The sequence below is a fragment of the Arachis stenosperma genome, chromosome 1, assembly GCF_014773155.1.
Source record: "Arachis stenosperma cultivar V10309 chromosome 1, arast.V10309.gnm1.PFL2, whole genome shotgun sequence".
In the NCBI taxonomy this organism is placed as follows: Eukaryota; Viridiplantae; Streptophyta; class Magnoliopsida; order Fabales; family Fabaceae; genus Arachis; species Arachis stenosperma.
The window spans coordinates 13686-85774 of NC_080377.1; the positions used below are offsets into that span (position 1 = coordinate 13686).

The 72089-nt window shown below is 31.6% G+C and overlaps 4 protein-coding genes across 7 annotated transcripts; 3 read left to right on the forward strand and 1 right to left on the reverse strand.

Moving 5' to 3' along the window:
- Window positions 1–14800: 14800 nt before the first annotated feature.
- On the forward strand, window positions 14801–22577 carry LOC130969383 (uncharacterized). The gene is made up of 12 exons (XM_057895071.1): window positions 14801–15297; window positions 15411–15512; window positions 15621–15701; window positions 17187–17296; window positions 17440–17575; window positions 18011–18109; window positions 18668–18755; window positions 19052–19497; window positions 19564–19740; window positions 19866–20063; window positions 21355–21681; window positions 22276–22577. The coding sequence occupies exons 1-12, from the start codon at window positions 14980–14982 to the stop codon at window positions 22366–22368; spliced, it is 2175 nt and encodes a 724-aa protein (XP_057751054.1). The 5' UTR covers window positions 14801–14979; the 3' UTR covers window positions 22369–22577.
- A 3744-nt stretch (window positions 22578–26321) lies between these two features.
- LOC130944731 (tubulin-folding cofactor B) lies at window positions 26322–32324 on the forward strand. 3 transcript variants are annotated; one of them, XR_009072147.1, is made up of 10 exons: window positions 26322–26724; window positions 27538–27658; window positions 27788–27939; window positions 28601–28719; window positions 30163–30224; window positions 30381–30422; window positions 31364–31497; window positions 31593–31629; window positions 31861–31930; window positions 32034–32324. XR_009072147.1 is itself a non-coding variant. In XM_057873233.1 (9 exons), the coding sequence occupies exons 2-9, from the start codon at window positions 27554–27556 to the stop codon at window positions 32079–32081; spliced, it is 732 nt and encodes a 243-aa protein (XP_057729216.1). In that variant the 5' UTR covers window positions 26322–26724; window positions 27297–27553; the 3' UTR covers window positions 32082–32324. The 3 variants fall into 3 exon arrangements, 2 of the variants coding, with proteins under 2 accessions (XP_057729216.1, XP_057729208.1); XM_057873233.1 differs by lacking the exon at window positions 31593–31629 and having other exon boundaries at window positions 27297–27658; XM_057873225.1 differs by lacking the exon at window positions 31593–31629.
- A 7099-nt stretch (window positions 32325–39423) lies between these two features.
- Window positions 39424–43662, forward strand: LOC130945582 (uncharacterized). 2 transcript variants are annotated; one of them, XM_057874293.1, is made up of 6 exons: window positions 39424–39585; window positions 39986–40218; window positions 40960–41218; window positions 42450–42629; window positions 42971–43126; window positions 43308–43662. In XM_057874293.1, exons 1-6 carry the CDS (start codon window positions 39445–39447, stop codon window positions 43473–43475), a joined length of 1137 nt encoding a protein of 378 aa, XP_057730276.1. In that variant the 5' UTR covers window positions 39424–39444; the 3' UTR covers window positions 43476–43662. The 2 variants fall into 2 exon arrangements, with proteins under 2 accessions (XP_057730276.1, XP_057730283.1); XM_057874300.1 differs by having other exon boundaries at window positions 42989–43126.
- A 12602-nt stretch (window positions 43663–56264) lies between these two features.
- On the reverse strand, window positions 56265–56498 carry LOC130981392 (uncharacterized). Its single transcript, XM_057905016.1, has one exon. It carries the CDS (start codon window positions 56496–56498, stop codon window positions 56265–56267), a length of 234 nt encoding a protein of 77 aa, XP_057760999.1.
- Window positions 56499–72089: the final 15591 nt, after the last annotated feature.

Consider the following 72089-nt stretch of genomic DNA (forward strand, 5'->3'; position numbering starts at 1 on the left):
ATTTTGAGCTCTTGTACCATGAATCCTCCCAACTACAAGTCGACCACAACTTTCCTGGTAAAAAATGACGCAGATCATCTAAGGTCAAAGTCAGCGAGTGAATAGTGTTTATTTTTTTTTAATTTTTGAGTTAGATATTAATATAATTTTTATTTTTTTAGTTTTCGAATGTTTAAGTATATTTTTTATTTTTATTTTTATCGAATATATTCAATATCTGATTCGACTCTATCTGCAAATTTACTGATTAAATTAGATTGGATTTGACGATAAAAAGCGCAAATATTGAATCTGATCCAATTTAATAATTTATTACAAATCAAATCGAAATTTTAGCCATATTCAATCTATATACAATGCTAGTCACAAGATTTTTTCAATTATTCTGTACTAAGTCTAAGCCCACAAACCAAGGTTTTTACTAACAATCGGGATAACATATTAACAATTACCTGATATGCATTTATCTATTGCTAGTACTTATAATGGCAAAGAATCGTTATCAAGAGGAACCAATAATATAAGAATAAGTCAGGACATGACTAACTGGGGTACCGTTTACCTTTTCTATATTACTCTTTATTTTATTTGATTTTCGCTCATTTAGGCATCAGAGTATTTTCGTAGATTTTAACCTCTACTCGTGTATTTAGAGCAACTGAAGTCTCGACTTTTTGTGTTGGTGACTCTATCGAATATTCAAATATTTAGCATTGGTGCAGAATTTATAACCCACAAATTAACTGGTAAGTGCACCAGATCGCACTAAGTAATATCTCAGGTGAATGAGGGTCAATTTCACAAAAATTGATGGATCAAGCAACAATGATTGAGTGATTTACTTAATTAGATAAATAAAAAAGAGTGTTTAGGTTTCAATTGTATTAAACAGTAAATTCAAAAAATCAAAAAACATGCAATAAACAGTATGTGGGGTCACAAATCATGAAGGATTGGATTTGATTTTTTTTTTTTTATGCAGGATTTAGTTTAGAAATCAAATGAATTAATTTTGGTTTGATGCACTTGGCGCCTAACTTAAAGGTTGAGAAGTTAAACTTGGGACCACCCGAAGGCAAAGCCTTCCTGGCGCCCAACTTTCTTTTTATGGCGCCTAACTTCACTTGAGTGGCCCCCAATTTTCAGAATTGCCAAGTTAGGCGCCACCCCTCTCGAAACATTCCTCTGCAATAGCCTTGATGTGGCACCTAATTTCATGAAAACTCAAGTTAGGCGCCACCCTACTCCCAGTAGCCAATGCCCAATTCAATGCATAGTGTGGTGCCTAACTTCAAAACGTCAAGTTAGGCGCCACCCAATCCGACTTCAACTCTTCCAGGGTATCCAAAATTCTGTCTTAATGCACCTGTTTCTATTCTAATCACTCTGCATAATCCAAATACACATAAAACACGGAAAAAACAGTAGAAACTCAAACGAAACTAATAAAATTAAAAATAAAAAATTCATAATAAAAATCAAACTTAAGGATACGAAAGCATCGGGTTGCCTCCCGACAAGCGCTTCTTTACCGTCACTAGTTTGACGGTCAGCTCCTCTAAGGAGGAGGATCATAGGGACTCAGATCTTCACCCCTCACTGTGAAATTCTTTCATATGCTCCCATTGATCAACTCTATATGCTCAAGAGACAGGATCCTGTTCACTGTATGAGGCAGGATTGGGTATGCAGTGAATATCACCTTCATTCTTGGGGAGAAGTCTTCAGTGGAAATCTTTTTATTTCTCCATCCTCTGGGTACTTTCTTCTTTTTGAGAACCTCCTCCTTGGTGGATGATACATTCCGGACATCAAACTTAGATTTGATGTCAGGGGAAATTTTGTTGATTGTCACCAAAGGAGATTTGAGCTGCAGATCTTGTTGTCCATCATCAGGGGGTTCTTGAAGGTTTGGATTAATAAGCTCAGTCTGCATGCACCTCTCCTCTTCACCTGCTGAATGCATATCTTTGAAGACATGAAAGACCAGTTGCTCATTATACACTCTAAGCACTAATTCACCTTCTTCCACATCAATCAGAGCTCTCCCAGTGACTAGGAATGGTCTTCCTATGATTATAGAGGCATTCTCATCCTCTCCCGTATCAAGAATCACAAAATCTGCTAGGAGGAAGAACTTACCCACTTTGACCAAGATATTCTCCACTAATCCATATGCAGGCTTTATAGATTTGTCTGTCATCTGTAATGCTATCCTTATGGGTTGTGCGTCTTAAATTTGCAACATCTTCATCATAGACAAGGGCATTAAATTGATGCTTGCTCCCAGATCATATAACGCTTTCTCAAAGGTTGTGCTCCCAATGGTGCATGGAATTTGAAAACTCTCTGGATCTGGCATCTTCATTGGCAAGTTATTCTGAATGATGGCACACATTCCTTAGTCAGGACTACTGTCTCATCTCCCTTTAAAGGCTTCTTCTTTGACAACAACTCCTTCATGAATTTAACATAGAGAGGCATTTGCTCCAAAACCTCAGCAAAGAGAATATTGATTTGTAACTTTCTTAAAACTTCCAAGAACTTTGAAAACTGCTTGTCCTTGGTCTCTTTTTGAAGTCTCTGAGGATATGGCATCTTAGGCTTGTATTCAGGAGCCTTAGGCAATGTAGGATGAGTGTCAAGAGAGACTGGGAAGGGGTTGTCTGCACGCCTAGGAGGGGCGTGTATTACTGTGTCTTTAGTCTGCTCTGGAGCTTCTTTTTCAACCAGCTCCTCAGTAACTTATGCTTCCTTACTTGCCACTTGTCCACTTATCAAGGTGATAGCCTTGCACTCCTCTCTTGGATTTGGAGTTGTGTTACCAGGAAGGCTATTAGTGGTCCTCTGATCAATTTCAGCAACTTTTGTGGCTATTTGACCTATCTGAACCTCCAAGTTCTTGATTGATACTCTTGTTTCCTATAAAGCTTGCCATTAGTGATTCCAAATCAGTGTTCTTCTAAGACTGAGGAGTTGCTTGCTGAGATGACTGAAACTGGTGGTTATTGAAAATGTTCTGATGGAAACCGCCCTGAGAATTATTATTAAAATTCTGTGGCCTCTGAGGTTGCTCTCTCCACCCTTGATTATAGGTCTTTGCATATGGATCATTATTTGGGTTTCTAAGAGTATTCCCCATATAGTTGACCTGTTCAGAAGGAGATTGAGCATAATCATAATTCTCACCTTGCATAGAACTACCAGTCATGTCATAAGGAGCCTCTTGAGGGACATTCTGAGTATTAACAGTTGAAACCTACATCACACTCAATTGTTGAGTAATCATATTCATCTGCTGAGACAAAATTTTGTTTTGAGCAAGATGAGCATCAAAAGCCTCTACTTCCAAAACGCCTTTCTTCTGAGGGGTCCCAGAGTTCACAGGATTCCTGTTAGATGAGTAGAGATATTGGTTGTTAGCAATCAACTCAATAAGCTCAGTAGTCTCCTCTAATGTCTTCTTCATGTGCAATGAACCACCTGCAAAATTATCTAAACACATTTTGGACATTTCACATAAGCCCTCATAAAAGATATCCAACTGGGTCCATTTAGAAAACATGTCCGGAGGGCATTGCCTGGTCAACAGCTTGTATCTCTCATAGGCTTCATAGAGGGTCTCACCATCTTTCTGTCTGAAGGTCTGAACTTCCACCCTTAGCTTAGTCAACTTTTGTGGTAAAAAAAATTTAGTCAGAAATTCAGTGACCACCTTATCTCAAGTATCCAGACTCTCCTAGGGTTGAGAATCTAGCCACAGCTTTGCTCTATCCCTCACAGCAAATAGGAAGAACATGAGTTTGTAAACCTCAGGATTTACTCCATTCGTTTTCACAATATCACAAATCTACAGGAAATTAGAAATAAATTGATTTGGGTCTTCCTGAGGAAGTCCATGATGCTGACAATTTTGTTGTACAAGAGTGACTAGCTGTGACTTCCCTTCAAAATTGTTTCTAGCTATAGGAGGCACCATAATACTTTTCTGATAAAGATCTGTATTGGGGCAGTGTATGAGCCAAGCACTCTTCTAGGTTGTTCATTCTCATTCAGATTTGCCACATTGGCATTGACAGCATGATTATGATCCATTGTGGACTCCACAGCTTCCTTTTCAAAAGTCTCAGTCAGATTTTCACTAGCCTTATAAAGTCTAGCTTGTTGCAAGCGCCGCCTCAAAGTCTTTTCAGGTTCAGGATCAAAATCTGTAAGAAGTTCCTTGTCTTTGTTCCTGCTCATAAACAGACAGAAAACAAGAAAAGTGGGATTCTCTACGTCAGAGTTTAGAGAATTCCTAGCGAGGTAACCTGTGTAAAGAAATAAAATAAAACGCTAACTAATTAAAGCTAAAAATTTTCAAAAATGATGACTAAAATTAAACTAGGAAATTCGAAATTTGTATAAAAAAATGACAAGAAAATTAAAGTAAAATTAACTAGGTAACACCAAACTTAATTTCAGAAATTGAAGAAAAAATACTAGGTAGAATTTTCGAAAATTAAGGAGCAACAATTAAATAAAAATTAAAACTAAAATGCCTAATCTAAGCAATCAAACGACTAACAGTTGTTAATCACAGTCAATCCCCGGCAACGACGCCAAAAACTTGGTGCAGAATTTATAACCCACAAACTAATCGGCAAGTGCACTGGGTCGTACCAAGTAGTACCTTAGGTGAATGAGGGTCGATCCCACGATGATTGATGGACTAAGCAACAATGATTGAGTGATTGGCTTAGTTAGACAAACAGAAAAGAGTATTGAGAGTTCAAATGCATCAAATAGTAATTCAGAAAATCAGAAAATAAGCAGTAAATTGAAGTGAACTATATATGGAGAAAACAGTTAAGGTTTCAGAGATATCTATCTTCCGGATTGACTCTTCTTACTAACTATTTTAATCATGCAAGATTCTATTCATGGTAAACTATAAGTGACTAAACCCTAATTCCTTAGACTTTTTTAGTCTCCTCTAACCTTCGTCAACCGCCAATTCCTTGGTCACTTAATTCCAATTAGAGGGTGAAGTTCAATTCTAGTTTATATGCCACAGAAACCCTAATTACCCAAATATAAGAGGATTATATATCACGTATCCCGTTAAGTCCAGATAATTAGAAGTTTAGGAGAAATTGTTTTCAAGCTATTGTTCAAGTATAGAGCTTTTCCAAGTTATACAAGATTCAATTAGAACAAGGGTCATACTTTCGTTCTACCCATATTAATAAGATAAAGAGCGAAAACAATTCTTGAAATAGAAATCAATACATGAATTAAAATAGAAAAATAATAGTATCAATCCATACAATAGGCAGAGCTCCTAACCTTAACAATGGAGATTTAGTTGCTCATGGTTCAGAGAGAAAACTAAGATTCAGAAAAACTGTAAGTTGTGGAATGTGGTAAGAGAGAAGATAAGCCCGAAGGGCTGATTCTTTCCATTTTATATCTAATCCTAATTAATGTAAAATATATTTTCTAAAACTAAATAATATATATTTTTATTTGTAAATAAAATAAAAATTTTAATCAAAACCTAATTAAATCTCGTTGCATAGCTTGATGGATGCGGGATCACTTGGATTCATATAAACTGGCGCCTAACTTGGGAAATTCCAAGTTAGGTGCCACCCTTGCAGTACTTCCAGGGTGTCTTTTGCATTGAATAGGCGCCACCCTTACAGTCTTGAACATGAGTCTTGGTGGTTGAACTGGCGCCTAACTTCACTTTTGTGAAGTTAGGCGCCACCCAGGCAGCCTTGAACTTAAAGTTTGTGCTTCTTCCGACGCCTAACTTGGAATTCTCCAAGTTAGGCGCCATTATGCCAGCGTTCCTTTGACGGAAGTATAGACTATTATACATTTTTGGAAAGTCTTGAAAGTTAGCTTTTCAATGCCGCTAAAATCACGTCAATTGGATCTCTGTAGCTCAAGATATTCTTGTTTGAGTATAAGGAGGTTGGGATTGACAACATCATTCGCTTTCTTCCTTTTTTGCTACAAAACTCCGTCAAATCTATCCGAATGCTACCTAAAATAAACAGAAATTGCAAACAACTCAAAGTAGCATTCATAGTGGCTAAAAGTAATTAAATCTTGATTAAACTTAATAATTCAAATACAAATTCACTAAAAAAAGATAGAAAAGATGCTCATGTATCAGGTATCATATGTGGGAAACTTACAATCTTCATGTCATGAGTCGTTGCTGATGCAAATAAAGAAATATGGCGAATGTTGATGTTCTGCAAGTACCCCCACAGACACCTCATTTTCATGGGGCAGGTTAAGATACTATGGAGAATGATCAAAATAATGGTGGAGCACGACAATAAAGTGTTCACCAAATGAGAGAGGTCAAATTCTTCTAGAAGTAGAGTCCATAAAAAGTGTCGCAATAAGCAATAACCCGTTGTGATTAAATTAGCAGCACTCCTTTTGCTACTAGGGTGTTGCGTGTTTGCTTGCCTAAGAATTTTAATAAGCAAACATATATGAAGTATGAAAGAAGAACAAATTGATAAGAATATCTCACAACTTTTGAAGCTTGGATAAATTTGGAGGGTGTTGAGAATGACATCTGTTTGCAAAGCTTTTCCTATCACTCTGTCAAGGTCGGCAATGCAATGGTTCAATTTCCTACCTTTTGGTTCCATAAGTCGTTTCACCGATATCTTTTTCAAATTTTTGGTGCATTTTACAACTAGACGGACACAAGCAAAAACACGATAATTTTCTCCTTGGTATCGAGCAAACAATAGGAGGAACTATTAAGGAATACTTGGACCGCTTTAATAAAGCATCATTGGAGGTAAATACCCGAGTTCCTAAAGTGATTAGTTTGTGCTTGATCGTTGGTTTACAGGAAGGGGATTCCAGACGACATTTAACTTCCAAGGATTTGACTTCTATGGAAGAGATATAATAGGTGGCATTAGAATGCTTGAGGGGTGAAGATTGGAGTCGCGGATGGTTGCATTTGAAAGGAAGAATTACATTCCTTTATTGAATGTAGGAAGGTCACTATCAAACCTGGCATCACGACCACAAGTACCAAGGGTTGGTAAATTTGCTAAATATACACCATTGAATGCCCCTATAGCTGAGGTATATCAACAAATTTCTCAGAGATGCATTTTGCCTAAAGCTTGGGCAATTAATCCATGGCCAACCTAGAATTGCAACTTCTTGTATGACTATCATAAAGCACATGAGCATTGAACAAAAGATTATTTCCGCTGGAAAGATGCCCTTGAGCAGGCAATTAAGTATGGAAAGTTGAATGAATTTATGCATTATGTCTGTTTGCCAAGGAAGCCCTATGGGGATGAGGATGATGATGAACAGGAAGGACGCAATCCTACGGCAAATTGGTCACCTCATCAACAACACAATGACATGGTCCCAATAATAGTTAATGTTGGGTTGGAAATAACAAATTCTCAAAGTCTGTAACTACGGTTAAAAATGATATGAGGATACTTACTGTAGAGTTTCAGAAGCAAACTCCAATTCCTAAAATCAAATTTACGACTGATGATTTTAATGGTGGTATGTTAGGCGACGACGAACCCTTGGTAATCACTGGAAAACTCGGGAATGGAGTAATAAAATGAATTCTTGTAGATACATGAGCAGACTCGAATTTGCTTCTCAAAAATGAATTTGATTCGCTGGGTTTTAAAGGATGGTCACTTGAAGCCTCACTTACATAGAGTGGTGGCCTTAGGTGATTACTTCATCAAACCTGATCGTGGTGTAGATTTGTTGGTAAAGGAGACATGATAAAAGTGGTTCAAGCTGAATTTGTGGTATTAAGGGATTTCACGACTTACAATGTAATTTTAGGACGTAAAACCTTAAATGACATTTCAACCTTCATTTCTACCAAATTTTTTATGGTGAAAATTTTGACTGATGATAATAAAGTTGCAACTTCAGGAGGAGATCAAGCTGCAACTATTACTTGTCATAACACATCACTTAGCATGAGAAGTAAGACTAAGGAGGCTACATGTGTATTTTTAGTGGATTTAGACTCTCGTGTAGAGGAGATACCTAGGCTAAGGCCTAGTGGAGAATCGAAACAATTCCAGATTGAAGAGATTATCAAAAAGTACACAATGATCAACAGAGACTTATCTTTTCTCGTAAAGTCAGAAAATGTAGGAGTTCCTTAAGGCAAATTGCGATTTATTTGTATGAGTATTGATAAACCCCAATTTTGTGGTTTATCTTGTGTTAAATTCAAGGGATTTATAACTTATCTCACATTTATTCACTAAAATAGCATGATTTTTAATTCTCCCTAATATGTGCTTAATGATTGAAAACATGCTTTTTAGGCTTTAAAATAGTTAAATTTAATTCACTTCAATTCCATTCGATGCCTTGATATGTTTGTTGAGTGATCTCAGGGTTTATAAGGCAAGAATTGGATGGAAAAAGTGAAGAAAAAGCATGCAAAGTAGAGAACTCATGAAGAATTGAGCATTTGGAGGATTCAAGGCCACGCGTACATGCCACCCACACGTACGCGTGAAACGGAATTTTGCCAAGCGACGTGCACGCATCACCCACGCGTACGCATGACACTGGTCACGTGACCTCATTCAAGGAACACGCTGGGGGTAATTTCTGAGCTCAAGGAGGTCCAAATCCAACTCATTTCTAATACTTTTGAACCCAAGAATTGGAAGGGAATGAACCAAGTAGTAGTCATAGTTTAGTTTTTCATCGTGTTTCAGGTTAGAATTATAGAGAGAGAAGTTTCTTAGATCCAAGTTTTAATTCTTGTTTTTAGTTCAACTCTCTTTATATTTTATTGTTCTATTGTCTTGATCTTCTTAATTTCTCTTGTTAATTGCTTTATGTTGTCATTTTTACTTTCATGAACCCTTGTTAGATTTTTATTTTCTCTAATGCAGTTTTATGTTCCCATGTCTTTTTATGTTTATCTTAGTTGCTATTGTTGATTTCTTACTTATGTTAGTTATAGCTTCTTTTAATTCTTACATTTTGTGATGTTTACTTTTATTACACAGTAGGTGTTTGATAAAATGTTTTCACTAGTTATAGAGTAGTTTTCCATACTCTTGGCCTAGGCTAAGAGAATTGAGTGAACTTGAGTCATTGGGTCTAATTGGATTGGTGATTTGGGTCCCTTGTTGATCAATTTGAAGTCCATTCACACTAACCTACTATTAAGCGGCAATTGACAAGAAAATTAAAAGGCAAGAAAGTAAATAAGCATGCAAGAAATTAAATGAAAAGTAAATAAAGCAATAAAAATGGAAATTAAATGACAAAAAGAACTTTTGGCTATGATTGGAGAATTGAGGTCACTATCCTTGTCTAATAACCATATATTGACAATTATGAGGGACCAACACATCAAGTCTACTTATATGCTTGAAGTATGTCAAATAGGCTTGATCAACATCAACTATAAGTCCCAACCTAGCCATTAATTAGCTTAATAGTAGGTTAGTGTCAATGGACTTCAAATTGATCAACAGGGACCCAAATCACCAATCCAATTAGACCCAATGACTCAAGGTCACTCAATTCCCTTAGCCTAGGCCAAAAGTGTGAAAAACTACTCTATAACTAGTGAAAATATTTTATCGAACACCTAGAGTACAATAAAAGTAAACATCACAAAATAAAAGAATTAAAAGAAGCTATAACTAACATAAGCAAGAAATCAACAATAGCAACTAAGATAAACATAAAAAGACATGGGAACATAAAATTGCATTAGAGAAAATAAAAATCTAACAAGGATTCATGAAAGTAAAAATGGCAACATAAAGCAATTAACAAGAGAAACTAAGAAGATCAAGACAATAGAACAATAAAATATAAAGAGAGTTGAACTAAAAACAAGAATTAAAACTTAGATCTAAGAAAATTTGACCTAAACTACCCTAAATTCTAGAGAGAAAGGAGAGCTTCTCTCTAGAATTCTAACCTAAAACATGATGAAAAACTAAACTATGACTACTTGGTTCGTTCCCTTCCAATTCTTGGGTTTAAAAGCATCAGAAATGAGTTGGATTTGGGCCTCCTTGAGCTCAGAAATCTCCCCAGCGTGTTCCTTTAATGAGGTCACGTGACTAGTGTCACGCGTACACGTGGGTGACGCGTGCATGTCGCTTGGCAAAATTCCTCTCACGCGTACGCGTAAGTGACACGTACGCGTGGCCTTGAATCCTCTAAATGCTCATTTCTTCACGAGTTCTCCATTTTGGATGCTTTTTCTTCACTTTTTCCATCCAATTATTGCCTTATAAACTCTGAGATCACTCAACAAATATATCAAGGCATCGAATAGATATAAAGTGAATTAAATTTAACTATTTTAAGGCCTAAAAAGCATGTTTTTAATCTTAAGCACAAATTAGGAAGAATTACAAACCATACTATTTTAGTGAATAAATGTGAGATAAGTTGATAAAATCCCCTGAATTTAACATAAGATAAACTACAAAATTGGGGTTTATCAAACAACCCCACACTTAAACTAAGCATGTCCTCATGCTAAACCAAGAAAGACAAGAAAAAGGGGTATGGACATTCTTTTAATGCAATCTATCTACATGAATGCAACTAAATGCAAAATGCTTCTACCTACTTGGTCAAAAGTAAATCAATTTCCAAGAACTCATATGAACATGTAGGGCTAACACAGTATGATGATTTATGAATTCTACCAATTCAAATATCAAAATGAAGTATAAGTAAACTTGCAAGAAGAAAGCTCGTGAAAGCAGGGAACAAGGAATTGAGTATCGAACCCTTACCGGAAGTGTATCCGCTCTAGTTGCTCAAGTGTATAGGGTTGATTCACTCAATTCTCCTCTAATCATGCTTTCCAAGATTTATTTTTCATCTAACAATCAACAATTATTCAATGTATGCATACATTTATCATGAAGACTTTCTACAAGGTTATAATGGGGCTAGGGTCAAGGCAATGATGGATATGGTCAAGTGAGCTTGAAATTTGAATCTTTGATTAACCTAAGCTCTCACCAAATACATATAACAACCTATAAAATTGAAATAAAAACCTAACTATCCATTTTTTACTTTTTTCACACACTCATGCATTCTCTTTTCAATTCACATTCCATATGCATTGATTATTATTGAACTTCCTTTTGGGACATTTTTGTCCAATTTTTATTGCTTTCTCTTCTTTTTTTTTTTTACATTTTTTCTTTTATTTTTCTCATTTTCATTTTTTTCAAACTAAAATATATACAAGAGTATCAATGCATATAGTTTAAACATTTAATGCATGAATATGTATCCAATTCCCAATATCTTCAACAAAAAAATACAAAAACACACTTTTACCTCTACCAATGTTCCCAAACTTTCTTCCCACTTAAATGATACACACTCTCAGTAATCTAAGTTAATCAAAGATCCAAATTAAGAAAATTTATTATTTTTCACTTAGGGGTAGTAATGTGCTAAAATTAAGAATAAAAGAGAATTAAAATAGGTTCAAAGTTGACTAACGATGGTACATAAAAGGTAAGGCTATTTGGGTAAGTGAGCTATTGAAATGACGGTCTCAATCATATAAATGCATTCATACACAAAATAATGGACATAAAGAATCAAACAAATCAAAGATTACAATCATAGAAAGAGAATAATACACACAAGAATGAAAATAGTGGTTATATGATGTAACCACACAATTAGGCTCAAAACTCACATGCTTATGTGTTCTTAGCTCAAAAACCATGTTCCAAAATTAATTCCTTTAAACAAGTTCAACAAAAATTTTTAATTCAAATTGGTAGGGTGCCCTAAAATAGTTCTATTGAAAAAGAAATCATCACTTCAACCAAGTAGTCCTAGTGAAAAAGAAATGGTAAAATATGTATAAACTCTAACTATCATGCAACCTAGCATGCAATGCAACAACTAACTAACAAAGAAAATTGAGAATCATTATTGGAAAAAGAAATTGTTACCCACGGAAGTCGGTCTTGACCTCCCCATACTTAAAGATTGCACCGTCCTCGATGCATGCAAAGATGAGCAAAGTGAATGGGTTGCCACAACCGATGAGCTCTTCAAAAGATTATGCGGAGGGATTTGCTTGTCGCCCTATTTAAAAGCTTTTCCTTTTCCCTCTTAGTGGCCAGCCTGAAAAGAGAGAAAAAGAAAGAAGATTACACCCAAAAATAAAGATATCAAAGCAATTAGAATATAGGTGGGGCTAATGCCAAATAAAAGTAGGATTCTCGACTACATGGTAGCTACAACATGTAAGTGAGAAAATAATATGAGCTAAGGCATATCAACTAATACTTGATGCAAGAGTAAAGTCAAAGCATAAGTAAAAATGACATGAAAAACACTTGAAGCATCAAGTTCAAATAATAATTGACACAAACAAGATTAGTGATAAGCATTGGAGATTTCGGTCCCATCCTAACTCAATGATAATTAGGCACAAAAACATACAATAATGAGTTAGAAGGGATTAAAGCACTAATCTTGCGTGTGGAGCAAAATTTGCAAATAATAAGTAAGAAAAAGTGGGTTATGAAAGACAATGCAAGTTTATATCAATGCACAAAGAATACAAGAGTCATAACAGATTAAGCATTGACCTAAAAATTTCATCACTCAACAATACCAAACAAGTCAAGAAACACCAAAATGATCCAAGAAATCCTCAACAGTTGAGTAGAAAAATTTAACACCAATGTTAAAATCACAAACTTACAAAATAAAATAAGAACAAGTTACAAAAATAAGTTACAATGCAATAAATGAAGGTATACAAATGCAATAAATAAAAAAAATGAAAGATGAAAAAAATGAGAAGCGAAAATTTAAATAGAGGGTGAAAAGAAAACGAAAAAAAATGATTGAAAAAAGTTGAGAAGTGAAAAGAGGAGGAATAAAAGAAATAGGGGAAAGAAAGAAAATAGAAGAAAAAAGAAATAAATAAAAAAGAAGAGAGAGAAAAGAAAAAGGGCAAGGCACCCTTTATTTGAATATGGGATGCCACGCGTATGCGTCAAGTACCTTTTGACATGTCGGGGATTGATCCATTCTTAATGTCACATCAATTTGTAAGTTGCAATTGACCCTTTGATAAAGTTGGTTGTTCAAAAACATCGCAAAATGTCTTCTAATAAGGTCATTGAAGTTAAAAAGCAAGTCAAAGGTTTGTTAGACGCAAGATTTATAAGAGATTTAACTTATTCCGAGTTAATACTCAAAATAGGTCCTGAAATTTGATCTCAAACTCACTTTAGCCCTCCAATTTTTAATCGACCCAAATTGTACCCTGAAACTTTAAAGTGTGACTCAAGTTAGTCCCTTCATTTATTTTCGTCACTGGATAGATGAAGTGGCACGATTAAATGACATCGTTTTGCTGTTTGCGCCTAAATGACGTTGTTTTACTCCTCCTCCTCTTCTTGTTCCTCCTTCTCAATGAACTTTCCACCACCCTATAGCTACCTCCCTCAATCATACCTTTCCAACTCCACCATCTTCACCACCACCACCACCACCCTCCTACTCACCTCCCCCTTATCCACCACTTTACCGTTACCCCATCACCCCTTTCTCCATCTCCTTCTTCTTCCACCTCCTTAGACAGAGAATACCACAAAGAAAACTGAATCATCCAAGAAACCCTCATTCTCATCACAACCAAAAAACTCGACGACAAGTGAAAGCTCAAAATCCCATCATCATCATCATCATCATCATTATCATCATCATCATCATCAATTTCACCTGCATGCTCCACCATCCCAACAAGTAGAAGCAACGGCGAATTAAAGTGAAAGTGGGTTGAAAACTATTGCTGGAGCCATGGCTGCTTGATGTCACAAAATCAAGTTGTCCCATTTGTCATTGCATTGATTCTATGAGAAAAAGAGAAGAAAGAAAAAGAGAGAGAGGGGATTTACTAATCAAATTGAGGAGGTGAAAGAAGAAGGGAGGAGGTGTGTAGGAGAAGGGTGATGATAGGGTTGGGAAAGTAAGACTGAGAGTGGTGACAATGAGGTGGTGGGAGGTTCAAACATTAAGGAAGAGGAAGAAGAAGATGTGGAGGAGTAAAACGATGTCGTTTAGACGCAAATAATAAAATGACGTCGTTTAATCGTGTCACGTCATCTCTTCAGTGACGAAAATAGACAGAAGAATTAACTTGAATCATGCCTTAAAATTTCAGAATACAATTTAGGTCAATTAAAATTTAGAGAGCTAAATTGAATCAAGGTCAAATTTCAGGACTTATTTTGAGTATTAACTCACTTATTTTACTTGGTAGTTTAAGATTTGGTTTGGTAAAATTTTTCGATAAGGTGTTTGTATTGTTTAAAAGCATAAATTTTTTATTTTGTGTTTAGTAAATAAAAGAGACGATATGCTTGTGTTTGTAACTTTTAAAAAATTGCGGTATTTTCAAAAGCAACTAAAATAAAATTTTTTAAAATTGACTTATATTTTTTAAATTTTAAAAGCCTAATACAATCTTATATATTAACTAATTTTTAAATTTAACGCTTAAATTTATATTTTTTATAATATTTTTAAATTTTAAAAATTATTTTACCAAGTTAAACCTAACTCAATTTACGAAGAACTGGAAATTACGGTAACAGGAAGAGGTTGGGAAACACGTGGCTTACAGAGGTATGTAATTCGGAAAACCGCAATCCGATAATTACCTCAAGCTTTCATCGCCGCCTTTGTTGCTCGTTCTACATACGGATTACGGAACCCAACAACCAAACTGGAATCAATATCTCCCCTCATTAGCCCAAACAAACAAATAAGACAAAACAAACGAACAGAAAAAAAAAAAATAATAATAATAAAGGGGAAAAGTCCCTTCACTAGTTCACACAACATAACTCAGATTTTTCACAATCACTCACACTGAAAATTTTCTCGAGAAACATCTGAGAATAGAATAGAATGGAATCGACGCCGGTGAATTGGGAAGCTCTGGACGCTTTGGTAATCGAATTCACCAAGTTGGAGAACCTAATCGAAGACGCCACCGCCACCGCCTCAGCCGCCGCAACCACTGCCACCACGTCGGCGTCTTCCCCGTCTTCTTCGCCGTCGCCGTCGCCGTCGCCTTCTTCTTCCTCGTACCAGTCGAGGCTCGTCATCCTCCAGATCAGGCGCTATCTGGAATCCGGCGTCGTCGACGCCGCCGTTGATCTCCTCCGCCTCCACGCTCCCTCCATCCTCAACGATCACAGGATCCTCTTCCGATTGCACAAGCAGGTCCGTCACCTCTCCCTGTGTGATTTCGTTGAATTTTTTCTTTACTCGATGCATGATTTATATTAATTTTTTCCGCCCCTGAATTTTCCTTTGTATTTGATTGATTTTTGTAGAAATTTATTGAGCTCCTACGGAAGGGAACAATGGAGGATCGCGATTCTGCAATTGAGTGTCTGAGGGCGGCTCTTGCTCCTTGTGCTCTCGATGCTTACCCGGTATTTGAGTCTTAAATTTCGTTAGCATTTTTTTATTTTTTGATCCTTGGTTCTTTGGATTGTTCTTCAACCACTGGTACTAAGTTCTGACTTGTCTCTGTATTTAAGGAAGCATATGAGGAATTCAAGCACGTTCTGCTTGCTTTTATATACGACAAGGATGATAAGAGTTCTCCGGTAGCAAATGAGGTTAGTCTGAATTCTATTGTGTTTATTTCATTGAATATTCCCTCCGATATCAATTATATTTTTCGTACATAGAGATTGGCCCAGTATATTTGGATAGTGTCCATGTAAAGAGAAACATAGGACTTAAACTAAAACCAGGGAGATATTAAATATAAAGCATTTATTAGGGGGTGAGAATTCAAGAAGCTTTTTGATCTTCATTTAGGACTTCTGTTTTTTTAGCAAACAATTCTTTTACTCGCCTTTTAACTCGTCCCTTGTGCAGCCGCCACCTAGTTGACGCTTGTTGCAACTAGGCAGTCCTGAAAGAACAATAATTGCTTTATCTATGTCAAGTTGTGTTGCATACTGGGAGTGTTGTGAGGTTATTGATTTAATTGATGTTATTTGGTTGAATCACCGATAAGTTCTCAAATTCAAATGCCTTAGCAAGAATCACAAAGGGAGGATAAATATGTAGCACAAGAAGACACCAATTGTTAGATCCTACTCAAAATATAAAATTATATTTGAACACATGTTAATGTATATAATAACACAAATAACTCCATTTTGATGATGCATATGAAGGTTACAAATCAAAGTTATAATTTGGGTTTTGGATATAAATAAGTATTTTATTGAGATAGAGTGAGGAAGATTACGAGAAATCCTCCTTACACTAACCAAACTTAACAAATGAGGAACAATATCAATAAAGCAAAACTTCCAATTTCTCAACATATCCAAGAGAGAAATCCTTCTTTAAAGGTCAATGGCTGGCCAAATAAAAGCCAAATATAACCTTAGTCCATATAACTTGCTTATACAATATTTTTGTTATTAAAAATACAAAAATTATGTGTGGAGCTGATGATGATATACCCCAAATACATAGACTGTCCATTCCCACAACGATATGGCCTTGTTGATTTTCCCAAAGACTGCAAAGCTGGTCAAGGAACAGTTCCTAAGTTTCAATTGTGCACATTATGCAGTCTGACTATGTACTGATCTAACTACTGAAACCCTTCTGACTGGGCCTTTTTTTTTTGAGGAAATAAATACCATCAAAGAGGATTCCTTACCTAGCAACATCTTGCCAACTGTTTCCTACGGATATGGCTCTTCACTGCTCTGCAATTTGTTGTTATTTTCCATATAATGGCATGTTGAGCGTTAGGTCGAAGGATATTGTGCAGTTAGCTTCAGTTTATGACTAAGTGTCTAGTAGTTGGATTTGACGTCCATGCTCTTCAAGAGAGTGTTTTCTTTCTTGGGAAAAATATAGAAAACATAATATGCTATTTCCTTTTAGTTTTTGACTTCTATGGTGTATTTAGCTTAACTGATTTAAATAATTAATTTTATTCACCTTGAGAATTGCGATGGTATAGAGTATAGACCTTAGTCTGGTTTGTGATTGATGTCATACCCTGATTTGTAGTTTCGTGTCCATAGTGAATTTGTTCAGTACCTGATCATTTTTTCCCCTTCCTTATGCAGTGGTCTGAAAGGAGGAGGCTTGACTTAGCTGGATTTATGTCCTCTATGTTAAGAGCTCATTTAAATGCATATGATCCAGTTTTTTCTCTGGCTCTCAGATATTTGATAAGGTCATCTATTAATTCCCACTCCTACAGTTTTAAGTAATTGATCGAAGTGTGGTTTATCTTTTTCCTGTGCAGTTATGCCCTTTTTTTTTGCCAAACGTCACAATTTCCTTAACTTTCTGGAATTTTTTTGGTCTCTTCTGCAGTATACACAGGGCATATTGTTTACGTCAAGGTATTACATCACCCATCTCTGATTTGACTGAAAGATTGCTCCTTGAAGAGCGTGACCATCCTGCAATACCACAGGACATCTTATATGAAGTACCACCATTTGATGAGGTAAGAATATCTGTCATATATTATTCTAAACTTTCACCGTGAAACTGATAGAAACTGGACCAGATCAAGAAACTGAAAGTACATGTATGCTGTATATTATCACTACTTAGTTCTTCAGCTTTTCTTATCCCACATTCTTGGCTTGATTCTGCCTTCTTCATCTGTCACATTACTGTTACTATGTAGTTGCAATGCAGATTCTAACATGCTGATCACACTATTTTCCTACATGTTTTCCAACCCCATCCTGCTATCCCTTCCCCTATTACAGCTAGTTATGCGAGGGTCTTTGTCAGAAAACACGTGCAATTTAATAATATCATTTTGTGCACATATATCGACAGATTGGCCTCCGTGTATTTTTCTTCTATGTAGCACCCCTTTTTTAGTTTATGTGCATCATTCATAAGATGTATATGTTTTTGTGGAATCCAGGTTGACATTCAGGCTCTTGCACATGCTGTAGAGCTTACCAGACAAGGGGCAATTGATAGCTTGAGATTTGCTAAGGGTGATCTGTTTCTGGCATTTCAGGTTACATAGCAATATACTTACTTATGGGCTTCTGCCTTGATTTCAAATATTAGTTTTTGTTTCTTATTTATTTTAATATCCAAATTGCTTTTGCTTCGTTATCATTTGTGTGGTTTGGATGAAACGATAAGCTAAAATGACAATTCCTAATTCATTATGGTTTATTTTTTTTCTTTGTAGTTTCCTTTGCATTGTTCTTGATTTTAGAATAATAGATCATCATGCAGCCTTACCAAGAAAATTCCAGCATATTACTAATTACTCATCATTGGTTCTTTTTCATTCTGTTTAAAAATCTCATTTTTTAATTGTCGATTGGACCTAAGGATCAATGTTCATACCATCTAGTTAGGTCCTCAACAATCTTTTTTACTTTCATACCTTAATCTGGGAAAGGGCTAAAAGCATTGGACATAAAAGAAAAATAGTTGTAGGTTAGTGCAAAATATGAATTAATGGTTTACAGTCTCTTCCAATATTTAGTTTTGGCTGAACTGGTGATTTATTCATGTCAGAGTATTGCCTCAATGTATTCAATACCATATTCTTTTCTTGCAGAATGAATTATGTCGGATAAAGTTGGATACTCCATATCTTGATCAACTTGTTCGTGAGTATTGTGTTTACAGAGGCATTATTGAGTCTGGTATAGCATCTCCTTTGTTTAACTTAACTCTGTAAACTTGTCTGTGTTATACATATCTTTCATGCCACTAGCTTATACCACTTGGTATGTTTCATGGCATCTGCTCATCATTAATCCTACGTTGCATCTGAAGTCTCTTTGAAATTTTTAACTGAAGTTTTATGTTGTTATTCATTTTTTTATGTATTATATTCTAATAATGATTCTTGTGGAACATGTCCTATTTAAGTTGTGTCATATCTTCATATCCTGTTTTGATGTTTGATTATTTTTTCGCCAATTTATGATGAATTTAGTGTCTGAGAAGCAACCTATTCCTGAATCTGTAAAGTTCAGCCAGCAAGACCCTGTTTGTTGCTTATCAAGAGATTGTTCACTTGAGCTAGATTGTAATGTTGGCAAGCATTCTGATGGTGAAACTTCTGTTACAAATGTTCATGTGGATGGTTCCCCTGAAAATAATGCTGACGTGAGTAGCATGCAAGGAATGGATGTTGAAGTACGATATGCTTCTGAGCTGACAAACAGTCATGAGGACTGTAGCACGAGTGGATCACAGCTGCTTGAGAATCCAAGTATCTTGCAACGAAGAAGAATGCCTGGAAATGGAGAAAGGAGCAAACGCAAGCGGTGGAGAGGAAGATATGATTATAATAACTATGTAGCCAATGCATCTTTGGAAGATAGCAAGCAAGAAAATAGCATAAGTACTGCCGTATCAACTGTAACAAAGGAGAAGCAGGTATAGTTTGATGATTGATGTTATTCCATCTGGGAGCTCCATTTTTAACATAGCATCGTTTTGCAGGGTTGCGAAAAGCTTTCTATAAATGATGCTAGTAACACTGAAGATAAATACGAAATTCTGTTGGGAATGAAAGATTTGGCTAGTAATGGAATGGCTGCTGAAGCAGTTGAAGAAGTCAATGCTATTGATCCTAATTTCTTCTCTCAGAACTGTGTTTTACTCTTCCAACTCAAGCAGGTAAATGGCATGTATGATGATGTTGATATCCTTTTCTTGAATATTTGGTGAGAAGGGCCAATGTACTGTTTAGTTCTGCATTCGTCCATCAGGTATTTGATCTTTTAAATGGTTTCCTTCTTTAGGTTGAGTTCCTGAAGTTAGTCAGCTCTGGTGATTATAATGCTGCTTTAAAGGTTGCTTGTTCCCATTTGGGTCCTTTAGCAGCTAGTGACCCTACTTTATTGAAGCCCTTGAAGGAAACTCTCTTGGCTTTACTTCGACCTAGTGAAGATGCTCTTGGAAGTGCTTTACCTCTAAATGCTTTAGCTGCTTCTCTACAGGTATTGAGTGGTTTATTAAATGCGTATGTTGTCGAAAATGGTCTTTGTCCATTTATATACTTTTTCTTTTAAATATTGCATGTTAATTAACACTGCATCCTTGCTCAGGATTCTAGCAAATCATTAACCCATGTGGCATCCTTGCTTATGGTTCTTGCTTATCTCTAGTATGCATCCTTGTGCATACTAGAGATATGACCCAATACATACATACATGCGTACATATACACACGCGCACACCCCTTTTTTTTAAAAAACAAGAAGCACAAACTTGTGTACATTCTAGGGACACTTGTAAAGCGGCCATCTTTGATATTTCTCTTCGAAAAATTTGACATATTTGGGGTACTTGTTAGTATGTTCTTTTTATGGTTAGTTAATTAAGGTTTCCAAAGGGAGAAATCTCGAAAGTGTTTTGTTCAATGAATTCATTGAACACTCAATTTTTAATCTATCTGTATCTTTAAACTTTCTATTTCAGAAACTTAAATATGTGCCATAAATCCTTTCTTAGTTTTATTTTCAATGATAATTTTAAATCTACAAGTTGCAATTTTTTATTACTTTATTTATTTATTTTTTTTGTGTAGTAGTTTTTTTCCCATCAATGGTTATGATAGATTTTGTGTGAGGCTAGAATTTTTATAACATATAGACCCAAAGATACTCGTCAAGACCTTAAAAAATTCTGCCAATTATTCAAAATGAAAGGACTTGAGAAAGAAATACTCATTATTCTACCTAACATCAAATTTAAATGATGTCTTCTCTAGACTCTCTATAGGACACATACCATAATTTCACTTCATCACTCATGGAGCCATGGACTACTAGGGTCTCAAGATTTTACAAGACTGAAAGAATTCAAGAAAACCCAAAGGTGGTGATGGTTTGATGACCAGATTCACCACATCTTGGTCCACACCATCTGTATTCATTGTGCTCTTTGACTCTTTTGATTGTTTCAAAAATAATCTTTGGCTTCATGTTGTTGGTCTTGCTGCTTATAAACTGTACACATTCACATTTTCAAGAGACACTATTGCCACTTCCGTTGGAAACTTTTGTGGCCGTGTGTTGGGTTATTGGTTGGGTTCAATTACAAGCAGAAACTTGGAAGGGTTGGAAAACTTTTATTTACAATAGTTTGTGTTGTTAAGTCGCTCTGTGGCTTCATGCCTTATTCTGTATCTTAAAGCTATCATTCTATTATGTTTTTATTTTTTATACAGATGAATATTTACTTTTATGCTATTTCATAATGTGAATTGTTTGTTTTCATAATGTACAGGTCGCAGTTGGTAGGAGGCTTGGGGTTGAAGAACCGCAGCTCATGAAAATAATGCGAGCCACTCTACATACACATAATGAGTGGTTCAAACTTCAGATGTGCAAAGATCGGTTTGAAGGTCTCCTGAGGATCAATTCTTTGAAAGAAGTTCATGCTCCCTTACTCACTTCCATGTGTACCTCTAAGTCGCATACTGACAGCTGCACCAATGGTTCATCTCAAGCTACTGTATCTTCGGGTACGAGACTGTCAGAAGATGGAAGCAGTCCAACTCAAGATTCTTCACGGGATGCCATCTGTGATGAAGGTGCAATACTCAAAGTAATGGTAAGTTATGGTCTCTTGCCACAGTCTCTCCCCTCTCTCGTGCAAAATTTTGAAATCTAGTTATGTTAATATGTGCCCAGACTTTTTGGGTTTTTTCTCGCAAACCATGATATATTTGGAAATACGGTCTAGTTTCATTGGCAGAACATTTTATGTAAAATAATTTGCAGTTGCGCCAAATTAATATATGTTACACAATAGCTAAGACATGCTCATGATAGAGTAGTCGAATTGTTAATGCAACATTATATACTAAAGCTCTTCGATTTGTTGTGTCAATGGGTTTATAGATAGATTTTTTATCCTTCATTAGCTTCTTGTGTTTGTGATTTTGTTTGTTTGATCCCTCCTATGGCTATGCCGTCAAATACATGTTGTTTTGTTATTTTTACTGTATTTTAGGTTTTAAAGATGATGTGGGGAAAAGAAAATCAAGAGTAACAATTATTTTTTCCATTTTCATTTATTTTTTTGGTATAAATTTTTTGAACATAGAAAATATTGAAAATGTAAATGCAATTGAAATAGGAGTGTTTCTTGGGCAAGTGTGTATAATATTCTCTCTCTTTCCCATGTATTTATGGATGTGTGCAGGAGTTTTTGGCTTTGCCTAGGGCCGATGCTATCCACTTGCTTGCACAATACAATGGAAATGCGGAGACGGTCATTCAACAGTTATTTGCCTAGCCTTTGTGAAGGAATATCTAGTTTACTATTTTGAAGAGAGGTCCAAGTATTATTTTATTCAAATTTGTGAATTTATGATATGTGTACAGAATACTGATAGCTGCAAAGAAAGGCTTTCCTTATCGTTTGAAATCTCTGTACAGATTCTCAATTTTTATACTCAGTTTTCATGACGAAGTTGTGATCAATAAAATAATTATTCTGATTTATGTGGCGTTCTGAGAAAAGTAATGATACTTTTAGGTGGAAGAAAAAGTAGTTACTTATACTTGCTGAATCAAGTTTTTAACAACAAAGTGTCAGAGTGCACTTGGTTGGGGAAATGTTTTAACATTTTTGGGAATAGTAACAAGGTAATATAATTTCCATGTTTGGTAAGTTAAGTGTGAAGAAATTTCTTGAAATTTTGCATTTTTAAGAATGTAGTATTTTTACATTTTAGTAAATTTTGATTTCTATGTGGAGGGTGGAAATGGTGATTCTCTTTTCATGAGAATGTTTCGCTAAAAATGAAAGATATTCTCATCCTAATATTTAAATTGGATGATCACAAACTTTTGTCGGTGTTTGTTTGGGTGTTATTAAAAAGGATTTTTTTTTATGTTTTAATGTGTGGTAAATTTTTAGTAGTAAAAATAAATGTATTAAAAAAATAAAAAATAAAATATTTTTTTGAGAAGTTATAATTTATTTTTTAATATTTTTTAAAAAAAATATTTTTCATGTAATAAATAAATAAAAAAGTATTTTTATATTATTATATTCAAATATAATTGATAGATAAAAAGATGTTTTTGCATGAGATATCCAAACATAAAATTATTTTTATTTTTTTATAAGATAAAGATAATTATCTTAGAAACTTACTCGAATAAGTTCAAATTGTTTTCTTTCCTTTTTGGTTGGAATTTTTTTTCTTTTTTTTTTTTAAAAATTATGATGATGTAAATTTGATATGGATTTGTTGGAAAAGAAAATTTATTCTTTTTCGAATGATTAGATGAATTTTGGAATTTTTTAATTTAAATTAAAAAATATAATATTTACTGATTTTAATACGTTTCTAGTCCATCTCGAATATACGAGGTCTGAAAGTCATATCTTGGGTGTATCCGAGGTATGAACAAGAGCACATCTCGGATACACTGCATTCGACCGAGATACGTGCGAGGATGTAGGACGGGGACACTGCATCTGAGATATAGTCAAGATCCGATATGCTTCTATTTGTTTACCCATTTTGGTATATGTTTTTTTTTATGAAAATATTGTAATATTGTAGATGAAAAATGGTCCCATAACAATCGAAAGTAACAAGTTATACAGAAATTATGACCCATTGTGATCGTAGGGAATCTGTTTTTAGCGTGGAAGAGATGGAGCCAGTGGATGGTTGGTCAGAGACTTCATATCAGGTTCGTATAACCGAGCGTACATGCGACTGCGACCTGTTTCAGTCATTGAATTATCCATGTTGACACGCCCTGGCAGCATGTGCAGCTGCGAGTATTGAGTGTGGTCATTTTGTGGACCCCATGTATACGATGACCTCTGTATTCGAGAGGAGATTTCTGCCGATACCAGATGAAAAGATGTGGCCTCCATGGTACGGTGCACGCTTGAAGCCCAACTCAGCCATGAGCAGTGACGGATCCAGAAAATTTTGGTAGTGGGGGCAAAATTTATATAACATCATAATTATTTTTATAATAAAAATAATATATGTATATAAAAAATTAAATATTAAATTATTTATTAATTATTATATATCTGTGTATAAATATATGTATTGTTTAACTTATTTTTAATGTGTATTTTATATTTTAATATATATTTTATACAAATAATTATTTTTTATGTACATATAACATAATTATTGTTATGATTATATTTTATTATTATAAAATATGATTAGCCTTCAAAATATCTAATATATAAATTACAATACTAAAATAGTAATTTAAATAATAATATATAATTTAAATTTCTATTATTTTAGGTTTTATATTTTAAAAAATTAAATAATTTTTCTGTTAACTACCATCAAAATTTCTCTCTTTTTATATATATTACTAAATAATTATTTAAAAATTCACTTCCTAACACAATTAGAAGTCGACTCTTATTTATATTTATAGTTAAAAAAGTTCTTTCAATTAATAAAGTTGTTATGCAAAAATTAAAGCTAATTTGAAAAGAAGATAAATAATATTCTTTTGAGTTGATTTTTAAAAAAGAACACTAATTTCGTTTAAATTTGAGAATTGATCATTCTAAGTTTTAACGAATTTCTAATATAAAATTTTTAAATTGATGATTAAGTACCAAAAGTTGAGTAAAAATTTATTGTGGGGTCAAATTTAATAATTTAATGGGGGCAAATAAATATTATTATTATATACTACTCAAAAAAATTCCAAATTGTAGTGGGGCGCATGCCCCCACAACAATGTATGTAGAACCGTCTCTGGCCATGAGGAGGAAGGCATCGGGTAGGCCGGTATCCACTCGGATCCGGAATGAGATGGGTGCCATCGTGTGTGCGGAGAAGAGATGTGGGCTTTGCCGCGGAGAGGGCCACACCAGACGTGGGTGTCCCAATGCGCCCCACTCGGATCCATGACGACGCATGTAGTTTAGGGTTTATGCATTTTCGTTCCAATGTTGTCACTTTAATGTACTGTTTGTTATTAAATGTGTTTAATGTGTAACGAAACATAACTTTTGTATAACTTGTTACTTTCGATTGTTATGGGACCATTTTTCATCTACAATATTACAATATTTTCATAAAAAAAAAAGCATACACCAAAATGGGTAAACAAATAGAAGCATATTGGATTTTGACTATATTTCGGATGCAGTGCCCCCGTCCTGCATCCTCGCACGTATCTCGAATGCATTAGTCTATATCAGAATATAAGTATATCTCGGATGCGGTGTATCCGAGATGTGCTCTTATTCATATCTCGGGTGCACTCCCGTATCACAGAGTGGGGTTAGTGCACCCGAGATAGGTTCGTTTTTTTTGTTTTTTCCGCTATATTTAAAATGTGACTAAAAACATATTTTACTAAATATTTACACGTTTATTTAAATCGATAAATATGACATTTTTTTAATTTATATTTAAAAAAAAATCCGATGAAATCCTTGTATTGAAGACCAAAGAGCAATATTGTTCTCCTTATTATTTCATTTATAATTCCCCTTATCCCGCGTAGTGTCCGATTGTGATTTATGTTGAGCAAAGTTCAAATTGTACTTGTATCTCTTTCAACGAACTTATGCAAGTTCTCTTCGATTTTCCTTGATCTTTCTACTTACCTTCTAATCTTTTATGTTTTCAAAATAGGTTCTAGTATAATTTTCTGTTTACAGGTATTACTCTAATGCAAAACTAAAGATGCATGTAATTTAGTTTTGCATGTGTGGTAAACCGGTACAAATGGATGACACAGCAAAAATGTTCTATCAAATGAGTCATATATTTTGAATCTTTATATGTATTACAAAACAGTGCAATTAACCATAAAAGTAGTTGAACATTTCATAGCAAAAATAATTAACTTTTTGCAATAAAAGATATCGAGTGACTGAGTTAAAATTTGTAATTAAGCCTAACTATTTTTTTTTCTATTTTGTTTATTTATGTGTCTTCTCTTGTACCCTTTTTGAACATTTGTAATTAATATTTAATCAAAATATCTACTTTCGTCCATAATTATCACTTATCAGAATTGGACTGATCCAGTCGGTCGGGCCGAAAAATCAGTGAATCAATCACGGGATCGGTCCGGATAGATCAATGGATGGGATAAAGAAAATAACTGGTTTGACCCGGTCGGTTCCAATAAAAACCGATAAACTAACCGGTTTTGGAAGTCCGAATCGATTCAGAATTAAACAAAAGAACCCTAGGCCTAGTTCAGTAACCCCACCCCACCCCCAGCTCTCTCACTCTCACGCCCACACACAGGCACAGCGCCGCCCCCCCTCCCCCAGCTCTCTCACTCTCACCTCGGTTCACCGCCACCGCACGCTCGCCTCCGTCGCCGCACCTCTCACCGGATCCATCGCATCCTGGGCTGTCGCCGGATCCACCACACGCTCGCGTCTCTTCCGCTTGTCGTCCCTCGCGTGCTCGTCGGCAGCGGTCTTGCTCCCTCTACCTCGTATTCTGCTCGCCTGGTGTGCTCCACTGCTCGCGTCTTGCCTCTCTTCCTGAAGCTGTGCTTCCTGGTGAGTGCTCGCGTCTCGCCGTACCGCGCCTCCTTCCTTCCCTCACCTTTCTTCCGCGGGTATTGCTACCTGCACTGCACTGCTCGATTCTGCCGCTGCAATAACAGTCAATATGTAAGGCTTTTTTTTTCCCAGTTATTCTAATATTCTATATTAATTTTTAATAGTTGATTCATTGATGTTATTTCTGTTAATTATGTTGTTGTTTGAATTATGAATCTGATTAGAATATGTCAGAGGTTGAACTTGAAATGTTGAAATGGTTGAAATGTTATTGTTAAATTGGTTTATGAATTGGGTTTGCTGACTATGAACATGCACCGATTTTGTTTAGTGTTGAATTGGTTTATGAATGATTTTGTTGATTGTTGAATTGGTTTATGAATTGGTTTTGTTGATTGTGAATACGAAGTGATTTTGTTGATTGTTGATTGTTGCTGCTGTAATGATGTTGAACTTTTTTAGTTGCTCAGACTTTGAAATCAAATTACTCATTGGATATAGTTTATGGATTCTTATTCTTATTCTATCAAATTAAGGTACTATTGTAGTATTGACTAATTTTATGTTTATTTTCCTGTTAGTTATTTTTAGAATTTGAGACTTAGATTGTTGTTAAAATCTTTGTGAAGACATGTATTTTTAATTTGAAGTTTTTGACTATTTTATATTTTTATTTAAATAAGATCGAGTCAACCGATTCAACCCGTGACCTATCAGTTGAATCAGAGACCCAATGACCCAGTAGGCTAACCGATTCGATTAATGAGTCGGTTTTGACAACTATGAAAAAAAAAAAGGAATACCTACAGGAAGTAGGGCAGGGAATAGGGAGGGGTTCAGCTGAACAAGGGTTCCTCTCTCTTTCTCTCTCACTTTGCCCAAATGCACAACACAATTCCGAACTCAGCAAATTTTGAACTGCAGAACACGCCAGCTGGCAATGGCGTTGAGCTTGCAGAAGATTGAAGTGGACGAGTCTGTCCTCTTGCGTGTCACTCATTCTAACCTCAAGACCTTCACTCCTGAAATTCGCTTCTCCCTTCAGGTTTATCACTTCAACAACAACGACTTTGCCTTCAAAGCTTTCTCTCTGTTTTTTCTTCACTATGTGTAATTCTTTTTCTGACATCAAAATTGCTATCCTTGATTTGATTCTATTTGATTCCTCTGTTAGATGACAGTGGAAGCTGTGAAAGACAAGCTATGGAGAAAAACTGGTACATCTGTGGAGTCCATGCACCTCGAGCTCTATGATGACACGCGCAACAAAATTGCTGATCTGACTGATAATTCCAAACCTCTTGGCTTCTATTTGCCTATTGATGGGTCAGTAAGTTTCATTTATTTTTTGCCAGTAAACTTTTTCTCAATTGCTGTCACTTTTTCCCAATTGCCGGGTAATCCTATTTTACAACTGATATCAAATGATATAGGGAAGGAATAAGAATCCCTTGAAAATGCCTTAGACTGAACTTCAATGTAAAAGTTTCAGTCTAGGGGTAGTGTCCGTTACTGATATGAGAAGGATAATTACAAAGGAATTGAAAGAAAGAGCCTGGGTATTAAGGATCCCCACGCCCTTGACTATATAAGATAAATATCTAAATTAGTCTGACATGCCTTAATTTAATTCTTTTCTTTGATCAGTAGTTGCTGGGTTGGGTTAGACAGTCGTATGGTTTCTATGTTGCAGTCACTTGTTTTTTTTTTTTTTTGGGGCCATGTAAGGGTCAAGATATGAGAACTACAAGAGTTTTTAGGCTCACATCTAGTTGAGCATAATGCGTGGTCTGGCCACTTTTCTGCCTCTGATGTTTTGAAGGTGATGGTGTTGTCTGGTTTCCCATGATGCGCTTTTTGCAAGCATCCCATTTTGTTACTTTTGCATCCGTCTTGTTAGTTTTTTCTTCCACTGTTCCTAGAAGCAGTCAATTTCTTTGTTTTAGTTTGTCAGTCTGATGTTAGTTTTTGTGTTCTTCTTTGGCAGGTTTTGTTTACATGTTGTAGATCTTGATCCATCATCTGTTACATCTGGTGGCTGGCTGGAAGATACTTCATTGGTGGAAAAATATACAATATCTGAAGAAGCCTATAATAAGCGTGAAGGTGTGATCCACCTTGCCCACTCCCTTATTCTTCTTCTTTTAACTCTTTTAGAATGCTAAGTGTGCATATACAAACAAGTATATGAATTTAATGAAATTTTAGGATTTGTATTATCTATATTCTTTATTGAAAAGTTCAGTCATGCAAATATCAACTTCAACGTATGGAGGATCTCTTATCCTCCATTTCCTTGTATTATTCTTCTCTCCATCTTAATGAAATTCTTCTTTTATCTTAAAAACAAAATCCATGTATATACGATTAGCTTGGAAGTATATCAGTATATGCGTAGTACTCCTACTTTCTAGTTCATTGAACACAATGTAGATATCTACCTTTTCTATTTCCTTGTAGGGTGATTTTTATCATATTTTATAGCTGGTAGTTCTGTTAGGTGGATTTTGGAAAGCAACAATGCAAGCTGCTAGATTCTTGAGATTAGTTGCATAGTAAGCAGTGATTTTTGGTTGATAAATGGATAATGGGTTTTGTTAGTCTTTGTATGACTATAATAGTGGTGTACATTTTGCAAAGAATCTGATTTATCACGATTTTGCCATGCATATTGATGCTGTTAGATTTCACTTCATTGGGGATGTTGGAACACTAGGTAATCTGTTGTGAATCACAACTTATAATAACGCAGATATAAACCCAAATCTGTTCTTACTAGAAAGTTTAGCCATTACCCAGAATTTGTAATATTTCCAACTAGTGTCTTTCCAAGGGCAATTATGGGGATAGTATGTTGAGTTGATCTTGAATGATGGCATGGGGAGAATACAAGTGATGCGAACTTTTTTTTAAGCTGTTTTGTATTTTACCACAAATTTGATATCACACTTCACCTTTTCTTTGATTTTCCCGACAAATTCCACTGTGGTCTCTATTGTTCATTGGTGGTTGAATTTCATTGTGTTCTGTGTCTATTTCCTCCTTTTCTATTTTGCTTTGGAAAACCTTTATGGAATGAATTCTTTGCACAGATACTGTTGACGGTATTGCCCCTTAAGTCCTTATTTAAAGATCTTTCTTTTTTTTATATTTCTTTGATTTCCTCTCTTAATTTTATGAAGCTAGTGCCTATTGCCATGTATCAAGAATTTGTTTAATCAACTGAGAATAAGCCAAGTTTAGGGGAAATTCTTTCCGACCAGAATGCTTCCATTGCTGGAAGATGGATTTTGGATGCTGATTTGGTTGTAAATAAAGTGGTATGATATGCGAGGATGAAGAAATGACATTAATCTTTTGAGAAAACTCATGATACTTTTGGATGGGGCAATTAGTATTCTTTAGGGGGAAAAGGGATTTGGCTCTAGGTGGAAAAGTTGGTTTCAGATTTTCATTCTAATGCTTCCCTTTTCTGTGATTATGATAGGTCACTATTAGTTACTACCAGTATTTAATTAATATGGGGTCTGATTATTTATGTTGATTCAGGGACTTTTAGAAAGTACAAAGAGAAGTTGACTCCCAAAACTCCATCAACCATTGAGGCAAAGGCAAGCATTTGATTGCTTTATTCTGTTTCACTCATCTCTAATTGCATGCATGTACAGCATAAATACATGTCTAGTTTATTAGGATATTACATTATTAGTTCAGATGGGCCTATGTGCCAGCTTCTAGTTAAAATTCAATGATTTTTTATTACACAGATACCAGACACCCACATGGAAGATCTCTGTGCTAATATCAAGGTTTGTCACCTATTATCTCTATTTTTTATTTTTTATTTTTACCAACCATTAGACTTGTAATTAAGTTTTTCACCTTTACTTCAGTTATTAGTTATAGGTTTAGGTGGAAAAGTAGGAAAACAGAATTGGGATATTATGGGCTATGTAGAGTTAGATTGACATGAAATATTATGATGTGTGTAAAACACTAACAAACCTATCAATTATTTGCACTAATAATAAGGTCATGAAATCTAGTGAAAATTGTACAACCCTAGCCAAATAAGGCTAACAAAATAAGGTGAGTGATAGCTGCCTGAAAAAGCAGTAGTTGTCAGAAAAGGTACTTTCGAGATTAGTAAGCTTGGTAGAGATTGGGACAGCCAGAGATATGCCGTTTGAGAATTTTTATCATCAGAAAGTGAGCAAAGTGACCAGCGAGTGAAATTGAAAAAGCAAGAAGTTGTGGTTGACAAAATTTCTTTTTATCTTACATCATTCAATAAAAAAAATATGTATGCATGAGGTACTGTACCTTTTTACAAGACTACTATGATGAACTAACGCTATTTCCTAGTCTCTATCTTAGATATAATCTAGTTAATTCTGATATCTTCCATAATTCCAACATGGATGAAGTGATTGTCTCTGAAGGTTATCTGTGCATTGAGGATTTGGTTGTTGAGAATTCACTGCTGTATCTGACTCTTTACAGGCTCCTCTTCTAACATACATCTTTCTTGTTTTGGGATTCCTATCTGTTTTGTTAAAATCATTGTGGTTCTCTTGAAACCTTTATTCCTGATTCATGCATTTTAAGTGTTGTGTAAGGTTGTTATATGCAGTTTCTTGTCAAAGTTATTGTTATGTTTGTCATATCATTTAGCTTTGATTTTACTGAATTGATTGTTTTCTAACTGCGATGTTGTTGCCGTATTCTGTACAATTTCCAAAATGTTAAGGTAGGATCAAGATGTGAAGTTGAACCCGGCGAGAAAAGGGGTGTTGTAAAATTTGTTGGTCGGGCTGAGCCACTGGGTCCTGGTTTTTGGGTTGGAGTACAGTATGATGAACCCTTGGGCAAACATGATGGCATGTAAGTGAAGTTGATATTTCTATGTATGTTTTATGAATGAGTAATGCTAGAGAACCAAACACTATAGCAACCAATTTCATCCAACACTGTAACAGGTTTTGCTAAACAAACCCATTATGATGCTCACTAAAGGTGAGCTTTTGTTGAGTTTGAATTTCTGATTTTTTTTTAAGTTAAGTTTCGGTATTTTTTTTCCTTGTGTTGAATGTTGACTGCAATGTTAATTGTGCAATGTTGGCTCTCGACTTTTTCTTTATGAATAAGTGTAAATTGTTCAGCAACCCATTACCTATGATTTTATGTACATTGTGGCACCTTGAAAACTTCACATAAATATCTTAGTATATTTCGCGGTTATTACAGGGTTAAGGGGGTACGTTATTTTCAATGCCCTCCATCGCACGGTGGAATGGTCAGGCCGGAAAAAGTTAAGGTTAGTCAAGAACCATATTGTGGTGACCCTCTTTATTAGTTGCATGAATTCTGTTAAAGCTTCAGAGTTTGTAGCATCTGCCAATCTCCTCAAACTTTTGCAGGTTGGTGACTACCCTGAACGAGATCCCTTTGAAGAGGATGAAATATGAGTGTTCTTGAGAAGCAGCTTTCAACATATAGATTTCCATTTTTTTATAGTCAAAGACATTATTTTGAAGGTTTACACTTGTAGAATTTCGAGCTCCTTTATTTGGTGTTAATCATTTGTTTCAATGCAACATTCAAGATTGCTGCTATCTTATTACGGCCCTGTGTAAAAGGAAACAAGACGGAGAGAATGTTGAATTTGGATCCGAAGTTTTGAGAGAGAATATATTTTTAAAATGCTCAAATTAGTCTTAAATTATATTTTTTGAAGTCATAAAATAATAAAGAGAAGTAAAAGTTGTAATACTGAAGTGTTTTGAAATATATTAAAATCTTAAATAATGTTATGTGAATAAAACAGTTAAGAATTATTAAATAATTTGATATATTTAATTAAATTAATAAATTGTTTAATATAATATGTCATGATATTTTATTTATTATTTTATGAAAATATTTTTATGTGAGTAGTTATTTAATTAAAATAAGAATAATATTTTATTAATTTTTTAAAAATGAGATGAATAAATTTTTCTTATGTTTTATTTTAGAATCTGCACCAAAAAGTTTAAGTATGGAGTTAGAATGTGATATTTTTAAATATATTGTTTTTTTTGGTTTTTTTTTTTTTTTTTACTAAAATATGAGGATTATTTGGGAAAACAAAATGGAGACTCTGATTTCAATTTAATTTTTTTTTAAAGAGGTAAATGACCAAATTAGTATTTGAAAGATTCATAATTTTTTTTTAAAGAGGTAAATGACCAAATTAGTATTTGAAAGATTCAAGCGCTGACATTTTGGTATCTGATTATTGTTATTGACAAAATGGTAACTTTGATTCTCTCTCTCAGATCAGAGAAGAACAGGACAAGAATCTGAGAAGAAGAAGAAGGAATAATGGATCTAGCACTAGAGGAGCTACAATTTCTGAACATCCCAGAAATCTGTTACCTTTTCTTCCTCTTCCTCTTCGCCTTTTCTCTCTTCTCCACCGCCGCCGCCGTCTTTACCGTCGCTTCCCTCTACACCAACAAAGCTATCTCCTTTTCCTCCACCATCTCTGCAATCTCCAAAATCTTCAAGCGTTTGTTCATCACTTACCTCTGGGTCACGCTTTTGATGTTTATCTGTAACTTTGTCTTCGTGATTTTCTTAGTTTTGTTTATTATAGCAATTGATACACAAAACTCGTTTCTGCAGTTTTTCACGGTTATTGTGGGTGTGTTGGTCATTGTGAATTTGGTGGAATTGCTAGTGCAGAACGTTTTTTACTGTTTGCAAGAGTTACCATCACGAAGGGATTGATAAGAGTGTTTTACATGATCATCTTGGTAAGAAATTTGGGGGGTTTGTAGATGGATTTTTTCTTTTTCTTCTTTTTTAAATGTAATTGATGGAATAGTGTAATACATTTGGAAAGAAACACAAATGGTATTGGTAGATTATAATTTGAATTGTGATATTGTGTTTTGTTGTGCGTGCTTCTATCTGTGCTTTTATGATCTGCGATGGGAGGGAGAGGGAAGGGGCAGCGATGGAGAGGAAAAGGGAAGGGGGCTGCGATAGGGAGAGAAAGGGAAGGGGGGAGTGTGTTGGGGGGCTGCGATGGGATGGAGGGGGAGGGGAGGGGGCTGCGTTGGGTAGGGGAGGGCTGCGATGGGGAGGGAGATGGAAGGGAAGTCTGCGTTGGGGAGAGAGAGCTTAGGGTTTAGGGGGTGGTTTGCCATGTCACCAAAATACGGTGGCCATGTCAGCATTGTGTTTGCCGGAGATTTGCTCCGGCGAGCTCGAGGACACGCTTGTCAAATTTTAAAATCTTTTAGGAACTATTTTATCAATAACAAAAGTCAGGTAACCAGAATCTTTCAAGTACCGATTTGGTATTTACCTCTTTTTTTTTTTAATTTTTCAAAAACTGAAATCGAATCGCATAATTTCAATTAAAAGAATGTTAACTTTTTTATTTTAAAATTTTTTTAATTTTCAATCAAGTTAGATCTTAGCTTATTAATCTGCTTAAGTAAGCGTTTGAAAAATATTATAAATTTTTTTTAATTTTCAAAAAATCTAATTGAAGGGTTAATATTTTTAAATAAAAAAATTTAACGATACGAATCAATGAATGCGATTTTTGCACATCACCATTTAGCAAACAAGAAATTGAAGGCACCAATTTTTGCTGTACCAGTGAATTAACCTCTCTGCAACACTCTTGTCATACACACCTAAGTAATATTAAAAATAATCTGCAACCAATAATATAATTCATTTGTTGAATAATATATATGGAGGGGTTAAAGTAGATTTGTATACCCTAATATTTACGGTCAAAATTAAAATTATCCCTAACGTAGTTTTTCATTTAAAATTGTCCTTTATATTTTATTTGTTATTAAAATCGTCCTTTCTAATCTTTTCGGACACAAATGCCCTTTCATTTGTTACCAGTAATTATGACAATAGAAAAACATTATAAATATATAAGTAATAGAAAAAAAAAAGGGTAAAGTAATGTGAAATCCACTGTTACAGAATCTACCATCGTTGATCTCTTGGAGGGAGAACTCCATGGCTTCCCAAAGCTCAACGTCTTCTTAAAGCAGATCTTTCTCTCATAGCAGACTGCTACTTTGCTCCCATGGTGAGAGGTTGGTGTTGCGAACCTCAGGGACAAATGAGAACCCTGGTCGCAGATTCTGGGACTGTGTCTATTGTGAAGTTTGTTGTTTTCTTTTCTTTTCAATTGAGTCGTTTGGGTGATGGAATGAATAGTGAACATGGTGGGTATGTGTAGGTTTAACAAGGGTGCAACTTCCTTCGTTGGACAAATCTAGAGACAGAAGTGGAACATTCAGAAGTTGCAAGAATAAGGAGAAAGGTTTCCTCGCTAAAATCAAGAACAAAAGTAGCAGAATAGAAGCTGAAGATCATTGTTGTGTTAGGGTTTTTTGGGTGGGTTGGGTTTGTATATTTGCTGTTGCAGAATTTTTCTAAAGACAACCGTGTGTAATTCCATTGAACCTTGTATGAAAAGTGTGTTGGAGTATGCTGTTGTTGTTGTTGTAGGTAAATTGGGTTAGGGTTTATTATTTAGGTGGGTATCCTAATTTTGTTCTGTTGAATCTGTTTCAAGTATGTATGAATGACAATTATGTAAGAACAGTTGGTTTCTGAAATGAGAGCAGAATTTTAGTTTAACAAATAGATGAGTTCCATTATTATGTTTTGCATAATTTCCTGTTATAAGACTACTGCTGATAAATGAATAATTCCCTAACAATGTCATAGACAACAAACTGAGTAACAACAATATGGTAAACATCAGAATAACATACATAATAAACATAGTGTTTCACAAACAACTAAATTCCAAAAGGATTGACTGGTCCAAGCAAATAATTCAGTATAACACTGAGTAGTTCAGAAGCAAAATATCACCAACAAAAAGTAGCTAACAGAATTTACATTGACATTACTAAAAGCTTAAGACAAACTTAACTCAAAATAAGACCATATGCATTATATCTAAATATCAAAATATGCTCCTAATTTTTCAATTTTTCTAAAGCAATCCCTGTTTTCGTAGAGGCAACTTTGCCATTAACCTCAGTTTCTTGGGAGAAACATGAGGTGCTCTAGAATTTCTGATAGAGAAGTATCCAAGAAATTAGCTTGAAGATGTGAAAGGGTTGACTGAGATGCTGGAAGGATGTGGTGTTTGGTTATGTTGAGGATGAAGAAGGTGCTAAACTTATTCGACTGGTGTGCTTCTTGGGCTATGGTTCAGGTTGGACTGAACAGTTGGGTTTAGTGGTTTCCTTGGACTTGCCTCTAGGACTTTTGGGCTGTATTGCAGAGTTGGACTGGGTTGAAGATGGTGGCTGTGTTGTTGAGCAATTTTTCTCTTGACACATAATTTAGGAGTGGGTTGTGAAGATGCAATCTTCCTTCCTCCCTTGGCAACTGGAGGATGTGAGTTGGTGCTTGACTTCTTCTTTTTACCTTTGTTAAGCTTCTTTGATTATTGGGCCTAATAGACAATTGCAAATTAAGTACAACACTATTAGGCTTATGACAAATATCAGACAAGTTTTAAGAAAAATAAACAAAATCATCAAACCTCATCTTCAATAGGTTTAGGGCATCTACTTTTGTTGTGTCTAACTGAACCACATATTGAGCATCTTTGGATCTCCCCTTCCTTGACAAGTGAGTGCGACTGCTCTGTTCTTCCTCCCCAGCACCTGGTCTTCTTTTTTTCATTGGCCGGTGACTAGGCCTTTTATACGGAGGTGGCATAACATCACCATGTGCTGTCCTCTCCCAGAGATTAGGTCCATTCAATGAGTGTATGACTGACTCGTAGCACTTCAAGTATGCTTCTTTCTTATAACAGTCGGCCACAAAAGCTTCCAAGTCAAGCCTCTTGAATTTAATGCAACTAATAGCATGCACACAAGGTATGCCACTCATCTGCCACCTTCTACATGAACACTCATGAGTGCCAAGGTCCACAACACAGTTTTCTAATCCGTTAACAACCTCATATTTCTACGCTGCAGACTAAGATGGCCGTCACTCTCCAGTTGATCTAGACCTTCTCTCCAACCTCATTCTAATTCTAGGTAAGATTGTCCTTGAATAGTTCTGAGCTAGTTCCCTATTTTGTGCCCACCTAGTCATTGGTTTAACCCTGATCTCCTCTAACATCGTAACTATAGGCTTCTCTCTAGCATCTACTATGGCAGAATTGAAACTCTTGACATGTTGTTAACCAGTGTATCTACTTTAGAATTAAAGGTAAACCTAGATCTAGACCAATATCTAGGTGGAATAGCAATTAAGTACTGAAAAGCTTCCTGATTCACAGCTTTCAATTCAGTCATGTACTTCTCCCAATCTTTTCAGTAAATCACCTTAGCACACTTCCATATCATTTACTTCAAATGTAAACTTGAAAACCTTTTCCTGAAGTTGCTGTATAAGTGTCTCACACAGAATCAGTTGTCCACTCCTGGTATAATATCCTCATATGCTGGTAACAAACCCTACATATGTGATATTAATGAGCATATAGTTAGGAATACTTCATATGTTGTAGTGAACAATGTAAATATACAAAAATTTTTGGTGAAATATACTTATTTTCTTGGTCATACGTAAATGTGGATTTTTCCATCTTCTCAATCCCAATGTTAGATGTAAGATGATTCAAAAACCAAATCTATGAATTCTTGGTCTCGGCCTCTACAACCGCATATGCAATGGGCAGCATTTGGTCATTTGGATCCCAACCTATTGCAGTAAATAATTGTAAAATCTAAAAAATAAATTAATTTTTATATATAAAAATTATTTAATAAAAATCCTTAAAAATAATACTAAATTTAAATAAAATATAAAGATATTATACATTTTATTATTTGAAGGAATTCATCATCTAATACATATATTTAGGAAACTTAAATATTATAGCATAAAAATGAATATAATGCAAATATAAATATAATATTTTAATAATTAAAAAAATAACATCTATCTATTTATGAATCATGATATCATATATATATATATATATATATATATATATATATATATATATATATATAGTGACAAAATAATATATAATTAATAAATACAATTAGATAAAAAATAGAAAAAAATCTAAAAACATTGGAAGAACATTATACATTGTAGTATTTTAGGAGTTCATCACCTAATATATAGTGAGTAAATTATTTAACAAACTAAAATAAAGAAATGTGGTCATAAACCAACTTTTTTAAATAATTGTGCATAATATTAATTAATAAAGGTAAGAAAAAAGAGTGAGAGACATAAGATTATATGAGATGAAATAAAAAATATAAAATAAATGTTGATTTATATAATAAATATGATTAGAAAGAATAAAAAGAGAGAATGAAGTAAATTTTATTAACTAATATATATCTATTAAAGAGAAATATTACTAAAGGCATATAACACCTGCATAACACTACATAAGAATAAAAATGGATTAAAGTTACGAGTAAACACTACATAAGAATAATAAAAGGTGATGTAATATAGCAATAGAAAAATTATGAAATGACAATTTTACTACAATATTATTTACGTAACAATATTAGAAATTAGTCTAATATGTCAAGAGTTTATTGTGTCATTACTTGACATTTTCTTTATATATTATAAATAAATTGATAGATAAATAAATAAATAAATAGAATTTTATAAAATAAAATTTATTCTTCAAATATGATATATAATATTAGAATTTAAACCATTAATATGAATTAATATTTTCCATATTATTTTTTTAGAAGTTCAATAATTTAGTATATATAATTATAAAATTAATGCTAGATTGATTATACAAATGTTATTATCTATGATAATATAAATATAGTTCTAAAATATATTTTTTTCTATGTTGTTAAAATGAAAAATGGATGACATGGCAATTTTATATGAAACTTAAATTTTATGTGTCATTTATTTACCATAACACTATTTTAGACTATCTTTTAATATATTATAAAGTGATATAATAAAAAAAATTATAAAATGATAATTTTACTAAAATATTTATTATATGGCAATATTAGAAGTTATCTAATGTTATCAAAAGTTTATTATGTCATTACTTCATATTTTTTTTGATACATTATAAATAAATTGATAGATGGATATACAAATAAATAAATAAATTTTTATAGAATGAAATTTATTCTTTAAATATGTTATAAAATATTAGAATTTAGATGATTGATATGAACTGATATTTTTTATATTATTTCTTTTTAGAATTAGATAATTCAGTGTGTGAAATTATGAGATTAATACTAGATTGATTATGTAAATGCTATTTTTTATAATAGTATAAATATAATTCTAAAATAGATATTTTTTTATGTTGCAATAGATGATATGACAATTTTATATGAAACTTAAAACTTTATGTGTCATTTATTTATTATAATACTATTTTGGATTCTCTTTTAATATATTATAAATTTATAATAGAAAAATAGATAGATAGTTTGGTTAGCCTAAAAATTTGATTAAAATAAAATAGTTACTCAATTTCATAACCTTATGACATTATATTTTTAATAAAATATTTAGTATTTCTTTTATATCAATCATAAAAATTTAAAAATATTATTTATACACTAAAATTAATTATTAAAATTAATTATCATATATTTATATATAAATATATATATTATTTAATTTATTTTTAATATGTATTTTATATTTTAGGCTTCACTTAGCAGGGTTGGTATAAATCATTGTTCTTAGTATTAGTATTTTGATTTTTGACGAAGAGACCGAAGACACAAGCGTGCGTTTGAGTGAATGGGCTTTGACTTGGGGCTTTTGTCCTTCAATGCACCAAACTTGAGTCTTGATTCTCCTCCCTTTTCTCACTATTCTCCTAGAATCTTCCTCAGTTTTTGTGGAATAATGGTAGTAGAAGAAATGTGCTTCTTCAACAAGGTGTGTGCTTTTATGCGGTCCTTACTACTAATTAAATCTGTTTTACTTTGTTCTGTCACTAACAATGTGCTTCTTCTTTTAGTAATTACTGTTACTTATTAGTACCATAATTGCCATTAATGTTATTTATTTATTTATTTTGAAATGTTTCAACTTTCAAACATAGTGGTGGTGAGTGGTGACAAAAACCCGGGCAAAGAAAAAAAAAAAAGATGAAAGCTTTGAGCTTCTCTGCATGTTTCTGAAAAGATTGAGCTTAACTAGTTTAGTAGTTTATACTTTATAGCTAGAACTAATGGTTTGTTTTTTATTTTTTCTAAAACTATTTTTAAAATCTCATTAATCTTCTTGGTGCTTACAGCATTTTTTTTTATTTTTTCATTTTTTTTTTATGTGACAGGATGTTCTAGTAATAAAGGCTCAGAAGAAATCACCACTTGTATTGAGGATGTCAGTGTTGGTATTCTCAATGGTGTGTGGGGTTTTTATTTGCTGTGTTTGTTTGAAGCAGATAAGCACTCAAGCAAGGACTAAACTTTTGGAGTTACAAACCATTCAGAACCCTTCTTCCCAGAGTGTACTGAAGATAACAGATACACACCTTCACTACCCTAACCCTGTTTCTTTTAATAGGTACTCCTTGTGTGCACAATATTTGTCACTTTTTTTTTTTATTTTATATGTGGAGTTTGTTATTGAAATATCAATTATACATTTAAATTAATAATCATGTTAGTGCAAAATGAAAATGATTTTGTATTTCCAATATAGGATGCTAATTTTACATAAGAGTACTGTTGTAAGTTTGGTTTTTAGATTTCTTAATATGTTTTCATCTCGCCAAAGTGACAAATGATTTGGTATTAATTTGGCCCTGCAATATAAGTTGTCTAGAATATCTTAATGTATTTTTTCACTTATATTACTATCCATTAACTATAGTACATTGTACACCTAATATATGCACTAAGCTTTTAATTTAAGGTGAGATAATGTGAGGTTAACTTCAAATACTCTTGAAGTTGATCAGGTTCTTAATGTGTGTTTTTGTCAAAATTCACAATGTGGTTCTTGAAATTATTCTCCATGATTCTGGTTGGTCCTTCCTTGATGGATGTTACCAATGGACAATGGTGATGATGTGTCATTCTAGGGTAGGACCAAAGTGGTGTCTGTTGACACATTGGTACATCACGTAATGTCCGTGGACCAAGGAACCAAAGTAAACCACAAAACTTAACTTTAGGGACCAAATTGCTGCTTTTGAAATCTAGATTACCAATTTGAATTTTTGCCACAATATCTGAAACTAGAAAGAATTGTTACTCTTCGGCTTTTATTTGGACTGTTGTTAATTGTGTTGTTCATTGCTAGGAATGAGTGTGCTCGAAACCCTGTGCATTTCTTTGCCATATTGTCAAACCAGAGGTCAGGGAGTGGGTGGTTTGAGACCCTTTTGAATAGCCACATAAATGTGAGCTCAAATGGGGAGATATTTTCTGTAAGAGAGAGAAGAATGAATGCTTCCACAATTGTGAAGACTTTGGATAAAGTTTATAGTTTGGACTGGGTCAGTAGTGCTTCAAAGAACGAGTGCTCTGCCGCAGTTGGCTTAAAGTGGATGCTTAATCAGGTAAAAGTTCTTATTATTTCTTAAACTCACATGTTATTTGTTACTGATTTATTGAGAACATTAGAAGTATGAGCCTGTTTAGATTCTGTCTTCCTGTTTTGATTTTAGTGTTTCTGTATAAATGGTTACTTTCTTGGTGTATAAATATAGATGATTATAGACACATGACATACTAAGTTTTAAATATATCAAATTAGTGCGTAGCTATTTACTATGAATCTACACTTCCAATTCAGACATTATCCACATGATAAATTGAACAGGAACATGTTTGTTCTTAAGTATTATTTAACATTTTAGTATACTTGCCTTGTTATAAGGCTTAAGCTGCAAATGTGGTTTGATCTCCTTACCCTCTCCTTATATTTCTAATGTGGAGGATTTCTCTTAGCCCAAGTCGATGACTTCAACAAGTTTTCTCACTCAACCCTGTAAAATTGTTCTTATTTATCTGATTACCTGTTGTGATCAATGATTAGAGAAGGCTGCCTTGGTCCTCTACAATATATTCTGAGCAGTGAGATCTGCAAAGCAGTATTGTGTTGTAGAAAAAAGTTTTAGTTTAAAAAGGGGACGAGAAGCATAACAAGACAATGCAAGTGGTGTACTGTGTATAATCTTGGCAATCTTCTTAAAGTGCCACTAGAACCATGGATCTCAATTATCTGACTTACGTTGTTCTAGTATTTCATGTATTGGGGTCAAATTTTTCATATTCCTTTGTCGCACTTTCTAAATTGATGCAGTTATCTTCTCTGTGATTTGGCATTGAATGATTATGCCTTTATTTTGCCAAAGGAGAGAAATTCATTTGTCGATTCAATATTGGCATAATTCTAAATCAGTAAAAGAGCGCAGCATCAAGAACGTAAGGGGCTTAATTGGATTGATTTGAAAATTAACGGAGTGACATTGTAGCAAGTGAAAATGCAAGGAAAATCATTGTTTAAGTAGAAGATAAGTAAGTAGAAGTGAGCAAATATTATTTATCCACGAAGATGTTTATCCTCAATCAGATCATGCGACAAAATTTGTTAATCATCACAGTCTTCTAATATTTGGTATATTACATTCATAATTCATTATTCCTTCAACACCAAGAGGCACATGACAAATGAAGGCATGCTTTGTTCACAAGTTTTTGTTGTTTGTTTCCCTGTGGGACGAGTATCTGCAGCTGAGTTATATATCATCTAGTAATACAAAAATCACAATATCAGTTTTCATGCAGGGGTTGATGGAGCACCCCAAGGAAATAGCAGACTACTTCAACCATAGAAGTGTTTCTGTAATATTTCTTTTGCGGAGAAACTTGTTACGCAGATTGGTATCAACGCTGGCCAATTCGTACGATCGTTATGCCAAGTTATTGAATGGGACTCATAAGTCTCACGTTCATTCCACAAAAGAGGTCTCTCTCTCTCTCTCTCTCTCTCTCTCTCTCTCTCTCTCTCTCTCTCTCTCTCTCTCTCTCTCTCTCTCTCTCTCTCATTTGTATTGCATTGTGCATTATTTAGGTTCGGGTTGGTCTATGTCCATGGACACAAAATACATGAACACATTAGGACACAAATATATTTGGTTGCACTAAGACAGCAACAGAGAGAGACATGGTGGGACTGAGACACATTGTCCAGGAAGGACACTGGTGTCTCTGGCTTAGTAGTCTACTCCGCGCCATCCTCTATTCCAAACAGACCCTTAATTTCTCATTTACAATAAAATGAAACTCATTTGGTGTCTTTTATTTAGGCTGATACTCTATTGCAGTACAAGCCTGCCATAAATTCTACATCATTGCTGACCAACTTGAAAGATATGGAGACAAGAGTTGCAAAGGCGTTAGAATACTTCAGTGCTACTCGGCATATGATCCTGTACTATGAGGATCTTATACAAAATCCTACTGTAAGTACCACATCATAAATTCCTGTCTTCTACTTTAATATATTACCATTTGGATGGATAGTATAATCACCATTTTTCTCCTAGTATATTCTATTGATTCACTGTAAGTAGAGTTTTGGTTTGCTGCATAATTGTGTGATAATGGGATAATAAAGTGTTTTGCCATTCCTGTTTCTGGCAGGAGCTAAAAGGTGTGCTAGACTTTTTAGGATTGCCGCAGATGGAGTTAACGAGCCGGCAGGTTAAGATCCATAGAGGACCGTTATCCGACCACATTAAAAACTGGGAAGATGTTAACAAGACGTTGCAAGGAACCGCTTATGAGAGTTTTCTCCAAGCTGACTATTAATTCATGTAACCTCTTCTAACTCTTTTGGAAAGGTGTAAATATCAAGGACACTGATTTCGTCCCACCAAAGAGTTCGGAAGTTTCGTCGACGCCGTTGGTAAGAATGCTGCCGCCATGTTGTGTTGCTTCTTTCTTTGACTGCCCTGCCTCTATCAATTATCTGTTGATGAGTTGCATGTCTTTTGTTATTCTCGTTTGTTTTTTGGATTGGTTATTTATATTTTGTTCATTCTTGTATCACCTTTGTAAATGCCAAAATAATTTATCAGTAAATTTCGTTCAATTATTGTTTTAGTTTTTTTTTTTTTTTTTAGTATTTAGAATTTATGATTGAGTTCTATATTTTGAGTTTACCAAAAATATCCGTCTAAAGATTCAAAAATATCTTCGAAAATTTTAAATGACAAAAATAATGGGTTTTTTATTTAAATAAACTAAAAAATGTTTTATTTATTGAAATAAATGATTTTCAATAAATAATGGATTTTAAAAATTATTCACCCTATTTCCAACTGTTTCCACCGCTTTCTCCTCTTTTCTATCACTTTCTAACCATATTATTGAGTAAGACGAAGATGATGTATGTAGATACGGCTTCGTGGTTAGTTTTTTTATTTTCACATTATGTTATTCTTCCATATATGTATAGTCATGGTTAGGATATTTGCCAAGAACTACAATACAGAGGTTTAAAACCATTGCAATAATCTAATTTAAAATTATTTATTTTGTAGATTCCAAGAAGGTTTAAACATCCAACATTTGTAATTGGTTTGCAACCGCTGTCAAAGCAAAACACATTTTCATTATCATCTTTTGTGGTAATTTTATAAACCATTGCAAAATTTTTTATTATTTTTTTATTGGATTTTTTGGGATTTGGTAGACTTTTTTTTCCATATCATAATCAATAATGTTTTATTTTTATTTTGTGTCATTTTAATTTTTTTAATTTATTGAAAAAGTAATTAAAATGAATGACACTCAATCAAATTGAAAAACAAAAAACTAAAGTGAACAAATATATATATGCAAAATTAGGATATATAATAATATTGTGAGACAAATAAATGGTGAAAACAAAATCAAATTGACTTCCATAGTATTTATTTTAATTGATTCAAACTCATGATTTTTTATGCAGGTCATGATCGCCAAAAGAAGATGGCATTGCACGCAATAAAGTTGGCGTACGTGCTCTCTAAGGAATCCATTTCTATTGCAATATCGGGTGAAAAATCATCTCCTTACTATTAAATGGTATTTTTCAAAAGATTTTCCATCGTAAGTCTCATTGTCTTTTTTTCTGTTGTGTTTACCTTTAATTCGATAATATTTTTTGATACCAAAGCCTAACTATTGTGCAGTATTACCAACAAATTAGGTAGGATATAGTCCAAAATCTACATCACGAACTTGTTCTATGGTGCTCCTTCCAAAAGACTTGCGTAAGTGAATTATTTTGAAAATGCTCGTTGAAACCATCATCAATGTGACTAATTTGGCTGCACATAGATTTTCCACAGCATCAACAAGTGCTAAACCTATATTTTCGCAGCGGTTTTGCCCGAACCACCGATAAATACCAATAATATAGCAACATCACCATAATTCGTCGCGCCAATCCTCATTACATTTCTTTTAGTGATGATGTTATTACCGCTAAAAACCCACTTCTATTTGCCTTTTATTTCTTTTTTTTTTTGCAATGATAATTGACACTTCATTTATGTTATCATTTTTTTAAGCTGTGCTTCTTAAGCAATAATTTTTAGTCAATACATAGCTAAAATATCTCATTTTCTAAATGAGAGAACATAACTAAGTACATACTAAATTAATTAGATTTTCTTTTTTATTTTTCCGAGTCCAACTATTGTAGTTAACTTCAACTAACTTTTTTAGATTTTTTTTTATGTTTACAGTCACACTCTCTTCTCACTTCTCTAATTTCTTTTTTTTTTTCTCTTCTAATACCACTCTTATTATCACCAACACCACAATTCTCACTTTTTTCTAGTGACCACCCTACAGCGGCCACCCTTTGCAGCCACTCTCAAGCTTGTCAATGGCTACTTGACAAAAAAATAAAAATAAAAATTAGATTAAATATTCAAAATAAAAATTCTAAACCTAACGAACGTCCAAAAATTTCTAAACCATCGGAACACATTTAAAAAAAAAAAAAAGAGAAATATTGATCTTTTATAATTATTATTAATCGTGTAGACAAGTACACTTAGTATCTATATATAACTTAATTAGAATATAGTCCATGTGCCAACAGTTAGAAAGGCTGCACTGACAGCCAAGCCAACATGGTTAGGCCACGACAAATTCTCCACAACAACTTAGTTATTTAGATTTTAGAGCACTAGCAACTTGACCTTGAAGCTGCTGCGTCCAACCGTTCTTCAACTTACTATATCTTTATATATTTTGTACAATGGAAAGTTCACAGGTGAATTGAACTCTCGGAATTGTTAATTGAATGCTTAAAAAGTAAACCCTTTTCAGCTGTGTGGTGTGGCTCCCATATGCATACTATTGTAATAGTGATCTCAACTATGAACACCTTCGATGGTCATAAAATAACCGCAACATCCAAGTATTGTTGCTTTCTGCTCATGTAGTTGTTATCAAGTAATGGTTTTAAATACCATAAAGTAAAAGTACTTTGTTTTTGTTTTTGTTTTTTTGTTTTTTTATAATATTAATAAGACAATTACTCTATTGAAGATGTTAAAAATATTTTTTTATAATGATCTTGATTTAAAAAGTATAACTTATTTATTTTACGATATTTTAAATAAAAATAATATTTTTATAGCATATAAAAATCAAATCTTAAAATTTATTATCCAATAATTAAAATAAAATATTTTTACATGATGACAATTATAACATTTTCATAAGAATATTTACCTACTAACAAAACAAATTCTAATGTTGAGTAAGAAGATTTGTGCAATAGATCAGAATAAAGGCTACACCAAAATCTATCTAAGGGTGAAAAGTAAGTGTCCATATGATATAAAATGATGTTAATCTTACAAAAAATACCACCACAATGAATTACTTCTAATAAATTAAATATATATATATATATATATATAGAGAGAGAGAGAGAGTAAACATAATCCAAGAGTGGAGATTAAGACTTAAACTAGTAAAGTTAGATTACAATATTACATCAAATTTTAAAGATGAAAAAGTGGATACTTACCTTTAAAGTTTGGTTTGATAAAATTTTTTGGAGAGGTCTTATTTTGTGTTTAATAAATAAAAAAATAATGTGTTTATACTTATAATTTTTAAAAGTTAGAAGTACTTTTAAAAATTTTTTAAAATTGACTTGTACTTATCAAAAATAAAAATTTAATATAATTCTATATAATAATAAATATCCAAAATTAATCTTATTAATTATTAACACTAAATTTCGTTTATTTTCTGCACACACTTTTTATTGTTAAAATTCTTATATATTTCTAATTTTTCTCACCCTAATCTTTACAAATTTCATGCACATCACACACCAAGTATAAACTTCTTCTATTGTATTTTTTTTGGACTTTAAAAAAAAACCAAAAATACTAAAGAAATTAAATACAAGAAGAGGGATCAATTGCTTTTTCATGCTTGAGCTAATGGATAAGGATCCGAACCTTTTTCAGAATTACAAGTTTAATTTTAAAACATAAGGCAAACATTAGGTTAATGTTAAAGCAATAATAATATCGAAGTGATCACATTTTGTAATTGAAAAAGTGTTTATTATTTTTCATAATTTTTTTTTTTGCAAGTGATGTTAATTAATTTATTCTATTGCTCCCCTTATAATATATTTGGTTCTTGTACTTTTTATGTTTATTAGTCTTATTAAATGATAATAATGCTTTTGAGAATAATGACCCATATATAGGACACATGAACTTACAACATGTTGGTGGAGAAGATTTTTTCAAAAGTATCGAATGAAAATAAAATACAAGAGTAATAGAGATATTTAAGACAAAATAGAATGTTAGATAAATATTATGATACTTTTGAAGTTTGAAAGATAAATGTAAGAAGTTGCAAATAAAATGTTTTCCTTTCAAAAAAAAGGTATAGCTAGAATATGTTTTTAGGATGTAAATTAAAATTTATTAATGAAATTTTACAGATTTTTAAAAAAAATACATCATAAATATATTAAAAACTTAATTTATCCGTTTCTTATAGAAATATTTTGAGGTAATAATTTTAATAAAAAATATTATATACACATATAAAATATTAACTATTAAATCAGTCACTATATATTTATATATAAATACATGTATTGTTAAATTATTTATTTTTAATGTATATTTTATATTTCAACATATATTTTATATAAATTTTTTATTTGGTAGCTGAATTTTTATATACATCTAGTATGATTGAATTTTAATGTTCTAAAATAAAAATATTATATTTGCACTAAAATCTCACTATGTATTTGTATATGAATATATGTATTATTTAATTTATTTTAAATATATATTTTATATTTTAATATATATTTATATTAATAGCTGATTTTAATGTACAAAGTATTATCGGTTCTAAAAATGCATTCTAACTAAATTTTCTAAAAAGGAATTACAAGTAATCTCACTAAAAATAAAAAGTGATTGTTTTGGTACAACAATTAATTTATACGTACTAGCTAGTAAGATAGAAAAAATAAATAAATAAAAAATTTTCACATAGATTATATTTTTTTAATCATTATTTAATATTTATTTATTTTCTAAAAACTATTATATTAATATAAAAAATGCATATGTATAAATACAGTTAAAATCAACTATTATTAACATATTTATGTATAAATATATGTGTAATTTAATTTATTTTTAATGTGTATTTATAGTCTAACATATATATTTTATATTAGTGACTAACTTTAATAACTGATTTTAGTATACACGTAACATAATAATTTTAATATATTTAATATATATACTAAAAAAGATATAATCCGTGTGAAAATTAATTAATTATTTATTTATTTATTTTATCGTACAAATAAGTATAAATTAGTGACTACATATACTCAAATAAGCACCAAAATAAAAACATGAGTAACAGAGTGAGATCCCTTTAAAAAGAAAGAATTCATGCAAGTTGACCGGTGATAGCAGCATGGTCTATTTGGTGGCGTATACATTATTAACACTGCAAAGTTGCACTTCTTCCAAAATGAGTTCCACCCATCCACTTGCATTGCCACACTGGAAGTGAATCAAGACATACGTGTTCCTTCACCTCTCTATATATAAAGTTTTCCATGCCATAACGAATCCGAGACACAAATTGCATGAATTATATGTATCCTCTTATTATTATGGCACCAAAAAAGTTTGCTTTCTCTTTGGCTTTCTTTGTAGCATTAATTATTTTCTTTCATGGGTTTCAGTCCATTGAGGGACGCTACCTAAAGGACGAGGTGCATGGTGTGATTTCAAATAATGCAAATACATCTACAAACATGGTGGTTAATACAACGGGGCTGCCACCACCACCACCACCACCAGCGGCGCCGGTTTTTGGACATGGTGTTGATGATTTTAGACCTACAGATCCAGGTCATAGCCCAGGTGTCGGACACTCAATTCATAACTAGGAATGGGGCTCCGCTTATGAACTCATTTGCTCGCTCGCTATATTATTATTATTATTATTATTATTATTATGTACATCAAAATAAATTCACATTTTAATTTGGTTCTAGGCCTGCACTTATTATCACGAAAATGAGTCGATTTTCTTATTTTTTATATCCAAAGTTAAGATTCTAGCTAGGCAATTTAGTGGTTATTAGGTATAGGGAGTATTGGTAGTATATACTAGTATGTATAAGGTTAATAAGTTCACTTCTCGTTTTCAGTATTATGTATCCCTAAAAATATTACCCATGAATTCATTCTTCATCTTTCAATTTTATTGAGTTTGTTGTATTTGAAGGAATGTGATAATAAAGGTAAGGCAAAAGCTGAATGGGGTCATGCATGTGGTGTATGTATTGTCATTTTTCATAGCCGGAATTGGATAATGATCGCCTTAAGCGAATCGTCCCCTTACTAACAATCTAATATTTTTTTTAAATAATAATTCTTTTTAAATTATATATTTTGAAGTTAAGATTATCAAATACCGTTGACAAGCCAATTAGAAAAAGGCCAGATGAATCAGAGAAAACGTAGATAGTTTACGTTAAATTGGGTCACTGAAAAAAATCCTAGTGCGTAGTCAAAAAAATTTTATGAGATTAAATTAAACTAATATTTCTTTACTAATGTTATATGTCACGAGCATTTCTTTTTTCTGGATACCCCTTAAAAAAAACAGCTGGAGCAATATCTAAATTACTATTACTTTGTGGTAATCAGCTTTCTTTCTTTCACCATTTTAAAATAAGAAGAGAAGATTGAATAACACATTTTGACAATTACCATATTTAATGACTAGTTTGGGAGTAAATAGGAGTAGGTTGAACATATCATTGTTAACATAAGACAATATGCTCTTTCTCCAAAATGGCTTGTTATCAAATTAAGAACATGGAACTATAAAAAAAGATTTCACCCAACTTCTCTCAAAAAGATTTTTTAGAAATCTTTTGAGACTATTTTCTTCACTTATTTTTCTCTAGTTCTTCTCATTATTCTTTATTTATCAATATGAAATAAGAGAACTTATAAAATTAATTTTTGGGTATTTTATAAGAACACTTGACAACAATTTTACCTTAACTTTATCGTTCCAAAAGAATTCATTCATCATCTTGTAATGTTAATAAATGTTAATTTATTTTTCCAAAACTACACCCAAGTAAAACATGAAGTAACATGTGCAACTTAGTTCGAACTCTTTGCTTTAAATCTGTTGTTGAGTTTTGAGTTCCCTTCTGAGAAAAATGTCTAAATATTGGTAACTAAGTCCATAATTTTTCTTGGCTGAGAATAAAATAATTGAGGCGAGATAGGATTATAAGAGAAATATTATTTAGTAAGAACAACAAACACTTGAACAAAGAAAAAACATATTTTTGTATATATACAAATTTGTTTATGTAAATTGACCGCTATAGATTTGTTAGCTGTTGGATTGAGTTCAAATTTAGAGCGTGTTCCAGAAAATAAGTTCTTTATTTTTACCGTTCAAATATTTAATATAAGGTCTATAGTTAAAGATATTGGTCACGGAGTAGCATTTCTATTTTGTGGTATTTTTTTTTTCTTGACTTTTGTTTTATAAAATTTGATGCTTGCGTAGTTTACCTTGTTGTATGCATGTTTTATGTAGTGATTTATGATTCTCTTGTATCCTATGGTAATTTGTAATTTTTTACTTTTCACATTGAAAAGATTTTCTATATTAAAAGTCTTAGAGTGTTCTTGTCTCTATTTTTTGTTTTTCTGTATATTTTTTTGCAATTATAGGTGTATTAATTTGCTGTTATCATTTATTTGTAAATAAGTATTATTGCTCTTCTAATTCTTATAAATAAAAAATCATGTGTTTTATTTCTATCAAAATCGATTAACACGGTTGTCATATTTGAAAAAGAAAGTTTCGATCATTCAACATATGATCTTCGACGACAAAATACATCCAACGGGGAGTTATGGCAGTTGTATTTGAAATCCAATTTGTGTTAGGAATTAGGATACATTGTAATGTTTTAGTCATAAATTGGTCTACAAATAGGAAATTAAAAAAGAGGTTGAAATTATTTAGCAAGTACTCTAACATCCTAATATCACATTTGATACAATCGAATACATATAGAAAAAATCAAATTGTTCGATCCACTATTCATTTTATTTTCGTTTTAAGTTTCTCTCTAAACTTGTAGATTTCGAAATTGTATATTTCAGTTTTTTAAAACACTATTAATTTTTTTTTTTAACTTCTGAATTTTTCAAGTTTAATTATGGATCACTTTTATCGAAATTTTCCAAAAACTCAATAAAACAATAGGCTAACATCCAGAATACCCATAATTTTAATTTATGTGTAATTAGTTGTCCATACTTTAAGTCGAGAGTGGAGACCCAGTGAAAGTGACGGTTCCCAAGTCAATGGAGCTGCCAGCTTTCTAAAGATTCTTCGTTAATTTCCACCCCCACTTGAGTGAAGAAGTTCATAGTGCTCCTTGTTGAAGCTTAATTAATTCATTACCAACCATTTGAATCTCACACTCCCACTTTATTAGCATATGTAAATGTAATTGCTCTTTTCTTCTTTCATAATGTTGCCTTGTTTGATGGAGAATAAATTATTTTAAGGGTTTCGCTAGGTAGATATAATCATCTGCATACCTATTGAATTGAACATTTGATATATTTATTGTTCATATTATTTAGTATTTTCATTGTCTACCTATACTTTTTCTTATTTTAATGATACACTTCTTCCTATTTTAAATAATTGTTATTTTTGTCAAATTAATAAAATTATCTACATTTTTTTTAAAATGGATATATTTAAAACACAATATATCTAATATAACGTGTAGTTAAATACTTGAGAATAAATATTTCATTTGTTTAATGTTTATTAGTAGTTTGATTAATATTTAAGATGATTTATTAGAGGGACGAATATTGTTATGTCATTGATTATTAAAATTTCTAAGAGGGTGAACTATGATGAATGAGGTTATGCTTTTGGCTTCACTTTTGTTTGCCCTTCTTCAACCCGATTTCTTGATTTGATTAACTAACGCACATACATGGTTACCCTAATAATTAATTTGGTGCAATGTGTGATTCATAAACTAATGTTCTATATAGTATTTTTTTTTCTTCTTCGCCACAGTTTTTCTTTTTCTTTTTCTAAAGATTACTACTGCTCTTAAGTTTTATACAATAAGGATTATTTGTATATAAGAGGTATGTCTAATGAAAATTAGGGATGACAATATTATACAAATTTGAGAGTATTCATTCCATTTTTATTCGTTTGAGGTGGATAATTATCCATTCTATTGCTGGATGAAGCGGGTTTAATAAGTAATATATATATAATATAATTTTAATGTATAATATATATAATATATGTAAATAATTAGTAAAATAATTAATAATATTATATTATATTTAAATTTTTATTTTAAGTTAGGTTAAAAAAATATTAACGAATTATCAAAATTTATTATTTTTTATTATCACTTAGTTATTAATTTAATTTTTTTAGTTTAGTTTATTTTTTTAGTCTAGAAATTTAACAATATATTTTATTCTGTACTACTCTTAAATATTGATGACTACTAATAGACAAAAGAAATTTATAATTCTTAATATTATTCCTCTTTATATTATATATATGATGATAGTTATATAAATTTTAAAATTTAATTTTAATTTTAAATTTTAATGATTATAGAGACTGATAAAAGTGGAATAGATTAAAATTTAACTTTTTATTATTCACAGATAAAAGAAAAATTATTTTAGGATGGAATGAAATCGATTAGTATAAAAATCTGTCTCTATCAGTCTATTTCGGTAACAAAAAAAAAAAAAGAAACAAGTATTCTTTGGGTATCTTTACTAAAATGGAGAGAATGAGTGAAGCGAGAAAAACTCCCGTAGGTCAATATTATATTTAGTAATGATAATGAGGGGGCATTTGTTCCCATTGTGTTTTCAGTTTTTTTTTTTTTTTAAATATAGTTATATATAATGTGTTTTTATTTTAAATTTTAAATGATTTTACTATAAATAATTAAATTCAATTAGCTAAAATTTTAAATTTAATTTTTTTATTTTTCTATTATTTAACCTAATTAAATTTAGTTTTTATGCTATCACTCTTTTATTTTATTAAATCATCTTCTTATTTTTATATTTTTAACCTTTTTTTTTTCTATTTCTCGTCTAGTGGTCATTTTATTTTCATCAAAAGGTAAATTTTAAATTTTTTATTTTTTATATAGTTCTCCATGATACTATGTATCTTCCAATTTCATTGGTTCTCTTTTTGATATTTTCAATCACAAATTTTAATTCAAACAATTATAATTTAAGTATTAATCTAATATTTTTTTTCATGATTTTATATATTTTATTTTATTCTCGATTTATTCATCTTTATTACTTGTTTTTTTATCTTTTGTTCTATTATATGTACCTATGTTGCATATAAAATTTTAAAATAAATTGATTACAAATAAAAAATATATTTTTTATTTTTATAAATAATAATAAAAATATTTTAATTGCACTACATAATTAAATAGATACATAAAATCTTCATCGAACATTATATCAAAATTAAATTAAAAAATATATAACAAATTTAATCATTTAAAAAAAAAGAAAAAAATTATAAATTATGTTTCTATTATTTTATATAAATATACTTTTCACATACAGATCTAATTTTCAAGTATTTATATATAATTTTAGTTTTAAATTATAAATACTAGTGTATCATTAGGCGCTAATGTGCCATTGATTTAGTTTTTTATTATTAAATGTGTATAAAAAAATTAATTAGGATAATAAATTATCTATAATTTAATTAAAATATTTTAAGTTCAAATTTTAAAAATAAAAAAATATTTTTTTATAGTATTTTAAAAATAAAAGTATTCACTAACTCTTTTTAATTTTTATATTTTTATATAAATAATATTTAACAAAATTTATTTTAATATACATATTTTTGTCCTTACTCGTAAAATTTTCTGGGTCTGTCATTGATTATATTATCATCTTATTAGTATAAATTAAAAGTTCGGCTATACCGAGTAACACACTAAAGATGGATATAGGGTCATGTTGATCGATGTAAGACTTGTGGACTAAATAATCGATCTAAGTAGTCAAAATGAAGATATATCACAACTAGAAAATGGATAAATACAGACAGATTTACAGACAGATTTAGTCTTTATTATAGACGGATTTTTGGTTACCGACGGATTTTGTCCCTCTGTAAAAGTCCCGTCGGAAATTATTTACCGACGGATTTTTTTTCCGTCGGAAAATTACCGACGGATTTTTACGATTTACCGACGGATTTTCCCTCTGTAAATTCTCCCTCCATTTCCTGAAGGCGACAAACTTACAGACGGATTTTCCGTCTGTAATTACAGGCGGATTTTTAGACGGATTTTCTGTCTGTAATTACAGGCAGATTTTCAGACGGATTTTCCGTCTGTAATTACAGGCAGATTTTCCGACAGATTTTCCGTCTGTAATTTATAGACGAATTTTCCGATGGATTTTCTGTCTGTAAATTAAACTTTGAAAAATCATGATTACAGACAGAAAATCCGTCTGTAAATCCGTCTGTAAGGTAAAATAGAATTTTTTTTTTTACTTTTTCTAATTACAAAATAAACTTGTTTTCATACAAAATAAATATAAATTTAATACAAATTTTTATCTAATTTATATTTGAATATTTATAATATTTCAAAACATAAACAAATTCATCGTATTATCAAACTAAAAGAAAAGTATTATAAACAAGCAAGTCAATATAATTCAAAACATAAACAAAATATATTGATCATCAACTATAATAATAAGTAACAACCATACATCAAAGTGTGTTGATACATTAACTATAATTCAAAATATAAACTCAATGTATTGTTCAACTATACTAAGTCCTACTCCACTTTTGTTGAAAGCTAGAGATTCCTCAATATGATGCCTACATATCCTATTACAAATAGTAATGCCATGGCAAGATCCTGCAGTCATGGTCACAGACTTGTAAACATATTCCCAAATGCAAACACTTCATGCTGAAATATACACAAGTGAATTTCAACTAAGAGGACATTGATAGACCTGATTTGCGGCCACCCAAGAATGGTTAATTGCCACTGCCCCAGTTGCAACTGCTGCAAATACCGCAACAGCTTTGAGCAAATCAGTCTTGGGCTTATAACTGTCCTCAAAATCTTGTGAGCTTGTTTCATGGAGTGAACATAGGGGATCACAGTTTCAGATTCAGTTGGTAAGTCCTGAAAACATTTATACGTGAAGTATGAGTTAAGCACTAAGCTATAAGCAGCAGATATGTAACTTTGCCACATATACAGAGGTTTATATTTTATTTTTATTTTTAAGTGGAGTTGATATCATTAGGTTCAAATTCAACAAACTTTCCAGAAATTTTGAATCTTGCATTGGTTTTTGAGGTGCCCTTGACTCAAAATATGCAAATCAGTATCGAATATACAAATTCACAAACTTTGCTATAAATGGGTATCCATAAGAACCAGGATCTGCTGCTGGAAAGAAGCGGAGGAACCTCTGGCCTTATCTTCTGCACGCGCCAAGACATGATTACGGAGCAAGCTGGGCCCTCTGATTCTACAGAGAGAGGGGGGCGAGGATTGAAGAGAGTGAAGGCGATATCTCTATGAAGGCAGTTATTTCAAGCAAATGTTCAAACTACACAAAATTAACCAACTTATAATTCATTTCATGTTCATGAGTTGAACTGAAACATCAGTCAAGTTTGAAAATGACAAAGTATAACTTGATGACTAGAGTCATTCATTACCTGAACTAAGAATCTAATCAACTACGTCCAGTTTATGTCCTTGAGTTGCACTGGCATATCAGTCAGAATGGCTCAAGCATCAGTTTAAGAAAAGTAGAGTTCTTTTTTGTTTGAAAATTTAACGTAGGAAGCTGAGGGTATTTCCATAACACCAGATATTAACATACACAAGATTAACAAAATGTTTAGACAACACGTCTTGAAATCTCACCTTGCTAGGCATTATCCAGAAATAAATTTCAAAATGATGCAGATGGAGTTGAGAAGTATGAGAGGAACTTTTAGGTATTGAGTTGCGTAAATAAGACCTATGAGCTCGCCTTTGAAATATTTTGTCCTGCCACTTGAAAAATCAGATAAGCCCCATCCTTTAGGTGCCAGAAATCGGTCCTCATTTAGTATCTCTAGTGCATTTGCAAGAAGCAGGAACCCCTCAAGTAATGTCCACAAACCCATTTCCCGGCACTGCAAAGAAATCATAAGAAACTTAAAAATAACTTCAAATCATTTGCACTAGCTCTTTCATGTGTGGCTCAACTATTGCCACAAGTGTGAAATGATAAATGACTTAGACAACTTCTATCATACAAAGCTTTCTTGCAGAGGCTAGTATTGACCACCCCTCAAGTTCCTTCACATAAACTGTCTCAGTATAAGGGTCCTAGTAAGTTCCGAAAGACAAGGGATCCATATTATTCTTAAATTAGACCAGAACTATCAAAACGCAAATAGAATAAACAATTGATAATAAATAATTAAGGATGTGAAAGTCAGAAGAACAATGAGTAGTTGATGCTTCAGCTTGACAAATCATTGAAAAACTATGCTCTGGCAACTAAAAATGAAGACCACGCCATTGTAGAGCATTGATTCTATTTCTATAGCATATAACTACTCTGACATCAGCAGTTCTTTCAATTGCATTGTCTCTATTAACCTAAAATGGCAATTAATGCAACTGATATATATATACATGGACAACAAGGAACCATAATTCATCATAACAAAGAAAATCAACTAAAACACGATAATCATTGAAACAATTGGAATGAAAAGATGTAAACATGTTAAGTCATGTAGATCAGAGTTCACAACACAACACAACACAACACAGCAAAAGGAACACCGATCAAATAACACAAAGATAAAGCTAAAGGCTATAAGCTACAAGCTCCATTAGAGATCTGCTAACAAATGCAACGAACAAAAGTGAATGTGACATCGAAAATCTCTTGAAATAACCTTTTAGGAACAACTGCCTCCTCCTTTAAGTTTTCCAAGGATTCTTGAACCTTCTTCCGAACTAGATATTTAGAAGAATCAGAATCATCCAAATTTGATAAAGATGTCACAGACCCTTCCAATTAATCAGCATCAACTGCAGACTGGTGATGAAGCAGTAGCCTCAAACTGTAAATATCTCAGATTCATTAAGATTGAATATTTATGCAGCTTATTACCAACATAAATGGCAATAATATATATTTTAGTTCTCCTGTATAATTTCCCCTTAGGAATTACAAAGCACCAATATATATAATCAAGGAAACCATCAGGCAACTACCAATTAAGAACCATAGAACTATGAAAGCGTTGTGATTATAAAGTACAAGACTCATTAGAACAAAAATGAAGTGTTAAAAAACTGAAAGAAGGAAACCATCAAAACATTTCAGATTTCTAGACTTAAACAACTTCGTTTACCATCATATACAAATAAAATCAAGTGATGAGTAACATAATGAAAAATGAGTAGCAATTCAATTAAGTAGGGCCCTTCTGAGGCAGTGGGGTGGTACTGAAAAAAAAAAATATTTCAAGTGATTACAACACAAGCAATGAATCTTTGGCTCAACATGAACAACATAAAGCTAAAAATATACAAACCTGAAAAATGACAATAGCTGCTTAAACGCATCTTCTAGTTTAGAGATATCTTCAGCAATCAAATTATTTTCATTGAATACAATGGAATCACTAACTGTAAAGTCCATTCTACTGCCAAAAAACTCAATGCTGCTTCTCAGTCTCCCACTTCCTTCGTAAAAGAAGTCCCTTAGCTTTCTTCTAGTTAACTCAGTTTTTAAGTTCAGTGGCTATGAACATTATTCCACTGCTCGTCTTCAAAAGCTCAGCTAAATAGAATCATTTTGCCCTGCCATTCATCCACTCACGTTTGTCATTGTTAAAGGTTTAATTTGTCAGAACTTGCAAACTTAAAGCTTTGTGAGCTTCAGTTTGAGGGACATGATATCAAATTCAGCTGTGGCTTCTAATTAAATTGATTGTTCACTTGAAGATAAATGGCAGAAGAATATAGAAACTTACTTGGCTACCCTTCTGTACAAGGCTGGCAATATCTTCCAAGATTGGCTTAGCAAGGCACTCTAATCGGCGAATTCCTCAGTAGAATCAAGTTCCCTCTCCTTTTCATCATTCAGCTGCAGTGATAGAGTGCCACACACATCTGATTCCAGAGGCATAGAATCCAAGTCAGAAGCCGAACCGGTTGCACTTTCAGTTCTAGCTAAGGGCAGCTTCCTAACAGCACTAAGTATCCTTGTGACTTTGAGCAAGGTCTCTTCGGTATCTCTTGAAGTCTGAGCCGGCACATCGAACCTAAAGAAACGTTCTAGAGACACCAATTTGGCAAGTTCATCTTGGTACTGAAATTCATGTCCTTCCCAAACCTGTTTCATGAATTAAAGGGAAAATCATACTAGTCTAGAAACAATAACAGGGCCAGAGCTTATATGACAGAGCTTAATTGAAGATGGTGACAGGATAATTTTGACTAACCAAAAATGCAGTCTCATTATACGACCTTAGAACAGTAACCACAGCTAAATCAACGATCATCAACAACTCCAGGAGCCTCCAATTTTCCAGATTTAGGCCAAATCAAATGCAGAATTTTCACTACTCAGTAACAATTCAGCAAAGCTAGCAGCAGAAAATTCAATAATCACATATCTCCAATTTTGGAATTCAGATTCAGAATATAAAATTGCAGAATTAGAGTCTACAACATCAAAAGCTTCAGAATCAGCAAGGAATCCAAAACTTACAGAAGAAGTTCACATCAAAGGAGAAGAAGGAGACTCATCAGATTTCAATTTTACATTTTAACCTCAACAACAAACAAAATCAACAGAGCTGGCAGATCGAGCAATAATTCAGCATTCATCATTGTCTATTTATGCAGAAAACGAAGAAGAAGCAATAGATTTGGCTGAAGAAGAAGAATTAGCTTTCAATTTTGAATTTCAACCAGTATAATCAAGAGCAATTTCAGTTCGAGCAGGATTCCAAAATTCAATTCCAAAAACTGCAATCAAAATTACCTCTCATTCCAGAACACACAAGAGAAGAACACCTGGATCTACATTTGGCGCATTTGGAGGAAACGGCTCGGGCCGATCTGAGGAGGAAGTTGCCATCCAGGGCAGCGGAGTAGCAGCGGATGGGTTGAATCGCCGTCGGCAAAGTTGGAGGGAGATGACACCGTGCATGAAGGAGGTGGATGGGCCCAGAGCGGTGAGAACGACGACGACGCGACTACCTCCGTGACCATCAGGGCAGAGATCTTCCCTGAAGGATGAGTGCAGTGATTCCTGAACTGGTGGATGAGGATAACCAGCGAATGGCTGTTGCTGAGGTCAGTGATGAGATTGTGCGATGCGAGCGGCGACGGCAGCGGTTAAAGAAGCTCGTGGACGGTGAGAGAGCGTGGACGGAGAGAGGAAGAAGTTCTTCACTTGTGTGGAGGGTGAATGAAGCTCGAGAGACTAGGGTGTAAGTTAGGGTTAGCTCCATGTTTTCAGACGGAAATTTTTTATTTACAGTCGGATTTTTCTGTCTGTAATAATTTACTAAAATACAGTATTTTGTTTATTTAATTACAGACGGATTTTCCGTCTGTAATCATTTCTTTTGAAAAAAATTAATTTTACCGACAGAATTATCGACGGATTTTGTTTTTTGTCTGTAATTTATGCTAATTCATTTTTTTTATTTTCCGACAAAAAAATCCCTCTAAAATTCTGTCTATATTTCCGTGGGATAAAATTCGTCGGAAATATCCGTCTGTAATAACTAATTTTCTAGTAGTGTATAAGAACGTAGTATAAATGGTAACATATGATAATCGAATAAAAGGGCAAAATAGTGCACAATTAACATCTATAGAAATAAACTTGATCTTAATGGTGAAGTTTAACTTAAACGTGAAAATTATTACTTAAATCTCAAATTATGGTAAGAACGTAGATAATTGACCTTGAAAAGCAAGTAACTGAGAAGAAGGATTTAGCAAAATAAAAATTTTTATTAAATAGGAGAATCAACATATTGAAAGGGAATTTCAATTCAATATCATAAGTTACGTTTAAGTTTCGTAAATTTTTAGTCACACTAACCCAACAAAAAATTATAGAACGTAAGTACATGTGAGTGATAAAAATCAATTTATTTTATTAATTTTTTATTATTTCATTTTTTGTTTAATTTTTTTCAATTTTACTTCATTTTATAGTTTTGTATTCTTCATTTTCTTTTCGCTGCATTTTAGCAATTTGTTGATTTCTCCCTACTTAAAAATATTTAATTCAAATTTTATTTTTAATTCATGTTAAACTTTTGTTATATCAGTTTATTAATAATACAATTTTGTCATTTCACTATTTATGAAGTTAATGTTAATATTAAATCGATAAGTCTTAGGTCGAGTTTATTTTTTTAAGAAGAATCATATGTATTTTTTAAATTGAAATAATTGATACAAATTTAATCGATATTCTCGTTTGGAAGTTGAACGAAAATCAAGCCAAACACATCTGAATTCTTAAAATTCCTCGTCCAATATGATTGGGTCAAAATATTGCTATTGGAATCTTAGAAAAAGAAAACGGTATCTCCCTTGTCATTATCACTACACATATGACTAAACACCAAGTCAAATCATGGCTCTCATATGAACCATCCTTTTGGAAATCAGTGATCACCTTTTTTCTTCTCTTTTGGTGGGTTGTTTTTTAGGTTTTTTATTTTGTTCCCCCTTCAATTCCCTTCCAGCATGTATGATGCGTCCAAGATTCGAAATCTTGCAATATTTATCACGTTGATATTTTGATTTCATTGTACAAAACTACAAATTTGGCGCTTGCTTAGATATTTCGGTAGAACAAATATAATATGGAGAGAAAATTAATAATACTAAAAAAAAAATAATTTGTCCATCACTTATTATTTTGTTTTGTGAGTTTATTTGTCAAATGTGGTGTACTTAGTTGAGATATTTTGATAGAGCTTGAACTATTTTTAGAACCGTTAAAGAATTTTTTGAAAAGAGGAGTAGAAGATGTGGTTGATTGAGTTTTTTGCAGTGATTTAGAACATATGGTTGGAATGCAATGATAGAATTTTCACCAATAAAAGAATAGGTGTTGAGTTCATACAAAGAAAGATGTTTTTAAACTACAAAAGAAAGACTAATATTGATCTTTTTTGTTATTGATAACAATGTCAAAAATGACAGAAGATTAATTCTTTGTGTTGGGTTTGTCTTTTGTTGTGTTTGATTTGTTTGTTGTTCCACTTTAATGTGTTAAACTTTTTTTATTTTTAAAATGAATTATCTTATTTAATATAATATTTATAATTATATATTTATTAGATTTAATATTATATATTTATTTTAAAAATAATTAATAAATATAAAATAGAATAATTTTTTACTGATTTAAATTAATTTTTGTTGTTTTCCAATTATTTTTAGAGAACTTTTAGGTATAAGCATTTTTCTCAAACAAATTGTTTCAATCAAATATGCCGATCTATCGTTTTAATTTCAACTAATTAAGTGTTACAAATATCCTTAATTTTCTTAACTCGTTTTAATTTTCCCCTTTAAAATTCATAAAGTATTAATCACGACTCATCCTTAATGCATCTTACTAAGAGAAATATTACTAGGGATGATCAGAATTTATTATTAATTTTTTTAGTTTAATAGTCCAATAACATACTTTATCTCATACTTTTAAATATTAATAATTATCTAATGATAAAAAATAATAAATTATGATAGCTTCTGATATTTTTCTCTTACTAATATAAATAAGAAGTATTATATTTTTTATTAATTAAATAAATTTTAACTCTTTATTTATAATTTTTATATTAATATTTTAGATTTAGAATTTAAAATTTATGATTTAGATTTTAAAATTTAAGATTTAAAAGTTAAGATTTAAGAAATTTTAATTTTTGTTTTTCTTTCTTCTTCAATTTTCGATAACAAGTTAATTTTCAGAGCATACAATGTTCTTATTTTTTCTGAAATATATTGACATTTACCGACAATTATACATACATTATGATTATGTTTGGAAGGAAGACTAAAATTATATTAAATTTTTGTATTATGTTTGATGTAAAGTGTACAAGATTGAGTTATGTCTTAATATCCTATTTAGTTTAAGATAAATATGAAAATGAACTAAGAATATTTTAGTAAATATTATTATAATTTTAGTTTATGTCTCTAGGAATTTTAATTTTTTGTATTTTTATTTTTTTAGAAGTATTGAAATAACTAAAATTTTGTATATTCAAAATTAAGACTTTAGTTTTAATTTTTAAATATTAACATTAGTCGAAATAATTACTTTCAAAAGATTACGTTGATTCGTAATGCTGGTGAAGGGTCAGGAAAAAAATAGAGGCCGAAAAGATGCACGTGCAAACGTTAAGTGAAAATTATTTAACACATACTCGATTTTAATACCTTGACAAGTCAAGAAATTACTCGAATGAAGAATCGAATAGTTTTTCGAATGGAAAATCGAGTAGTTATACGAAGAGGGAGGTTGAAGCTTTTCTCTAAGTTAGGGATTTGTTGGTAACACTCATGGGCAAAAGAGCGGGAACAGTTACCTAGAAATTCGCATACAAGGCAGCATCGTGCAATTAATGGTCGGTTATGGAAGTGAGTTATAAATATTAGTGAGTCTTAGGAAATAGGGGTTGGAACTTTGTTTCAGAAAAACGCTCAAGCACACTCACATCCCAGCGAATTTCTGAATCTGCGATCGAGTTTCTTTTCTATAGGGTTCCTTCCATGTTTTTATCTTTTCAATTTACCTTTTCTGCAAATTTTACTTTTCAAGCAAATTTATCTTTTAAGAATTTATTTAATTTCCATGTCGAATTTACATTTCAGTATCTTTAATTTTCGTGTCTAAAGTCCTTTAATTCAATCTAAGGTATTTTAATTGCTTTCTTTAAAATTCAATGCAAACCATTTTGATTTCAGTCAATTTTAATTTTCGAATCCTTTATTTTACACTTCTTTTAGTCTTTTGTACTTTTTGAACCAATTTTCTATGTTAATACTCGTCTAATTCGAGAGCCTTTGATATACTTATAGAAAATTGGTACCTGCAAAATAGGAGTAGATTTTGTTTTCAGACCATTAGAATCGAACCACCATCAATTTATTTAAAATCGACAAAACAATTACTAAATATAATATTAAATCTCAATCTCTAATCTTAATTAGTTTTAATTTTTGAAAAAATAAATGCTACCTAAATACCACTTGATTATTTTGTGGTTTTATTAATTAGGAATAATTTTAGAATGTTGACATTTTCGTTAACAATTTAACACCATCCACATATTCGAGGGCAAAATAATAATAAAAAATGCATTATTTTAAGAGCTTCATTATTACTTAGTTATGGTGATAGCATGGCAGCCGTGGTTTTAAGTGCTCGAACTCGCTTTCCTTGGAGTGGGAGTGAGGAGTGTTGTCTCCTTGTGAGGGCAGCAGCGTTGGACACCTGTAAAGGGACTCTAACGCTCAAATAAGTAAAAGTGTAAGTGTATTTAAAATAGGATGAAATGAATTACGTATATATTAAGTTATTCTGAAGTAGTTATTCGTATCTTTGTTGCTGATTTAACGAAATCTTTTGTTAGTGTTCCGATATTTGAGACTCTAGTGGTTTGGTTGAAGAGACTTTCAGGTGTTATCTCTTTTAACGATTTTTAATTCCAAATTTTGCTGGATTTGGCCAATTTTAGTAGTAACGAATCATATTATAATATAAATATTAAAAACACAAAAATTTAAAGTAAAACACAAATGAAAGGCTCATAATTTCATATATATAAAAGGTGTGCATAGTTTAAAATTGAACAAAGCAAACCTTTTAGATAAAAATTAAACCAACGAACAAATTAGCTTTTTTTAGTTCAATATCTATTTCAAGCCGTTTAAAATTAGTTTAGGCTTTAGGGTTTAATATATTTTTATTAAGATTAAAAATTATATATACACATTATTTATCATTAATCTGACCTGTTATAAAATAAAGTCAGGTTTAGATTAATTTAAAAGTTTATATTTATTAATATATCATATTTAATCTCATAAATTAACTTAACAAATAAAGATAATAAAATGAATAATCTTCTCCATCTTGTCAAGTTCCGCCTAAAAATAGAGCAGACCGATCTAGTTTATCCCGTCCCACAAAAAAAAGACTTTAAATATTAGTTCATTCTTATTTTTGGTGGACTGATGGATTAATCTGTTTATTTTTCTTTAAAAAAATAATAAAATAAAGATAAATCTAAAAAATAATAATAAAAAGTCAAACACAAATAAAAAAGCCAAATTATAACATAATTTTTTTCTTTTAAATTTTCAGCGTCAATAGAATTATTCATAATAATATTTGTTAATCGAATCATTTTTATTTTAAAAAATAAATCACATAACTTGGAACACATATATAAAAGTATAAAATAAAATAATAAATAAATAATTTTAATAAAAAATATTTTTTAAAAATGATATAATTATTAATTTTTATATATTTTTTTATCACTAATCACTTTTTTATTTAAAAAATATATACATATGTTAGACCTACCGACCTAGCAAAACCTAGGGTTTTTTGGCATGTTTTACCACCCTACTAATAATTTTGATAAGCCTATTTAAGCTTATTAAAATATAAATAAATACATAAATAATTTTTTATTAAAATTTTATTAAATTCTCTATACTTTATTATAAATACTTTTAAATTTTTTAAATACTATAAAAAAAATTATATATTGTTGTAAACATTACATTTGGTATATTGCATCTAAATAATTTTTTATACAAAAATTGTTTTTTATAAAAATGTTTCTTTTAAGAAAATAATAGCCCTTTTAACAAACTTTGAACGAAATTTAATAGTAAACCAGGTTTAATAATATTGAAAAATAATTTATAACAAATTACAAATTAGACGACTTAGACTAATCAACTACATTGTATGTCTAGTCTATTAAAAATATAATAAATATTTTTTTTGTCTTTTGATTATTATTTTTTAAAAGATAAAATATTTTTTTATAATTTAAATTTTTTTAACTAATTTCTAACTATATAAGTAATTGGTTTAAACAGTTTATATATTACTTTTTTTAAGTGACTTTTAATATATTAGCAGGTCACTGTTTATAAAAACTGTTTAAATTAGTTACTTATTAATTAAATGGTTAGGAATCGATTATAAATTTTTAAATTGTGAAAAAACATTTTATTTTTCAAATAAATAATAAAGATTTCAAAAAATTTTTACTCTTAAAAATAAAGTCATTATAAAAATTATCAAAATAATTATTAATTTAGTGATCGATATTGTTAGTCACTAAAAACCGTTGTTATTTTAAATGGTTTTTTGTTAGGAGTCTACTCCAGCCTGTCTTGTTTTCATCTTTAGGTGTGAAGATGGATTCCAAATCTTACAAGTCTCTAATAACCAATAGAAAACAACAAAAATGATGTGCAGTGAGAAATCTTTATAGTAAGTCAAATACAAATATAGAAATAAACTATGAATACAAGAAGAATCTTTCCCTTGCTTTCTAAGCTTTTAGATTGCGGCTATGCAATAATGAAACCCATTTGAAAAGTTATAACTTCCATAAACAAAAATAATAACTTTTATACTATAGAGTATCTTGCAGACAGATGTTTCTCACTTGAATTTGTCGACCAAAAAGTAATGCAAAAGATTTCCGGGATTGAACAGAGACCATTCCCTAATTATAGTATAATATATATTAAAATTAAATATTAAAATTAATTATTAGTATAAAATATATAATAAAATATAAATATAAATTAAAAATAAATTAAATAATATATAATTTATACACAACTATGATAATGACTAATTTTAATATATAAATATTATTTTTGAATAATAGCCATTTAACTTCAAGTATGTAGTGGAGGAATATACTCGAGAATCCCCCATCGTTCTGCATGGTCCACGTTAAATGACAGTGTGCAAGTTTACCAACTATACAATATATTCAACTATACAAGATATTTTTAACTAAACATATAATATAATAAGCACAACAAAGCTTTGTCCTATTTGCTATGGTTGGCTATATAAATTAAATAAAATAATTATACTTTATTATGATGAATTATACCTTAGCTTAAACTAGTTCATTATTTATACTTAAATTTTTGCTGATCAAAATTCAGAACTTTTTTTTTTTGGCTAACCATCGAGTTACCCATCTAATTTGGTACTATAAAAAAATAATTCAATTTAAACAAATGGTACAATGGCTAGTTGACGTAAAAGAAAAATTATGCTTACATTAAAAAAGAGATGTAAAGCTCTATATATTGATGAATTATCAAAGAAGAAGACAACCATTTTCGTATATATTGCATATCACACAAAATAGTCTTTATGTTTTTTGTTTTTGAGTGTGTTTTTACTTTTTTTTTTTTTTTTATCTAGATTCAAGTTTATTTTAAGAGATACAAAAGACAAAGAACATAGTACATACAAAAGCTATTTAACCTTTGTTTGAGTGTTTGAATTTGAAAGTGTACTATGGGATTAGAATACACTTAGTTTCCCTTAACTAGATTGGATTGGTACCTAGGTGTTACTAAATTTGGGATAACTTAAATGAGTTATAAGAGTGTGAATTTTTTGGAATTGGTGTATGTAATCAATTTTGATTATAGTGAAATTCTACCATTATTATAGTGGAGACTGAACGTAGATCACATTATATTTCGTGACCGAATCAGAATATATCGATGCATCACTCTTCTCCTTCTTTCTTTTTTGTACAGTTGATGCATAAATATTTTAGTTATTTTTTTATTATTTTTTTAAATAAAATTAATTATTACATTTTAATTGAGATTCTTGTGACTTAATTGATTTTAATTTATATGAAAATATCTTGAGCTTTGATATGTTCAGATGTAAAGCTATATACACAGTTATCATGAAAAATCACTTTAGAATTTACCTAGGAAAAAGTTTAGGGGTCAGCAATTTTATTGAATTTTAGCCAGCATGTAACCAGTAGAGAAAAGTGAGCTATTGGATAAAATCTCACATAAATCTCACACCATTAAATTATTATTGATGACTATTTGATGGTTACCAATTACAAAAATGCCTGGCCTAGCATTGCTCTTTACCTAGAACTTGTGATTCAACAAATCATTTGACGGGTCATATCAAGAAATAAGAAGTGCGCATGACACTTAACATCATCAAGAGGCGAAGAACAAAACTATATCAAAATGGGACACAAATTAAAGCGTAAGACCGATGGAATCAAAAGCTATTTGATATATAGTGGCCCAAATACATTGGAAGAGAATAGGCACTACTACAATATTTAGTCAAATGATATAATTAGCAGTTAGAATCTTCATAGTGCATTAGCACATACAATACTATAAAATTTCTTTTTCTCTCTCTTTATATTTTTTTAATTTTCATAAGTTTATACTATAAATACCTGCTGATACCTTAACTTCCATATCATCATCTCCTTGGCATTGATCTTGTCTTGTACGTTATTATAAGCTAGAAAGCAAAAAATAATAACCTCCTCATAAATCACTTCTCCACCACCTACACATATATAAAAAGCAACCAAATTATCACCATTAATTTCTTCAGGCCATGCACAATTATTTCGTTGTGATTCTTGCACTAGTTGCCTTCCAAGGTTGCAATACTAGCCATGGAAGGAAGATCATGAAGCCATTGAAAACAAACATTGAAAACCACAATATCCCTCATCCTCTTAATACTCTTGGTACTATTACATCACCTAAAACCAAAGTTGACAAACACAAAATGGCACAAAGCAATGGAGGCACAATACATACACTTGAAGATTCAAGCGTGGAAACAAATGCTTTTCGACCCACAACACGAACAAACCCGGGTGCAGATCACAAAAAATTCACCGGAGAAGATAGCCTAATCGAAGCATCAACGAAAATTCATAGTCCAAAATCTAAAATTTCGGTTAATGGAGTTGGTCCAGGTCCTAGCCCTGGTAGTGGTCACAAAATAATCACCGGAAAAAATACTACTCTTACGAAAACAATGGTGGAAATTCCTATGAATGGTGATGAAGTTGGGGCAGGTCATAAAAAATCTAATCTGAAGAAGCCAATGGTGACAGTTCAAAGTGTGGATGGGGTTGGACCAAGTCACAGCCCTGGTGTTGGACATAAACCTTGAAGCCTTTAGTTTGAAGCATAATAAAAGTGGACACTAACGTAAATATTGTAATCATTTCTTTAATTTTATGTGTCATTTTATGTGTTATTTTAATTTTAAAAGAAAGGCATAAAGAGTAAAATGGATTAGTTAAAAGATTCGAATTCATTTTACTTCTCTTATGTTGAATTCGAAATTTCAACTTATAAATAAACATTTTTATTAGTTGCCGTAATTCCAGAGGCCAAGGTCTAGCTAGTTTGTAATTCCGAGAGTCTCATTCTTCATTATTGATAGATTCCGTATTCTTGAATCCCATGCCAAGTTTCAAGTATATATGCATATATATCATATAGCCACTCTTCACTCCTTTGTACACTATATATATATATATATATATAAGAAAGATCCATTTTGTAAAAAGAAATAAAAAATTAAAAAAAATTCTTATAAAATGGTAACAATGTGATGATTAGCTACAAAAAAAAGCAAACTGTTCACAGTAGAATAATTCAAATTTTCATAGCTTTATAATGAAGTGTGTTCACATCAATAAATGGAAAAAATGCAATATATATATAGAGAGAGAGAGAGAGAGAGAGAGAGAGAGAGAGAGAATTTGATTATAAATGTGAGTGTATATGTTCATGTTATATTTCATAAAAATAGCTAAATTGTGGATGATTTTTGTGCTAATTTAAGTAATACAGTGGTGGAATTCGTTTTGGCTTGTTTATTAGTAATTTAGATAGTGTGAGCAACACAGAAATAAAATAAAAGAATCATATAAAAATCTATCTTGGTTCAAAGTATATGAATATCAACATCTTAGTTGTTCATTTTGTATAAAACTCCAATTATTTCTAGGATTTACAATACAAGATTATTGATAACTTATTAGATATTTGATGGTTTCAATAAGAGAAAAAAAATAGTTATTGGTATAAACAGTTGTTCTACAAAAGACAATAAGAAATTGCAATTAAATAGCCAATAAAAAACAACATAAATGCAGTGATTCAAGTCAAAGGCAACAATACGGAAGGCCAGCAAGAACCTTTCTCTTTCTACAGGTTTTAGATTTTAGACTACTTCAGCTGTGCAATGATGCGACCCATAAACAAAGATATATATATATTTGATACTAGATACTAATATATCAAATGGTATGGTCATTGAACAGGGGCCATTCACTTTAATAATCAGTTATATATATGTGTCGACCAAAGTAATTAAAATTTCTTTTCCTGGGATTGAACAGAGACCATTCACTTTAATAATCAGTAGAATACCATTCTAAGTGGAGGGAATGTACTGGAGAATCTCCATCTTTCTGTAGGGGGTCCATGTTAATTTGACGGTGCGTATATTGATTACTTTTAATTTATTAGTTTCATCATAACATACACTTCACTTTTTACCTGTTTGCATAGAGTAAAATATCTCTTGGGCCTTACTATACTTGTCCCATTGCAATCTTCAAAGATTTTTAAAATTCTGGTATACAACTGTAGTTGTTGTCGCTTATATAGTTAGATGAATTAGTATTTATCTCATTTTTAGAACCATATGTAATAATAAGTTGGGATTTTTCTGAGAATTGTGATATTTATGTATTTTACATATGATTTTTTTAACAGTCATAGTTAAATGTAAAAATTAATATATATTTTTGATAAATATCACAAATATTAAATTTTTTATGTTTTTTATGAATAATTTGATTGTAGAAAATTACTCTTTAATTTTGACACTCATTTGTTTTCAACTTATTCCATTATTTCTTTTCTTCGTTGAGTTCCGTCAATTTTGGCATCACACTGTTCTCAGTTTGGGATCATACTACTCATTCTTCATCTTCAAATCTCAGTTTATTTTTCAGTTTCAAGATCTCATCTCATCTTTGTTAAAAAATTTTGTTAAGATTTTTTTATGATCAATAAGTGTCAAAATAAATAGTATTTTTTACGGTTAATAAGTATCACAAAAAATATATTTTCAAATTTTTCTAAAATTATTTTTAACGGCCAATATTTATTAAAATAAGATTTAAACTTTTTTTTACAATTACTTATACGTTAAAAATACTATTTTTGACAAAATTTTTATTAACATATTTTCATAGTTAAAATAGTGCCAAAATTTATTTTTTTTTGACGAATTTTAATTTTTTTTACACATAATACTCCTAAAAAATAGTCTATATTATTGTAGTATTATCTAATAATTTAAAATTTTGACACATAATTTGATGATATAATATTAATATAAAAACTTATATTAAACATCATCAAATTATCTGTTTAAAAAACTAGATTAAATACTTAATCTAGCTAGCAAAATAAGAGACATAAATAGTTATATCAAACACGTCTTTTAGTTTTATGTAAAAGTTTCTTTTGAGTTTGTATAAATTTTACATAAATATTTTTTTTAATTGTCTTATACTAATTTTTTTTAAGAAATAAAATAATCGAACTCTAAATTAATAGAAGGAGATATATAAATGATTATATCTAATTTTAAAAAATAAAAAATTTAATTTTGTTACCCCAAAAATAAAGAAAAAAAATTTAAATGTAAGATAAACAAAAAATGCAAAAATTCACATTTCAAGCAATAAATAAAAAAAAAAACAAAACAAGAAAAAGAAAAATACTTATGAAGAAAATAAATATTTGCAATCACAAGAAGTAGCAGCAGACAACTAACGCGACCACATCTACAGTTGTAACCATTATTTAAACCCCATCTTTGAGGACACATACACATTCAATAATGTTTGTTTAAGGCTTAAGCTCTTGCCTATATTCCTGTGTCATTTAGCGAATCTGGGTATGTTTGACTGCTCCCATAGTCACATTAAGAAATAATAGTGTTCTTAACATCAAAAGAAGATATCCATGTGAAAAGTTAGTTGAAGATTATTAAAAAGCAAATTGATGAGCCTATAACAAAATGAAGCACAAATGACCCTCTTATATTTAAGCAAAAGAACATGTTCCCTCACGTTAATGCCTTAATGGGTGATAACTGATCCTGGGAATCAAAAGTTATTTGACATATAAACGGTCCACATTAATTTGAAAAGAGTACACACTCCACAATCTATGTTATCAAATGATACATAACTAATTAAAGTTTAAACTTTTTGTAAAACCAACTAAATTTATTAAAAGTTTAATTTTCATGCAGCAATGATATAATACAATAAAAAAATTTAAGGGATAATAATTTTAATTTATATTAGCTAATATTTTTAGCAAGTAACCCAACATATTTTGTTCAACATAGTAATACCATACTTTTAGCCAATATTTTAAAATATTGTTAGTTAATTACTAATAAAAAATAATAAATTATATGATCTAATCGTATATAGTCATATTAACGAAAGCAACTAATTTTAAAATTTACTACTTAAAAATATAATATAAACGTATCAATTTAATTAGATGATCGTATAAAACTCTTT

Bases quoted from the DNA above. Each gene is read 5' to 3' on its own strand.
- LOC130944731 (XM_057873233.1), top strand. From the start codon at position 27,554: ATGGCGTTGAGCTTGCAGAAGATTGAAGTGGACGAGTCTGTCCTCTTG. The intron at 28,720-30,162 runs GTGTGATCCACC...ATGTTGATTCAG, and splicing joins AGCCTATAATAAGCGTGAAG to GGACTTTTAGAAAGTACAAA. The intron at 31,931-32,033 runs GTTAGTCAAGAA...AAACTTTTGCAG, and splicing joins TCAGGCCGGAAAAAGTTAAG to GTTGGTGACTACCCTGAACG.
- LOC130945582 (XM_057874293.1), top strand. From the start codon at position 39,445: ATGGGCTTTGACTTGGGGCTTTTGTCCTTCAATGCACCAAACTTGAGT. The intron at 40,219-40,959 runs GTACTCCTTGTG...GTTCATTGCTAG, and splicing joins AACCCTGTTTCTTTTAATAG to GAATGAGTGTGCTCGAAACC. The intron at 43,127-43,307 runs GTAAGTACCACA...TGTTTCTGGCAG, and splicing joins ATCTTATACAAAATCCTACT to GAGCTAAAAGGTGTGCTAGA.
- LOC130969383 (XM_057895071.1), top strand. From the start codon at position 14,980: ATGGAATCGACGCCGGTGAATTGGGAAGCTCTGGACGCTTTGGTAATC. The intron at 19,741-19,865 runs GTAAATGGCATG...TTCCTTCTTTAG, and splicing joins TACTCTTCCAACTCAAGCAG to GTTGAGTTCCTGAAGTTAGT. The intron at 21,682-22,275 runs GTAAGTTATGGT...GGATGTGTGCAG, and splicing joins GTGCAATACTCAAAGTAATG to GAGTTTTTGGCTTTGCCTAG.
- LOC130981392 (XM_057905016.1), bottom strand. From the start codon at position 56,498: ATGGGTTTGTGGACATTACTTGAGGGGTTCCTGCTTCTTGCAAATGCA.